Raw genomic sequence first — 57,478 nt, 5'->3', positions numbered from 1 at the left:
CAGGAACTCTAAAGCTTGTTGTCATTAAGGGCAACCAATCAGAGATCTGCATCGAATTAGAGATCTGCTTTTTGGGCGAAGATTCATTCTTCAGCAGGACAATGTCTCAAAACAGACTGCAAAAACTACTAAGAAATGGCTTGAAAAAAGATTAGTATTCTGTAATGACCCCATAGCCCAGACTTAAATGCAACTGAAAACCGGTGGTATGACCTAAAATTATTGTCCACCAACACTCTCCCTCTAATTTTGCAGAGTTGGAGCAAATTCTCATTGAAGAATATGGAAAAGTTCCAACATCTAAATGTGCGAGGCTCATACAGAAATACTCAACTGTCAGGAATCAAAGGGACAGGGTTTAAAAGCAGTTCAACCACCTCTCTCAGGTTGCAGAATCTCCCAGAGACAACCATCCACTCTACTCTTGCCTGAGGCCCATGACTCTTTGCCCTGTTTCTCCTGCCCCCCTCTCCCCTGTCCTGTTTCCTAGCCCTACGACTTGCCTAATCCAACTTTAATCATCGCACTCCAATACAACTTTGAATTCGCCTGCTGAATGATGTTTGCACCTGAAACTTCACCCATCCATGACCACGAGTTTTGTCTTGCCTTGCAATCATAAACAAAACTCCACTGCAATTGGGTCCAACCTCTTGCCTCCCGTCTTGTGGTTGTGACAAATCTAGTGTAGCTGGTGCTAGTATATCACTAGCTTTTTCTGTTGGTTTCCTGTCCTGCGTCTGCTTTGTGCAGCTGCAGTACAAGAATAACTGTCAAACCTGCTTCCCTCTCCACCCACACCAATCACAATAAACTCTCCTTATCTTCAGTGGGTACAGTAACAATTCATTACAGTAAATTATCTGTTTATTTTAAATTGTCATCTGCATTTTATTTTTAACAAAAATTTCATTATTGAACGTTCTTTGCAGTCTACCACACATAAGAAAAACACAGTTTGTTTCCGAAATGTACTGCCTAGAAATATACCCATTAATGACCTCATTAAGTGTTTGAAAATCATGAAGTAAGAGGGGAACATGGTGGCGCAGTAGCACAGTGGGTTTGGCCCACACCTTCTCTCCAGTGGGTCCACCCGGGACATTGAGTAAGTCCTGCTTGGGGTGCCCTGTGATGTACTGGCATCCCGTCCTGGGTGTGTCCCCTCCCCCTCCAGCCTTGCACCCTGTGTTGCCGGGTTAGGCTCCAACTCGTTGCAAGCGGCTTCAGACAGTGTGTGTGCGTCTGTATGTGTGTGTGCGTGTGTGTGTGTGTAATCATGAAGTGACTTGTGTCTGGATCCAGATCTCTGTCTGTTGGTGTAATACTCTTGTATTATTGACATGAACGTTGCTTTGGAGAAAAGCATCTGCTAAAAGGAATAAATATACATGTAAATGTAAGAGTTTTCTACCTTGCTGAAATCATGGGTTTATAGTTATACTGGTCTTTAACAGTGCTCTCATGATAGTTTGGAAAACTGCCATAGGGTTTTCAGATGGGCTGGGAACATGTTATTTTTTCCATTTAAAATAATGCGAAATCAGATTTTGGCATCTTAAATTTTGGTGTCAGGAAAGGATTAATTTAAAAAATCACGTGACTGTATGTATACACACATAACTTTTTAGGTACACCTAACATGGTCTATGAATCATTTGCAGTCTTTTCAGGGCTTTTAATCTTTTCCTCAGCTGGGACATCCTCTACCATAACTTTCTCTTTAGTAGGGGAAACAGAATCAGAGCCCTCAACCTCAAGAGGAGGAGGCTGCGAAGGGTTGGAGGCAGGATTGGCAGAACCACTGAAACCACGGGCAATGTCTTCAAAGGTCCGTCCCTTTGTCTCAGGAACATAAAAGAAGGTGAAGACAAAGAAGATGATGAGAAAGATCATGAAGATGATGAAAACATAAGGGCCGCATAATTCCTAGGGGCAGACAAAGCAAAAAAGAATTTATAGAGTACACAGAAAGGAAATACAATATGGAGTATAATCATAGCGAAAAGGCATGCAGTATTTTTACATTTACATCTGTGTGTGCAGTGACTTAATTTTTCTACAAAGAGCCACAAATCTCATGCAGAGATAATTGGTATAGCCAGGAATATACTGATAAATATACTAATAAAATATACATTGATAAACATATTAATAAAATGTCTGTTAATATCTCATACTGGTAAATTTAATTTGAATTTTCATATTTTTTACTACAATCATACTCTGAAACATGCCTCTTTGCATTACGAGAATTTAGCTTTCAGGATTTCTTTTAATATCTCCATCTCAATTTAGGAGGCATTTCTTTGCATTTACAAGGACAAAATTTGGATTCCACTCACATACCATGTTCTAGTCTCCACTAACTCGTTTGCTAGTTTCACTTTATAATCACAGCCCCCTTTTTGTTAAAACCATGTCAGATTGTTTAATGAGTGTGCAGTGCACTGGATTGATTTTAATCAACAAACATTTAGTATTTCAGTGTACGGTACATAATTATGAAAGAGCCGAACAAGCACAAGTATAAAACCATAAAGTATTCTAAAGTAATCATTGCAAAGGAGCTACCTTGTTGTGATAATGATCATGTGTTATGAAAATGTTAAATGAAAATTAAAAGGTTCAAATTTCTAATAATCTTGAATTATTATTACACACACACACACACACACACACACACACACACACATTTTCTGAACCGCTTGTCTTATACGGGGTCGCGGGGAACCGGAGCCTACCCAGCAACACAGGGCGTAAGGCCGGAGGGGGAGGGGACACACCCAGGACGGGACGCCAGTCCGTCGCAAGGCACCCCAAGCGGGACTCGAACCCCAGACCCACCGGAGAGCAGGACTGTGGTCCAACCCACTGCGCCACCGCGCCCCCCATTATTATAATAATAATAATAATAATAATAATAATAATAATAATAATAATATATTGATGTCCAGCATGTTTTAAACTTTAGGGAGGAAACAATTTTTCCACTTTTGGACTTGTACAAGAATTATACAAAAGTATTTATATGACGAGGGGGCGCGGTGGCACAGTGGGTTGGACCACAGTCCTGCTTGCGACGGACTGGCGTCCCGTCCTGGGTGTGTCCCCCCTCCCCCTCCGGCCTTACGCCCTGTGTTGCTGGGTAGGCTCCGGTTCCCCGTGACCCCATATGGGTCAAGCGGTTCTGAAAATGTGTGTGTGTGTGTATTTATATGACTATCTATGTATCAAATGAATGACTTAATGATAATATCTTTTGTTAAAACAGTTAAAGTAAATAATTATGCTGCATTATTCAATAAAAATTTTCAACGTACACATTTAACATTCAGTATGTCACGGTAATTTTCACACATGCAGCCCTCAAACCATTTCAAAATAATGACTGTGTACCTTTGCCTAAATAGGTTAGACATACCTGGCTTAAGACACAACAGCATGATTGCACACTTCTAAAATATAGCAGTTATAGGCTCAGCTGGAACGAAAAACTGTACAACATACTGTATATTTTGTAAAGACTACAATTTCCCAACCCTGCTTGTCAAGAAAAGGGCTGTGTTGAGCCCATTGATGCAAATGACATTTGCAATAGTAGCTAAAAATATCATGGTCACTACTTTGTAGCCTCATTGATAAGCCTAACAATTCTGTAAAAGATTTGGATTAACAGAGACTATGCTTGTTGCAATTGAAACGGAACAAGAAAAGGAATGTGAATGTACAAGTATCCAACAAAGGACCCACCTCTAGTTTAGGAAAACTGATTCCCACAAGGAAATTAGATGTCCAGTTTGAAAAGCCAGCCAAGGCCATAGCAGCTGGGCGTGGGCCTTGGGAAAACAGCTCAGCCACAATGAACCAAGGTATGGGCCCAGGGCCCATCTCAAACATTGCCACAAAGGCAAACACTGCTGCAATGCTCAGGTAGCTTAGAGACTGGATGTCCTTCTACTTGAAAACAAGTCAAGAGTACAAACAAGTTAAAGTTTAGGACTATTACAATGACAACAGCTTGCTTTACTGAAAAGGCAGCAGAGTAACATGGCATTGAAGGACTACATAAAATAAAAACAGAACTCACCAACAAAAGTGCAATTGTCAAGAGTAGGGCACTAATGGCCATTCCAGCCAATCCAAGGAGATGAAGAGTCCTTCGCCCTGCCTTCTCTACCAGGAACAGCTGACAGATTGTAACAAATTTAAAATCAATATTAAGCAGTCTTTCGTCATTAAGTTTTTTTGAAGATTCCTCAAGCAAAAATCGGTTATATTGGGAATTTTCTCAAGGATATAATTTAACAACTGTTAAACAGTATAAAATCTGACATACAAGATGTTCATGAAGTTCAGGGTTAAAATAAAATTTTCAAGACTGGTTTCAATACACACCGATACTATAGTAAATAGTGTGTTGACAGCTCCAGCTCCAATTGTGGCATAGATAGGTTGAGTTACACCTGCAGTCATAAAAATTCCAGTGGAGTAGTAGAATACCTGAAATGACAGCATGAGACACAGTAAGAAACAGTGGGCCAAAATGGACAAACTCACCTTGGCTCTTTCCAAAAAACACAAAAACTTTTCAAATTATGCACTAAATGAAAAGAATGTGCACAGTTTACATTGGAATCATTGGTATATCTGCCATTTGAACTCCTAATGTGAATTTCCTGCCAGAGATTAATAAAGTATTATTTTAGCCAGAGAATAAAGTTACATTTCTCTTGATCAGAGGAGTCATACAACTTGCAGTCTACTCACAGCATTTATTCCAGAGAGTTGCTGGGACAACTGCAGCATAATAGCAATGACAATGGGCTGTCTATATAGTGGGGAACGCAAGATCTCAAGTATGGTCACTTTCTTCTCCATGGCCATTTTCATGCTCTCTTCTTTCATCTCTAGCATGTCTTCAGTCACATCGTCACAGCCACGCAGTTTCACCAGTGCTGAAGGGCACAATGATACAGTTAGGTGGAAGGGGAGTAAAAGTAGAAATCATAACTATAAATTTATAAGTTGCAATATTTATGATGCAGCTGGTTGAGTAGAGGTGAGAGTTGCTGCCTTTGGACCTGAAGGTTATAAGTTTGAATCCTACTTCCAGCTGTAATGCTCTTGAGCAAAGCGTTTACCATAAATTGTTCCAGTAGAACAATTGTCCAACAAGGCAAAGGTCAGAGCACCGGTTCCTAGGTTACCACTACAATAGATCCCCAGCACTTAGCTTAAGATTTTTATGACTAATGATCTCTACCCTAACTGGAGGGGTTCATTTGTGCTTTCTCAAAATATAGCAGCTAAATTGCTAAACTGACTGGTTGTAGGATCATCTGGGTGGCAGACATTTAATCATATATTGCAGGCTGAGTATGGTTCTGTAATTCTTTCTGCAGCTAATAACTAAATTCAGTACAATTCAGGGCATCTTTTTTTGGAAAGGCTGAGTTGGAGGTGGTGAGCAGAGATGCTTGAAAGGCAGGCGGAGATGTGCAAGGAAATGTCTGTAGCTCCGGGCGGAAAGAAGAGGAACAGCTGGGTATCATCAGCACAGCAGTGGTAGGAGACTCCGTGGAAAGTAATGATAAGGCTAAGGGAAGACGTGTAGACTGAGAAGAGTGGAGCCCAGTACCAAGCCCTGTGGGACGCCAGTTGAGAGAGGGTGAAGAGATGATTTGGACCCTTGCAAGAGCGCTTGGTAGAATCTGACAGGTAGAACTCAAACCGTTTCACTACAGTTCCTTTGATGCCAAACTGTCCAAGACAGAATCCAGTGGTTGACAGTGTTGCTGCAGACAGGTCGAGGAGGCTGCTCTTTCTGACTGGAGAGGGCGGTGGGGTCCCACATCAATATTTTTTCAGGGGGCCCAGAACTCCCTAGCTACGGCCCTGGGGAAGTGTGAACACTTCCCTTCCTCTGAAGAGAAGTGTCTACAGCTTTTGCCTACCTTGTGTCTTCCTTCCTCCTCGTCTCTGTCAAACACCTGCCTAAGCCCTGCGTGTTCGTCTTATTTCATTGAAATACTCACAAGTCAACGGATTCACTTTATCAAGGCTGAATAAACTCTGCATCTGGGTTCATAACCACTACAGTCTCTGAGAAATTCCTGACATTAGCACTTTTTTCTTCATTTTTGCTTAGGGTTCGACCAAGCGCTACTTCAACAAACAACATTTTTACTTTAGGACCCAATATTACTGAAGATGATAAAGAATCGTGTTCCATCCAGGATGTGCCCCCTCAGCCTTGTGCCCAATGATAGTGAGATAGCCTGCAGGTTACCGCAACCCTGCTCAGGACAAGGTTATTGAAATTAAATGGCTGAATGGACGGATGGGCGGACAGACAGAAGGGTAAACGGTCAACTGACCTCTGAGAGTTTGAAAGCCATCAAACAGAGGACAACAGACATTTGCAAGACATCTGTGCCCCCTGCAGACCACATTCACATTGCATGATCCTCAGGGTCGCCAACGGATCTATTTTTAAAGGAAGCGTCCGCTCATTTCTAGGATATGACAGCTGACAGCTCTTTTAAATTTTTTATATTAATTATAAACAGCACTGGGTTACAGCAACATGCTGACAGAAGTAAATCATTGAGAAACTGAGAATATTTCCACATACACTTGTGCTTGAATTTAGGAAGAAAAAATCTGGACCAGAAGTTAGAATTATTTGCAAGTCCATACTCTACTGAAATAGAAGCCAAATGTTTTTATCCGTCAATTAATTCAGAGCAGGGTTCTGTTAAAAACATCAGATAAAGATATAATGAATTAAACATTCACTGTAAGACTAAGAAAATTGTTTTCATAAGTTTATACAGTACAGTTGTGTCTCCCTGTACCAAGAAAACTGAGTGTAAAAGAGGAAGATACATTTTTTTACATTTTTCCATTTTACCAATGTAAAAGAAGCAGGAATTTTATCAGTCTAGTCTGTGTCTTTCTAACATGTGAAGTCTTCTGTAAGATTCAGCTACTTTGGAACTGATTTAACTTTTAATTCAACTAAACTTTGGTATAGATTCATATGTTCTACAATCAGCGGAATATTACAAAGTTTTATGCTGGTTTGGAAAAGTGGGCATACCTTTGCGGGCAAGCTCCTCCTCATTCCTGTTGATGAGCAGGTAACGGGGGCTCTCAGGACAGAAGGGTAACAGTATAAATTGAACCACAGCTGGCAATGCCGTCAGTGCGAGCAACACGGGCCACAGCCTATCAGAACCCAGCAACACCTCCAGACCAAATATCTGCAGAAACAAATATTGCAAACGACAGGTCTCTCTACTGTGCTGAACCATGGGATGTGCGAAATCCAAGCCAAGGGTGGTTTAACCTTGATTCTGGAGTGGTGTGGCATAAGCAGGTTTTCTTTCAGCTTTCTTTAAACTACAGTGGGTCGCCTACTTACAAACTTTTGAGTAATGAGCTTTGTGCTGTTACGGACTTTTTGTGAGAAGTATTTAGTATTTATTTTTCCATAAATAAAGGAAGCATGGGGGGTGCGGTGGCGCAGTGGGTTTGGCTGTGTCCTTCTCTCTGGCAGATCTGGGGTTCAAGTCCCACTTGGGGTGCCCTACAACGGCCTGATGTCCCATCCCGGGTGTGTCCCCTTCCCCCCCAGCCTTGCGCCCTGTGCTAGCAGGTTAAGCTCCAGTTTGCCACGACCCCACTCTGGACAAGCGGTTTCAGCCACTCTGTGTGTGTGAGGAAGCATCCAATTCAAATCACATACCAAAGTATCACCCTACAGGCAATAATCACAGTAAGGGCTGCCTGCTCTAGCTCTGGCCAGGGTTCTTTATTGTACCTGTTTACTTACAGTAGATCATAAAAACCACTTTGAGGGGTCTCAGAATGCCCAGACACATGCACAAGGCTTCTGGTTCATCAGAGGGAGGAGTTTTCTCCAAAGCATTGTAGAGCTCGGAGTAAACAAAAGTGCATCCCACCAACAGACGGAGATACAGAGACGTGTTTCTCAAAGTACAGTCGGTTAGTCCAAACCTACTGCTTTTGGCAGTGCACATTGCACAAGTAACTGAACACAGAATTACAACAGAATTATAGCACTGGCAACAAACACCTGGCCCACTCCAAACATGTCTACTAACCACCTTGGAGAGATGGGTAGCCACAAATTGACTACTGTAATATATGAACGCATAATAAATTAACAACACATTCCAGTGCAACTTCACTTTTATCAACTAGTAGCTCTGAATAAACTGCAGATTTTATTTTTTTCCAACGAAACCTCTCCGTTAAAATTAAAATGATCCCTTAATAGTTATTATTGTGCAACCAAGAATTTTGAAACTTTCCCCAAGATGCATGTGCTCTGTATGCCTGCTGTAACTCAGGAACCAGGGGTAAGAATTAATAACTAGAATTAAATATTCATAACTACCACAGTATCCTCTTCACAGGATTGTATGTGCAGATGAAACTGTGAAAAGTTTGGATTTCTGTGAAGGATAGGTTTATATACAACTTTTGAAGAAGACTCATGTACACCTGAGGCTACTTTAGTGCACCACACAATATGTTAGGCATGCTATGGTTATCACCTGACAGAACTGTGCAAGAATGCTTTACTAAATGCACCTTTCACATCATTCACACCAATCAGAGTAAAATTGTGTTTCATTTCACCACATACATTGCCATGCAAAACTGCATTCATGAAAAGGTCCGGAACATTCTGTTAAGGATTTTTGTTGTTTGCAACTTCTTAAAACAGTTAAGATATTGTATTCTCTTTTATTATATCTGTTTGCTGTCTTACTCTTGTCCAGATGACAAAACTTTGTAAGTTTCTTGAGATTTGTAAGTAAATATTAGATCTCTGAAGTTGGTGAGGGGGGTGTGGTGGTGCGACAGGTTCAGCCAGTGCCCGCTGCATGGTGGGTCTGGGGTTTGAGCCCTGCTTGGAGTGCCTTGCGATGGACTGGCGTCCCGTCCTGAGTGTGTCCCCTCCCCCTTTGGCCTTGCGCCTTGTGTTGCCAGGTTAGGCTCTGGCTCGCTGAGACCCCCCCCCCTTTGGGACAAGCGGTTGTTGACGATGGATAGATGGATGAAGCTGGTGATGACACAAGAATCATCTTCTCTGGTAAGCCAATACATATATTTGGGATTTAGCTGTATATAAAATTGTTCAAAGCATACCTGAAGTAAAATTAAGAAGAAACTACAGTACATTGTATCAAGACTATTAGATTTTTTTTATACTTCATAAAGAGCATTTCATTCATATTATCTGTATACACAATGGCAAATCAGAACTGATCTAGTTTTGTTTCAGCTGGAACTCCTTACCTGGGCAATTAAGATTCCCACCACTACTCCTAGTTGGTGCAGTGTCCCAAAAGCCCCCCGAAGGGAGGTGGGGGACACTTCTCCAACATACATAGGGGTCAGGCCGGTACACAAGCCACAGAACAAGCCAATCACCAGCCGTCCTGCAATCACCATTTCAAATGAGGAGCTCAGGGTGGAGAACCCCATCAGGGCTGCACCAATCAAGGCCAGAACATTAACTATCATCATAGAATTACGCCTGGAAGGACAGTAACAGAGAGAAACAGTGGACAGTAGAGGTCAGTGCTTTGCTTTGACAAGCATTATTTAAAGGTGATAGGAAGTACTGTATATCTGCTCACTGGAGGCAAGTGCTAGGAGTGGATGGGAGGTATATCTTTTTTGCTGCACACATAATCCCAACACCGTGCTCCCCCATGAGGTCATCACTTACCTTCCAAACTTGTTCGCCATAACTCCAACACTGAAAGACCCAACCATGCCACCAACACTGAAGACGGCCACAGAAAAGCTCCAGATAAATGTGCACATCCCAGGACTGATAGGCTGCTGGTAGCGTTCTATCCAGGTATCATTGAAGAACGTACGCAATTTCTGATGGGTACAACAAACACAGCAAAACACCTCACAGACCCTGACATCATGCATACCAAGAACCACCTGAAAGCACCTTCAACAGGAATATCTGGAGACCCTGAGCATACCTGCAACCTTTCATCTCAACAAAATGTCAAGACTGGAAAATCCCTTGCAGTCTTGCAATATTGTCTTCATGATTGCTCAGATGTTGGAAACATTTGAGTTTCCTCTTTGTGTCAAGTCTTACATATAGTCATAATCCCATTAGTCCACAGAAATCTTCCATGAGCTTGCCAGCACTTTACCAAGCACTGTATAAATAAATTGTAGCATTGGGATCCACTAACTACTCTGTGCATCTGATTACAGCTAAGGACACCTAGAATAGTGTAGATTGCTTTATGCGCAGTGGTTGGGAATGAACAGCATATATTATGTTTCAAAGAGACCGCGTTTATAGCGGACTTTGCAAAAATGGTGTTGACCCATATACCCACACCAGTGACTTTACAAGGTACACCTGCTTGATAATGCAATAAAGGTATGCATATCTAATAAAGGGCTTTTGCGTGAAGCATGTGTTATGGGACACCCCAACACCATGAGCTGATCTCTCTTAGGTACTATCAAGTCGATGTTGACATATGGCAATTCTATGGATAGTTGACCTGAACTGTGACCTTGACCTGAACCAAGGATGATGTTTTTTCTAATGAATAAATGCATCTGTTTTTTTCAACTTCAATCTTAATTTCACATGTGATTAAAAAACAGAATATTTAATAAAAATGAGTAAACAAAAATAAGGGAGTAGGAGATTGACGTATGCCTTTTAAGACATTTTTAGAGTTATCAAAAATTTTCGCACATAATTTGTAATCTTGGAAAAGTATGCTTTACAAATGAGAAAAGAGTTCTGCATATTTGTATTTATGGAAGCTTTGTATTTTAAAATGTACTGTAGGTGCAACAATGTAAAAAATGACAAAAATTTCAGTAGCAGAGAGATTTTTGTTTGCAGTTATATGGTACAGTTAAATTTTCAAAATACAGTGGAAAAATCAGAAAATTGCTGCCAATACTAAACTCTATATGACAAAGACATACATGTACCTGTTCCGGAGCATTTATTACTCCAGTGTTGTAGCCAAATTGCAGGGAACCAATGACCACAGTTGTCACAGAGAAGAGGAGATAACCAGTTATCTGTTTCTGGTGAGGGGCAAGAAAAGGAACAGACCTGTTTAATGTGCACAGTAACCAACAAAGGTTACAGACTGTATTACTTAACATGTACAGATTACCACCATAATCACACTTTATTGAGAAATATTGGACATTACATGCACAGTATTTAATTGCCGCAGTGCACATATACACTTTTTTTGTGTACACCATATTCCAATATTCCTGTACACAAGAAATGCAAAATCACCATGACAACATTGGGTACTTGCATTCTTTTCGTTATTTGCTAATGACTAATACCATTGCACCATTCTGGCTGTTACAGTGCTATAATAATTACTTACAATGATTCACTCACCAATCGATACACCAGTGAAACACATTCTCTCTCAGACAAACAGATACAATGGGCAATTTAGAGTAACCAATTCACTGAAATGCATGTCTTTGGGTGGAAAAACAGAGTACCTGGAGGAAACCCAGGCAAACGTGGGAAGAACATGTAAACACCACACAAACTGAGCAATGATCAAACCCACATCCTCTAGCACCACCAAGGCATCGTGAGACAGTGCTACTCACACCTGTTAAGGTATAGGGCAGCTAACGGCCTTGCTCCATCTTACATTAGTGAAATTATTCACTCTTACATTCCAGCACATTGTTTACAGTGTTTAGATGCCAGATATTTCAAGTATTGACAATTAGTAAGATTTCAGTGGGAGGAGAAGCCTTTTAGCAATAGAGAACCTGCACTCTGGAATAAGCCGCCAGGTAGTATACAGAGTCCTCAGCCCTTGAGGGAATTAGTAATTAGGCATCTACTGAGGAGCTCTAAATTAGGAGATGTACCGTAAAGCGTTCACCAGCTTGAGAGCGTCAACCTGCTCAGTTCAGACGGCCTAAGGCCGGCCCTGCCCAAGCTGCCACTTGTTTGCCCTTGTTGAGATTTACACGCTCAGTATTTCTTCCCATCAATCCATGTTGGCGTTGGAAGCAGCAACAGTGTCACTTTAAGGTAGAGTTGTGAATTATTCAAAACCATCCATTATTATGACAGAATCATAATGTCTGAAGGTGGAGTAGGCCACGCTAACATCTTCTGTTCACCACCTCTCTCAGTTAAAACCACCCTTTTCTCTGGCCAGATAAGAGAAAACCTGAGAAAAAAATGATTTCTTATTAACAAGCAAACAAATAATTACCTTTTGACCTTCCATTTTAGTAACAGCTCTTCTTGCTGCCCGAAGACTATACCAAGTGACAGTGCAAGCTTGACAAATCCTATAAATAGCCAACAATATCATTAATAAATCGTATTATTTAGAGGAAATATCATAAGAAAATGTTATAATTCATACAATAAAAAGCCAAAACATGCCATTATACCTATTATTGCTAGTATATCAAAAACACTTTACTGCAACAACTGACATGACTGATGACATGACATATCACCCGATTAATTAATTTAATATGTATATTAATTCTTCTAATTCAAAGAATGAAATGAATCTTTCAGTATAATATGCTTAAAAACGTAGCAGAACAACTCAACTGTCTCATTTTCTGTTACTTTCGGCAACAGGGCAATTTATTATTACATTCCAGATTTGTCTCTAATATCATTTTGATCCCAAATTATTACAAATTTAAAAAACGTCACACTCACCGGCGCAATTAGCCTCTCTAAAATCACGCCACTTTGCTCCCTTTTACTTCGTTTTACACAATTTCTTCACGTCCACCGAAACATCTTCTCAGAAAAAAAAAAAGGACTCCAAGATCTAAGGGCGGGATGCAGCGCCAGCGCGTCCGTAACCCGTGTTACATCAAAGTCGTGACTTGGTTTCGCGTGCCATCTCGTGACAAAATACCTTGTTGCAAGTGGCTGCGTAACCCTCCCCCCAACCCCCCCATCAGCAGGTCTCAGCGTCTCACTCCAATTGGCGTAGAACCGCAGAATTTATGTCCCGTGTTGCTTCCCCACAATTCTCCGCGTCTGCGACCTTGAGGAGAGCAGCGACCGACTGCTGATGATGATGCAACTGCCGATGTTCGGCACGAGCCTCCACTGTTGGGCTCCTGTACCTGTGCAAATGAACTCTCTTCAATCTACATAACATTGTATATATAAATATATATATGTATGTATAGCGTTTTTGACTATCGGCTAAAATTTGCTTCTATTTTTTTTACATTTATTCACATCTACATTTATTCCCAGACGCTTTTTTTCGAAAGCGACGTAACGTACGTGTAAGAAAAAACAATTTGTATTGGAGAAAGAAGAGACATCGTCGTTGCTGACGTCGTGTAATTCTTAAGTACAGGTAGTTAGTTTCTTACACCATATATTATGCACCAATGCAATGTTCGTCATATTTTGAAATGATTAGCATTGTGAAAATTGGACGTGAAGGGGGGGAAAAAAACACATAGTTCATGGAATGTTGCAGTATTTGCAAGAGTGTTATACAAATATTTTGTGCCGTAAATACACGAAGACGCGCACACAGCCTAACATTTATAGGGTGGAATGGGCGGGGAGCTGAGCACTTTCTTTTCAAGGGGGTGTCAAACGTGATTCTTACTCAAATTCCACGCACGGCGAAAGTGCTCGAAGGTGTCTGCAAGAATAGTTCCGTGATATTACCCGAAAGAATGCAAAATCTCATTTCAGACTGGAGAGGAAACGGTGATGGATTCAAATGCTGAATGTGATTACAACAATAGTGACGTTTCGGAACAGGCTTGTAAAGAAAGAGATGACAGCGCAGGCTGTGATTTTACTGAAGAATTACACCCAGTGCTGCTGCTGAGTTTGTGCATTAAGACTAGACAGATTCTCTTTTTGGTTTCTTATTAAACCGTACAAACTGCTCCAGCACCACTAAAGCAAAGCAGCTTCTTTTTCATCTGCATCCAAGGGTTGAACCAGATGCACTTTGATTTTATCCTCATGATTCATTGCCAGTCTTGCGGTGTCATTGATGCAACAAAGGGATGCAGAATGGATTCATATTCTACTGTTTTATTAAACAACAAAAATCATAAATGTGGCTGTCCTGGCTGACTTTGTGGTGTGTGCATTGCACTCGCTCCAGCTGTCCTCTACTCTTCTATGCAGATTATATGCAAAGGTCCTGTAATAATTTTGCCCACTAGTGCTCGAACCTTAGGTAGTACAAAAGGAATGGCAACTACTTAAAAACTGCTGGACGTTAACTAGACATGCTCACATATGTGTTATGAGGAACCCAGCTGTACAAGTGTAGTGCTTCCCCAAGTAGTCCTTGGTGACCTTCACAAAAACAGGTAAATTGCAAGACATTTATTTTGGCCAAACATTTTTGTGTTTTATTGTACATAATTATATTTATTGTTTTTTTGCTGTTGTTTAATTTAACAGTCAATTAAGGAAGTGTATGTGAGTTCGTATGTGGCTTGTCTGTGGAATTATTTATATAAATGGTATAGTTCTAATAAATTTAGATTTTAATTCCATTTTTACCTTTAAAGCAACATCATGACTTTGAAGCCCTAGAATTTCACAACTGTGAAGGTGAATGAAAGAAAACACATTTTATGTTTGTCTGCTCTTTAAAAGCACTATATAAAATTGATATCAAGTTTGATTGTATGGATTTATCAACTATTCAAGTCGTCTATAAAAACAAAAAATTAATTATTGGGCTTTCCAACATGAAAGGCAACGTTTTGTGCTCTCAGAGGTTTCATACTGTTGAAATGACTCCTTAGTCCAGTTGGATGTTAAATTTTCACCCAAAAATGATCAGTTACAAAATGCAAATATAATAACGGTAAGATAATGAGGAAACCTTAACTACAAGTGTTTGAAGATAAACAAGGCAAATCTGTAATGCTAAATTTGACTTTATTAAATGTCCTGTAACAATTGCCCTTTAAATGATGTTTTTTTTTCCTTTTGTTTTTGCAAAAACCTAACAGTGCAATTTTAATTTTTATAATAGGTAGAACAGTCCAAAGATGTTTAAAGCATTGTTGAAACTATTGAAGTGGTTGCCAAAGTTATAATACTGATATTTTATTATCTGTAACTTCTGTACATATCACATAAATTCTTATTCAGTGCTCTGTTCTCTAACATGTCCCTTTCTGCCTCTCATAAACCTTAGCTGGAAGGAGACTGAGAGAGAAAGAGTGAGAGCATAGAAGAGCAACAAATAGTGTGCTATAAAGAAATAAATACTATTTTTTCCAGCATAATTTCCAGTTCTCCAAGATCTGATCCTGAATGGAAATTTGGGTTCTCTATAGCGTTCCCTTTCTAGCTCATTTTTCCACTTTCTGTCTGGCTCTCCTCCCTGTGTTCCTCATTTTTCTCTCCGGAGGATCCAATCAGTTCCAGATCTTCAGAAAGCTGTCCCAGGAACCCGTGCAGACGCACATTCCATCAGGTGGCACCCCGGTGCAGCTCACTCTGTTGTCATGGCCAGCCAGCACACCTGGGACACAGAGAGGTCACACAGCTGGATCACACCCACGCTGACAGTAAAGTAGCCCTTAAAGGAACATGGCTCCTGCAGTATGTTTGCTTGTAACAGTTCCCCCTCTTTTTGCATTTTGTGACTTTCCAGCACTCTGATTTTCATCACCTTCGTCAGCCTTTGTGTGCTGTTCTGTGACATCCTCACTGAGACATCATCCACTGTTTTTTTCTATGACAAACCACACCCTCATCATTGCTCTGTAACACCTTCTCTCCAACATTCCTGCTGAGGCACACCAAATCCCTTCTGTACGCTGCTCCGTGACATCACCGTTGGGACAACACCACCCTCAGTGCTCCTCCACTATGACACAGCACAATCTCAGTGTGCTGCTCTCTGAAATGCCCTGTGTAGCACCTTCAGTGTCTCACTGTATGATAGTGTTTGCCAATGTGACACTACATACCCACTGTGTCCTGCTTTGTGAAACACAGCACCTGTGACAACCCCATTACATCCCCTCTGACAGACTTTTCAGCATTCTGTTCCACTCACCCACTCTTTCAGCCTTGAGTGAATCCCAGATATTGCAGTTGAAGTCATCATATCCAGCCATAATGAGGCGACCAGAGGTGGACAAGGCCAGCGATGTTACACCGCAGTTGATGGTTGGATCCTGGTAGCTGATCAACTCCTGATCGGAGCGCAAGTCAAACATCTTGCAAGTGCAGTCGTCGGAGCCTGTCACAACAGTGGTCCCAGAAGGGAAAAACTGGGACAGAAAGGAAGCAGATGAGTCGAAGCAGGGGCAGCCCGAGCACATGCTTTTATATGTGCAACATTGTGTGTGTATGTATGTATGTATTTGCTCATGTGTGGGCAATGTGTATTATAGTGCCGCTCACCGCAATGGCATTGATGTCACTCTCATGACCTTGGAAGGTCTGCTTGCAAGTACCGTCTCGAATGTCCCACAGTTTGGCCTGAGAGTCACAGGCTCCAGAGATGAATAAGTTCATGTCCGGGGAAAGAGCCAGGCACATGCAGTCTCCAACGTGGTTCATGAAGATCGTCTTCTGCTTACCACTTTCCAGATCCCAGAGAGCACTGAAAAAAAGTGAAGAGGGTCAGGCCAGCAGAGGAATCAGAACCTTCAGTTGGAAGTTTTTGTTCCTTTCCCCGGTGGCCAGTAGGTATACTTATAGCTCTATAATAAGTTCTTCATTATGGTAGCCATTAGTTGACTATCTTCTTTGTTTGTATCAATTTTTCTTGCTGTAAGCCTGTGTTGAAGCGCTCTGTGTCACTGCGTGAGAAGAGCGCTCTATTGAAAAAAAAAAGAATAATAATAATAATAATAATAACTAAAGGTAGAAAAACCTTTCCTAAGAAAAAAACACAAAACTAAGTAAAAAATAATCATAATATGTTCCAGTAAATGGTAACACTATTTCTGCGCCACACTTATGTTTTTTCTTTTACACATTTGTCTCAAAACAATAGGGAAGTCTCCCTAACTATAATTTGCAGCATTACCCACTAATGAAAACAAACACATTACCAGGTGGTGTCACCAGAGCTTGTGATGATTTCTGTGTCACTAAGGAAGCGGCAGCAAGAGAGGTAACCTGTACAGAAACAGTGACATTGATAAAAATATCTCACAGAGAAAGTACTTTTTCTGTATTAGTTTGTCAAAGGAAGAGGAAAAGGTGCATGTATCTGTTGTATATCTGCTGCTATATGTCTTACAAAAGGTGCTTTATGTGTTTCAGATGGTAAAAGATTGGCTTCTTTGTGCATTTGCTATTAACGGTGGCCTCACAGAAGATGTGTTGTTTGCTTGTTCTTTGTGGATAGCGGCAGGCAAAGGCCGTCTCAGAAGATGGTGTGCGGATCAGCAGCTCAAAACAGCCTCACTGAGGAGTTTCTGCGAGTGTTGTGTTTGTCAATTTGGCAATCAGCCTCAAATATATGATTTTTTGTGCTCCTTAGCCCTTTTTGCCTGGTACCTGTGTGTGCATCAAGTTCTTTCAAAGTCTTCACGTTGCCATCTTTGCCCTTGAGGTTGTAGACAGTGCACATATTATCAAGACCACCACTGGCTACCAGGTTGCCAGATGGTGCAAAAGCACATGTCATCACCCATGAGGATTTGAGTGGGATGGCATTCACCTGGAAAAATAGATAGATAGATAGAGAGATAGATAGATAGATAGATAGATAGATAGATAGATAGATAGATAGATAGTGTTGAAAGGAATAAAGGGAACACTGTAAAGAAAACAGTCTTCCTGACTGGACTAAAACTGAGGGCACAGTTAATAAAAACTCAAAATGATGGTACATTCTTTACCTTGTTGGTAGTGTAGCTATCCCACACAATGAGTTTGCCATCCTGTGATGCACTGACCATTAATCTAAGTGACAGAAAGAAGATTTATTAGCGTGGATGTCAGTCAATATGCAGTGTAAAAATCATTTTGCCTCCACCTCTATACCTTCAAGTGTGAAGTCAACATTTCAGTAACTGAACATTATACTCTGGTTCCTCATGTTATAATTGTGAATGTTTTCAACATAGAAAAAAGTTCCAGTTTATTTTTTAATTTTTTATAGTTTCTTCACTGTTTAATTTATTTATTTTTTTTAAATTCTGTTCTGGAGTGGGGGCGTGTGGTGGCACAGTGGGTTGGACCAGTCCTGCTCTCTGGTGGGTCTGGGATTCAAGTCCTGCTTGGGGTGCCTTGCGATGGACTGGCATCCTGCCCTGGGTGTGTCCTCTCCCCCTCCAATCTTTCACCCTGCGTTGCCAGCTTAGGCTCCAGCTCCCCGCGACCCCGTGTGGGACAAACGGTTTCAGATGGTGTGTGTGTGTGTGTGATGCGTGTTCTGGAGTGAACATTACCGGTGTTTCTCCACCCAGCCATTAGAGCTCAGCTGGATGGTAGGGGGCAAAGAATAGAAATGAAAGACCACTTCACTTGATTTTAACTGTGTTTACAGTTTGGGTCTGCTGTTTCTTTGTGCTGGTGGTCAGTGCCAAGATGAACAAGTTTGTGGGATAAACTGGTCCATAATCAGGACTGAATACTTTTTTTGTGGAGACAAGGTTTTTTTTAGTTTTATTTCATCATTTTTTAAGTTCCTTCAAAATTGAGTTAAATTATGTTTTAGTTGGGGGGACATGGTGGCGCAGTGAGTCTAAGGTTCAAGCCCTGCTTGGGATGCCTTGCAACGAATTGGTGTCCCATCCAGGGTGTGTCCTCTCCCCCTTCGGCCTTGCACTTTGTATTGCCGGGTTAGGCTCTGGTTCACCGCAACCCCGCTTGGGACAAGTGGTTGTTGATGATGGATGGATGGATATGTTTTAGTTAAAAAGTCTTAAGATTTTTTTTAAAATATAGCATTATATGAGGTTTTCACAGACCCAAAGCAGCAAACAAGTTGAGGGCTGTCTGTATTGCAAAGCTTTGCTGTGAATAAACTGTAAAAGTGATTTGGGATGTTGGAATTCCAGTTCCAGTTTTGTCTGTAAATTGAGAAATCACTGCATACTTAAAATACTGTATAAAAAATATAGCATTTTATAGGTGCATATACAATTTACGCAGTTGTTTTAAGTTTAAAAAGCTGAGTTTTTTACACAAATATACAAATATGAAGATTACCACTATACACCCTATGTTGAAATGGTTGCAGTACCCTTAAGTAAGTTACCTAAATCAAATTTTACTTGAATAAATCGGGAGCTAATCCCATAATAATCACATATTTGTGAAAATGAAGTGAATGGTGTGAATGGCAATAAATGCATGAAACAGTTAATTCCAGTTATCTTTAAAAGGGCATGGTTCAGTTACAAACTCATGAAAATTATATTGCAAAAACTGGCAGAGAGGGAAAAAAACTAACCCCGCATTAGGCTCCAAGCAGGTGTACAGACACTGTAGTTGTGTGTGCCCTGAAATAATGATTTGTGCAGGTCTGCATTCAACTCAGTCTGTTCAGTTTTCATGTCCTCCCTGTGTTTGCAATTCAGAGACGTGCAGAAGAAGACAAGGTTAAACAGCCGTACTCTACCTTATCATGAAACCATCAAAGTGGTCATCCATCAGTAAAATTCCTGTGGAATTGATGCCATTTACCCTATCCTATATGGTTTCATCAGACAAACTGCTTCCAATAGTTGTAGGTTCTGTGAAATGCTAAGCACTCAGTTGTGATGAGAGGTATTCTTTACCTGGAGTCTGAAGACCAGTGCATGGCATAGATCTTGGCCAGGTGACCTTTGAGTGTCTTCCTGGTCTTGAGCTGGACTCGGCCAACCACGGCTGTTCCAGACACCACTGCCTGCAGGGTGGTATCTTGAGCTGTCTTGCGAGCAGCCTGCAGAACACAGTGTAGTGAGGTCACTGGCACACTTCTGTAGCATACAATAGTACTAAAGCTACCATATCAATTTTGCATGAATACCATATTAATATAATCCTATTATATCCTATACCATACTAACTGTGAAAGATATAGAATGTCCAAAGTAGCATTCATTTATCAGTTTTACACCATATATCACTTTGAATGACAAACGTACCGCAATCTGCTCCTTAAGGGTGTTTGCCTCCTTGCGCAACTGCTCCATTTCTCCCATGACTATGGTTGGTAGGCGCTGTCACTGACAAACACTGAAAGAAATCAAGACTGGACCAACATAAAGAATACTTGTTAAGACAGCAGTATTTTCTTCAGTACTCTTTGTTTTGGCTTTATTCTTTATTACTTCTGACTGACACGGAGAAGCCTTGATGACATGCTATAGTCTGAAATAATTTGGATCTAGGAACTCAGCCCTCAGACATAGTATCAGAGCTCCACCATAAGCATTGTTTTCAAAGGCACAGTTTTAAGATTGCAATGAAAATAATTCCAGCAGTATGAGTAACTGTGATATGGCACAAGGCTATGAAGCACACAGCATGTGGTCTTTTCCTAGGGAAACAAACTGACATGTAAGCTTGTCCACAGAACCACCGCGTTGTCCTTTATGAAATTATGTTCACATAAACATTTTGTGCAATAATATTTTACAAATACTGTTTTGGAGAACTGAGTTTTGCATTGGTGTCTCAAAGTTTTTAACTGATTACCCATTGTTTTGTTTGTCCATATCAATACATGATTAGTGGCAAGAATAAGTCATGAGTAAAGTCACATGGGCACTAACCCAGCTTGCAATCCAAGAGAATCTTTTGGCCAGTTGGGTCTTGTGGGAGCCCACCTGGCAGTGAAGACATAGAGACTGGGAGTCAGGGTCACTAGGAGACTTCTTGATCCACTACACCACCTGCCCATGTATGCTGTTTAAATCCCATATGGAGAATTTAGAGAAGTACTTTGGCCCCTCCTGTCATCCGATTACTGTCTACTCTTTATTAATGGATTAACAAAGGAGTGAGAGAAAGAGCAATTGAGGGAAGACGTGGTGTTTAGGAGTTTTAATGGTTTCTTTAGTTTCTTGAGGGGTGACAGTCTATAAGGGAATTGCTGCTAAATGTGTATTAGGTAGATGTTTATTTCTTGTCAATATGCAATAATTCATGTGATCATTTCTATTAATTCCCACAGTATTCCTCGTTGACGGTAAGGTTATTCTCATTTGAACTGGATTTTGCTTACAACGTGGCATAGTATTAAGAATACACACACATTTTCAGAACCGCCTGTCCCATACAGGGTTGCGGGAAACCGGAGCCTACCCGGTAACACAGGGCGTAAGGCCGGAGGGGGAGGGGACACACCCAGGACGGGACGCCAGTCCGTCGCAAGGCACCCCAAGTGGGACTCGAACCCCAGACCCACCGGAGAGCAGGACTGTGGTCCAACCCACTGCGCCACCGCGCCCCCCTTAGTATTAAGAATATAACTTATAAAATTAATATAAATATAAAAATTAATTAGGGGGCGCGGTGGTGCAGTGGGTTGGACCAGGTCCTGCTCTCCAGTGGGTCTAGGGTTCGAGTCCCGCTTAGGGTGCCTTGCGATGGACTGGCGTCCCGTCCTGGGTGTGTCCCCTCCCCCTCCGGCCTTACGCCCTGTGTTGCCGGGTTGGCTCCGGTTCCCCGCGACCCCGTATGGGACAAGCGGTTCCGAGAATGTGTGTGTGTGTAAAAATTCATTAATTAATTTATTTATTTAAATATAAAATTTATTCTAAAAGACTATAGCTTACAACAATTCTTTAACTTTCAGTGTTATAAGATGCAACGAATACTTTCAAGATAAATTTCAACATCATATATAAGGCATACTATGCCAGAGTGGAAAACTCGATATACATTGACTGTTGCTCTGTGGAAATGGTAGAACCTTAAATATCGCAGTTGCATATCACAGTAAAGCTGCTTTGCAGCAGTACACTGTGGCTTGATATTAAGACAGACAGTACAATCAAGCTACATCACAACAAAAGTGGTCTCCAAACTGTTCCTCAAAGTCAAATATAAGCATGTAACAATGTGACATGTAATATTTTAAACTAGTACTAGAAAAAGAATGTGTCACTGGAGAATTTTAAGTTACAGTCATGTAAAATGTTTAGTATTCATTTCAGCCTCATAACCTCCTAAAACTGTACTACCTACTATGCAACAGATGTACTTCAAGATCTCCCATGATTAAGAAAGTTAAAAAATTCAAAAGTCACACTGATGAAAGCAGTTTAGTCATTGAACACAGAGGATCTAGTTTATTATTGAGCTGCAAAGACGAATTATCTTCAAGCGCTACTTGCTCGCAATGAATTTTGAGAGCTCCCAAGACATGCACCTGACATCGCTCTCCAGTCCAATGAACTACAGTGATTTTTACACAAAGCAGTGTTGTAAATAACTCACCTTGTCTTCCACAGTAGGATACTCTCCCTCTGCTTCCTACTCTGTTTCTATAGTGGAGCTTCTACCTTGAGTCTAAACCTTCTCTCTTTTAGGTATACGTCCTCACCGTCTGCAGAAGTTCACTTGTGGAAACACTTGCTGTGTTTCACTCTTCCTGAGGTTGGCTTCCTGTGATTGCTTTCACTGTTCTTCTGAGATTGGCTGATGGGGATTGGAAGGGATGAAGGGAGATCAGGGATGAAGAGATCAGTCCAAAGATGGAAGTAGAATGAGAGCAAAGGGAAGACAGAGGGGACAGTAAGGGAAGCAGATAAACCAATTGAGAAAGGAAATCAGGACAAGAAATGAAGGTGACTGAAGAAAACAAACAAGGATGTGAACAATGAGGAACAATATATAGTGGGTTAAAAACATGATCAGCAGAAAGAGAGTGAGGGAGAGGATCAACATGGGTGAAAGATAGGGACAAACTCTGCTGAGGCAGTCCAGGTCTGAAAAGAGCATCGGAAAGACAGACCTGCATTACGCCCGCTACTGTGACATATTAAGGGGAAACATTAAATGGTTACTTCAAATTTTTATACAATGGTGTCACATTTACGAGAAAAAAGAATATATCAAACGGGGATTTATTCATTCCATTTGATTATCTAAGATATCACTTTAAATTGTCTTTGTGCTTTTATCAAGTATGCAAAGATTTCATAATGATTGCTATTTCCATAAGCAGCAGTTAAATTAAATCACATGTCATGATATTAAAAACAAGGATTATCCGTGCTTATACTGAATATAATTTTCCTCATACATAGTTTTCGAGATGTGCATGGATGGGCACCAGGGTTGAGGTTGAGGAGTTGAATTAGATTGTCAGCGTTAATTAGCTGAGGCCACTAAATAAGGATCTTATTGGATGTTCGGAGGATCAACACAATCTAATTAAGGAATTAGAGCAGCTGAATGTAAATGTGCGTCACTGCTGACAGAGAGGAAAAGAGCAGGAAACTGGAGTGTATGGAGATGGGGTTGATAGGGCAAGGACAGAAAAATGCTCAGTTGGTGGAGCTTGCAATTCCATAAGTCTCTCCCAAGCTTGATTCAATAAGGAGACACACCTAAGAAGAAAGACTACTGTGCTGTCCACTTGTTTATATAAGAGTTCACAAATCTGTTACTGTTTGGATTTAAGGTGTGAATAAAGAAATTCCTTAGATAGTCTCATGACCAGAATGGCAGTCTCTCAATGAACTCTGGAAGCTTGGTCTAAAAGAATTCTTCTATGCATTAATTTTACCTGAAAAAAAATCACTTTACAATTTACTTATTTACTGAAAAACAGAAACTCCTCCAGCAAAAATGGCTTAATAATGGACAGATAAATTCTTGCACATGAAGATTTGTATAATATTCTTTTTCAGTCCTCTGAAAAACATTTGCTGTGTTCGGTCTAGAAAATATGTTTCATTTACTTGATTCAGTTGTTCATAAAATATAAGCACAACTAAATAAATTAGTTCTTTGCCCCATCCTCCAAATGCTAATTACAGTACATCCTCAGTTGGCCCAACTGCAGAAAAGCTAAGAACAGTTAAGTAGGTAACATAGTCTATTAGTGTTACTGTCTCACAGAAATATTGACTACGGTGCTTCATTTTATTCCTTTCAATTGCAGATTTGTACTAATCATCACACAGGATAGGGTTTGTGCTGAACTCAAGTGCAGAATGTATTTGCAGTAGAAAAAGTCACTTTGGAGGAACGCATCTGCTAAAGGAACAAACGCAAAGCAACAACGTGTGTACAGAACAAAAGCCGGACAGAAACTTGACTAAGGGCTGAGACAAAGGATGACACTAGGAAAAGGAAAAAGGAGCAATTGGCAGGAGGAATAGGGAGCTTGGAAGAATGGGAAAAGAAAACTCAAACAGGTTATGTAGATCACAATGAATGAGATTCTCCATGGAACCATCAATTAAGCTTCCTTTTGTGCTATACCTTGATGGTAGTCAGTCAGTGGTCGAGGCAGAGAGAAATGTTTGTTTACAGACTTAGCTTGGAATGTATATGTTTGAGACAGCTAGTGAGTGTGCAAAGTGTACAGTGACTTAGTGAGTGTGTACAATTTTTTGAATCACCATTGTGTAGCTGATTTATCATGTGATATGATTCTTACAGAAAAAATAAATACTTGGTTTTGACCTTTAGAAATATATTTATTCAGTATATCCAGGCTTTGGATGTGCACACAAACTGGAGGTTAAATAAAAGGGTTTTTATTGTTTTTCTAAACATTGGCGATATTATGAAACTTTAGATACTAAGAGTTCTATTAATTTCCATCCAATATTATATCATAATTATACAAGGCAGTTCACAAGAGTAGCATATGTTAAGAACTCTATAATGAAGGTAAGACAATGTAGCTGACAGTGTGATTATTCCGCTAATGTCTTTTACAGACAGTCCTGATGGTCAGATTGATATGTCAGGAGGATGCCAGAACTTTGCAGAGAGGACTCAGTGTGAATTTTGGTAAAAGTAGGAAGAAACGTTCTCCCAAGACGTTTAAAACTGGATGGCCTATAACCACTGCAGCTCTGAAAAGCAATGTGACATACGTTTTACTTATTGTGAATGTGAATCACTACACCCCAGCCACACTGCTACGCTCCTCCTCCCCTGCCCGCTTGGTGGTCCCACGGACAAAAGGTCCAAAATCAAAAGCACATGGGGTTTTAGGTTCTGACTCCAATGTGGTGGAATGACCTCCCCTTCTCACTCAGAACTGCTGAATCTCTATCTACATTTAAGAAGGTTCTAAAAACTCACCTCTTCCGCATTCAATTCTCCCATGATCTCTTAAGTGCATGTTAATTTGAAATTGTGTACGCTCACTAACTTTGTGATTATAACTGTTGAATTACAGATAAACCTTTATGCAGCTACTCATGTGATGTACATTGGTTCAAATGGTGGAAAGTAACAAAGTAACTGTGCTTTAGAATCACGCATTGGCATCTAAGTCTCTTTCTGTTGATGTAATTCACTCACTGTACATTTCTGTGAGATGTACATTGCTTTGAATAAAAATGTCTGCTAAATGAATAAATATAATGTAATGTAAGATAGGACACTTTATATTATATTGTAGAACAGTGTAAAAACTGATGTACTGCTTACATATTTGCCTAGTGCACAAGAGTGGGTGGAAATTAGCAGTGTAATTGTACTGAATTGTAGGGAGTTAGTAGCTGTTTACATTATTGCTGACATGTAAATTACTGATTCTACATTGTGGTCGTCTTCTATATTGTTAGTTTTGTGGGATTTTGTGCTTGGCGACAAACCACAACCAATTCTTCCATCTATCATCTGCAACTGCTTGTCCTGAGTGGGGTCGTGGCGAACCGGAGCTTAACCCAGCAACACAGGGCACAAGGCAGAGGGTAGGAGGGGACACACCCAGGACGGGATGCCAGTCCGTCGCAAGGCACCGCAAAACAGGCCTCGAACCCTAGCCCCCCCCCCATAACCAACTCTTGTTATGTTTTATATACTGGTATAGTTATATACTAGTGTTTTGGGTACTAAGTTTCCTATAAAATTAAACAGTGTAAGAGAATATGTAAAATCCTATTAAAAATGAACACTAGTTTAGAAAGAAAGCAATGTCTTGAGAGTTCAGAAGCAACGTCATGAAAGATTAGAAAGTATATTGTGAAAAAAAAAAACCCATTCCTGAAGATCGTATCTAAAATAGGCAAAACACTACAAAGACGTTTTACTGTTATTTCATTTATTATCAATAATAATGTAACGACCGGCGTTACTGTGCTTGAGCGGGCAATGTGTTTATTGTGATTGGTTGGATTTGGGTGACGTACGGGGAATACAACGGGGTGATTACGTCTGCCAGGGGGAGAAAGAAGAGAAAGGCTGGGGTCGCAAAGCAGGCTGGGAAGGCTGGTTTGGGGTGCAGATCCTTGCGGAAACGGGGTCCTCGTACCGAGAGAATTTTTTTCCTTGTGTGGCGGTGTTCTAATAAACGTTCAGAATGAGTGCTGCCTCTGCGTCTTTCTTTGCCCCATCCAAACCCAGAGCGCCGCGTGCCACAACAACAACAACAACAACAATAATAATAATAATAATAATGAATCATCTTCTTAACCAGGCTGAGACCAAAAAAATCCTCCACCTTAGTTTGACTTTGCGCGATATATACGTGAGATTTATATACATTATCATATTGTAACTGTACTACTGGTGTTAAGAACGGAAGCTACACGCGCAAGAATACTAGCGCGGATATACAGTTTATAAAAAAAGCACTTATGATCATGAATGAGAAGTCAACTTCTGCGTTGCATTGCGAGCAAAAAGCCCAGAGAATAGAAACAAATCTTCCGCGTCATGTCTAAGGCGACGCTTCCTGACACTGCTCGGCTCGGGACCACTCACAGGAAGTACTCAGGCCTCTTTTGTGTGTCAACGTTGTTCGCCGGAAGTGCGGGGAACGAGTCGGGCATCTCCTCGAGAGAAGGGAAAAAAAGAAAATATTTTGGAAGGAAAGAGAACTGATTAAAATTGTGGGTTTTGGCGAGTTTGGACGGAGTTTCCGAACTGTTCTGACCCGAGGGAAAGCCGGTAAGTAAAGATATTTCCATGAAGAGTAATTATCTTTAGTTTACCACTGAACTGCGCATTATGGCTCATAAAGCAGAGATTGTCTGCTCTGTCTCGACTGGCGGAAGTTACTGTGCTGTGTGGTTGTCCCTTTTTTTCTTTTTGCCATTTTTTCCTCTACGTTTGTCCTGTATTTACAGAGACCGCTATCGGAATGGATCGAAGATATTGCTGACTATTCTTTTGAAACATGTTTTGACTAGTAGTCGAGCAGAGCTAGAATGCAGGCTAGCGAGTTCAGCAGATATGATAGCAAATGTAACAATGGGTACTTCACGGTACTGCGAAGCCGAAGGGCCGACACTCAGTAATCAGTTCACAACGAAAATTAAGCTTTGATAGCTACTAGCTAGTGACACAGGGCACACGAACACGTCTCAGCCTTCATTCTTCCTCGCTTCGGGCAAGCCTTGCACTTGAAATAACGTATTTACCAAGTAAAATTTTAATACGTTACGCGGGTTGAGGGACGAAGAGAAGAGGGCTGTGACTGCATGTTTAGCCTTTACTCTGTGCTTTCCTCTCTGTATGTGATTTTAAAACGCTACACACTTGGCTTAACAGCTGTTATTAAATTGTTTTTTGCACTGTGAGTTGAACCTTATGGCACTTTTAATTTTCCTTTATTTTTCATTGTTAGTGTTTTTTGACTTTGTGTACAGGGTCATAACTACATAGAGATGATAGATGGAAGGATTACATAGAGTGAGAGATCAACGACAAAAGGTTACAGTATGTATGTCAGGTGTGATCATCATGTAGCACTTTCTAATAACTTCCAGAAATGTGTTGGAACATTTACAGAATTCATAAGAGTTGTCATGCACAGATGTCAGTTTTTCCAGTAGGAGAAAATTAAACACTTCTGACATTTACGTGTTTACAGAGCAAAGTTATGGTGCAGACCACAACACTGAAATACATTTCCTTTCCAAGTAGAGTAGCCACCCTATATATCATAACATAATCAAAATAATTTGTGTTGTTTTCTAACAAGAAAATAGATGGAGACAAATTACACTTTTTGTCAAGGGTTTTTAGAATGGTTCTGTGAACCCCGTTCCAGCAGGCTTGTATCTTATCACATTCCCAGAATAAATGTATATAAGTGTCTGGAGAGACTTTGCGTTTTAAAATACATCTGAGATGTCCCTGGAAATATCCTGTGAAGGGAAAATAGAGTGAGATGGATTCTGTGAATGAACTTGAAGTTTTGTTCCGGGATGCAAAGGGCGGTGAAAAGTGGAGGGACTTTAGTATATGTAGATGACCATTCGTAATCACCCGAAGACAAGTCGAGGTTCCGTTCGCAAGCGTCCCTCAATGATTTCTAGGAGCCTTTACCAGCACTTGATAAAATGTCATCCAGAGATTGTGCCCGTAGAGTTGGTTGGTATAATTAGCTGTTACTTGACTTTACGTAATTCTGTCCATAGTCTATTCTCCTTTTCTGGGGCTGCAATAAAGTGTCATAGCTGCAGGTATTTATAGAAGTGTGTGTTGGAAAGGCCCAAGTTCTTTCTTTCGAGATTGAACTTCACAGTGCTTATCTTAATTTTAAGATACTGGAAAAAATCTTCTGCTGTTTTTTTTTTTTTCCATTTTAACTTCTCAGAAATGTTTATGAATGCACAAACTAAATCTAGCACTGGGTAATCACACATTAGGTCACTGGATAAAGAGGCAAAAATGAGTATGAACACGTTGACTTTTGGTGTATGGTGCCACACTCAGAAATCACTTGGCTTTCAAATTAAGTACATCGTTTTACATTTACATTTATTAGTTTAGCAGACGTTTTTCTCCAAAGTGATGTACGTTTCATAAAATAGATTTTTCACATGTATGATTTTTAGAAGTAAGAGATAGTAAGAAATAAACATTGGAGGAAGCAGGACAACAGTAACACTTCCGGTCACCACCAAGACATAAATACTGTATAATGCTTTCACTCACGTTGTTTCTGAATTGTTGGGGTTATTTTTACATTTACATTTAGCTGACGTTTTTCTCCAAAGCGACTAACGGTGCTAAGCTTGCTATAGTTTACGTTTATACATCAGGGTAATTGGTACTGGAGCAATTAAGGGTAAGCACTTCTCAGAAGTAGAATAATTGAGTTTCTCATGCTTTTATTAATTTACCAGCAAAACTTCATTTCAGAGGATAGCTGTTGAGTGGTGTCATGGGTGAGAAAGATTGGACCAGATATGATGCTTAGGATACTGATTTCTGAGTGAAAAGCCAATAAAAATACTTTGTTCTTTATGTGACATATATCCTGTGTTGTGTGTTTTTTGGATTGTTGATCATTTTGATAAAAATTATAGATATTCCCTGCATTTTTAAACAGCTTGGTTTCTCCACTTGGAACTTCTCATGTTACAAAAGGTTGAGTTATGAATTTTTGAACATATAGTTGCTTGCCAGCTTTCAAACTTTTCCCTGGTATTTTTTTTCCCCCAAAAGAAGGTAATATTAATTTTTCCCGAGTATGTGGGTTAGCATACCAGTTCAAGCCAAAACTTCACCTAATGCCACCACAGATGGTGATTACAAACAGTAAGTGCTGTCCTTCAGTGGAAGGTTTCCAATGGACAAAAAATGCTTTAGCTTGTTTTGTATCACAAGACCCTCATACTGATTATTGTTTACTGAAGGGTCAGAAGCAATCGATGAGTCCTTTATGTGCCATAAAGTAATTTACAAAGAAAATGTAAGCCGTTCAAAGACTTTCTTAGTTTTTCCAAACGGTAGATATGTCAGAAAAGAAGTAAAACTGAAGGAAAACAACCTACAGATGATCCTGTTTCTTCTACATCTACTAGTTTTGGGTGCTTCAGTGAAGAGCAACCTTTCCGTCATCCTCCACCTCCATGGAATACCTCTGCCTTTGAATTGATGCCTAGGTGTCATCTACGCTTCAACATAAATAGCATACAACTTAAAGTATTTGTAAAATTTTTCTTATTCTTTTATTTTGTTATTATGCCTGGATTGGGTATTAATGAATTTTGTGTGAGGTGTGGTGCAAAAGAAAGGATGAAAGGGAGGCAGGCGAAGCCCTGAAGTAGCTCTACACCAGGGTTCTTTATTGGGATTCATTTACATGGAGTTGTAAATACTGCCATGAAACTCAAAGCATTCTATGTTCTTGTTTACCTCTGCACATGAACAGGCCATCCTGGCTGATCAGAGGACTGTCTTTACCATCAGTGTCATTGTCACTGCTTTAATTTCATTTGATCAGCAGATTCTTTTTTCCAAAGCGACACACAACTAAGAATTAAGAGTGCATTTCATCAAACGCCAGAGGGATACAGATAGATATGCAGTTTGTGAAGTACAGTCACTTTCTCCAGTACCATCATTTTTGCCTACATACGTTACACATGTAACTGCATTTAAGCATTGACAAAGAGCCCCTTGCCAGCTCAGCACATCTGACTTAAACTTTTCGAGTAACAGACTAGCTCTGGGTCCCATTTAAGTTTGTAAGTTGGTGAGCAACTTCACATCTTTTCTGCTTTATTAATGTTACCTTAGTTTATGCAGCCGTCTAAAAAGTGTCTGTAAAACACACCCGAAGAGAACAGTATGGAACTGCCTAAATTCAGCTCACTGCAGTGTTTACTGCTGGTGTCTGTAGCATGGCATGGTTTTGCAAAGAGTAGCACTGGTGCGTCACAATCCCTGGGCGGTACATTTGGGCATAGGTACAATCCCTGCTCAGCCTGTGGAGTCTGCATGTTCTCCCCATCTTGACGTGTTTCCTCCAACAGTCCAAAGATATGTTTTTATGAAATGGTGACTCCAAATGAACAGTTGTATATTTTTACATGATATGAATTGGTCAGTAATAATAGGGAGTGTATTGGAGTTGTTTTTAGCCACTTGTGTTATTTTTTAATGTAGCTCAATGTTAAAATATTAAAATGTATTTTTAATTTTTTATAGCTACAAAGCAAAAGTTTTAGTAAACTTGGGAAATACTTGTAAGGGATGACCTGGTGAAAAGAGTCAAGAGCTGGAAAATCATGTTGGCTACTTAAACTTGTGTGAAACTTTTTTCCTTGGGAAAAGTCTATAGTAAGCATACTCAGACTTTTCACTGGTACTATATAAGACAATTTTACAAAGCATAACCTGTGAATAAGTCATGGGACTTATGTATTATGTTTTTATTGAATGTGTCTTAGTGATAAAACTGGCTTTGGACTTACAGTGCAACGGGAAGACGTCTGGTCTGTTGTGTTCGCAATCTGAGAAGCCAGTGTATTTTATATACAGAAATCAGTTTATTCATTTAGGTTAATCTTTTTAAATTGCTTTTCTAACCACAGTGACATAGAGTGCCGAACAAGTTTGTTTAAAACAGATAAAATGAACAACAGAGTAAGCCAGCTGGCAGCACAAGAGAGGAAAACAAAACACTCCCACTCTATAAAGAAAGAGAAACTTGAACCTCTGGGGTCCAAGTACAAGTGGCTGTCCACCCTTCCTGGGAATTCTGTTGTGGTAGCAGAGGACGTGGGTATATGTCTGAAACAAAAAAAAACAATACCTAGGTAGTGCAGCAAAATTACACCCAAACGATAGATTGGTATTGAATAAAATGCCCAAAATACTAATGAAGTCAGAGTAGTTAAAATTTTTTCCTTGAGAATTTAAAAAGAAAGTGTGTTTCTTTGTTGACACGTCTATTGTTTTTAATTATCTCTCCAACAGAAAGGAAGAAAATGGTCCTGGATTTTTTTAAAAATACCCCTTTTTGAAATTCTTCTGTTTTACTGTTGTTTCTCCTAGTGTTCTTTTTGGAGAGCATTGGCAGTAAATTCGCAGTGAAAGTATTTAAAGTAGCTTCTCTTGAAGATGAAGATTATTAATCTTTCTTGGTGAATGACACCATCATTCAGAAAGTTGTTACAGTAATGTCCAGATTGTGGGGAAAGTGGATCTTTAAGTGTATTTCACACTTTGGGAATATTTCTCTTAGGACCACCTTTAAATATTTTTAATAAAACCAGTTTCACCATCTTTTTGTTTATGTGTTGTTAGTATTTAAACGGCTCCGTTCTTCTTAATTTTTGTTTTATTAGGAGTTACCTAATAAGACAAAAATTAAAAACATCATCAGTGCTTTCAATGAAATCTGTACAATGGCATGTGTGTTTGCACATAGGATTATTGAAAGAAATGGGTATTTATCGCATGTTGCATTACATTACTGCTGCTTGGCCAAACACAAAGGACTCATCTGGACGCTATATGCTTGCCTCACAAAATCTGTATTTGGACCACTGAAACATAAGCTGGCTTGTTTTTGGACAGCTGCACCTGCCTTCTTTCTTTCACGCTGTTATGCAAACACCATATGGCTTCTGCTTCTTTCTCTTATGTAAAGGCTTCCTTGCTTCTGATTCATTCATGTAAGCCTTACTTGGCTTCTACTTGGCTCCCTGAATCTTAGGTCAGTCTGGTTTCTGCTTAGGCCACTGACACTTCTACCTCTAAGCCTTTTATTCAAACCAAATATGTATAAGGGCCACCTGCTGTTGCTGAGCTCTTTACCACATAAGCCCCACTTGTCTTGTAGTTTACCCACATCACAACTGATGTGCAAGTCACACTTGTCTTGTATTTAAATGACTGTTATGTAGCCTGTACCAGGATGAGGCTTGACCCACTCATATATAAGCCAAACCTGAATTGACCCAGAGATATGTTGAATATATATATGGCTTTTGCTGAACCCACTGACTATAGACCCTGTCTCGTTTGTGCTTAACCAACAGTTGTATGTGCTAAATGTTTAGGATTTAAGGCTGACACAAAAGCCCCTTCTGGGTGGCACATTACAAACATCCTGTGGAGCTCAGCACATGTTTTGAGAAACATTATGCCAATAGAAAGTGAACATCTCAGTTTTAATGAAATGTGCTTGTCAATTGTAGGAATGATGGAAGATTCCCATTTTAACTCTTCATACTTTTGGTCTCCTGTTCCTACAGTGCAAGGACAGGTGAGGATATTGTTGTTATTGGAATTCACTGTCAAAAGTACAAAAAACTGGAGAAACACTGTTTAGGAAATGTTTGTACTTTCATTTGTGGAACCTTTAAGCACATTGATGGAACCCTCTACATTATGCCTAACTTTATCAGGACATGTCTCTTTCTTCTAATTCTTAAACTTTGATTTCTTGGGAAAAGTTGAATAACCACATGAAAAACAGTATCTGAAGCTAACATGTACAGCTTTTTTGTTTTTTAAAAAGGGTAATTTCAGACTATGTATCATTCTGTACAGTGATTTTAGTTAAATGGGCATGATTTTTTCAGTAAGGAACAATTTCTTCTGGGTGATGATTTATAAGGAGTCAGATCCTCTTTTAGTGGAGTTACAACTTTACCGATGCAGTCACAATTATTTCAGTTTGTTTATTATAGATTATATTGTATTTCATTATTTATTCTCCTTGGATCTCCATTATCCACTATTTGCTGTTTAACTTTCATACCTGTCCCTCTGTCACAAATGACTGTCTCCCCCTTCGTTTTGTCCCCTTGCTTTTTCCCCTTCCCATAGATTGAGAATGCCATGTTCCCGAATAAGATCAAAGAGCAACTGGCCCCATTGAAGAACCCAGCCTCCTACCCACATTACCCTACTACGCTGCTGACCATGCCAAGCTCTGTCAGTATCGATGCAGAGACAGCAAGTGGGCTGGCACTCAAGCAGGAAGGAGGTGGAGCTATACCATTGGCAGACGGGGGTCCCTTGCACCCACCCCACACATCTCAGAACATTACTGCAATGCCAGTACCCTCAACTGGAATCATGACAGCAGGTATACAATGCCCCACTGTCTGACTGTCCTTTATGTGAACAAATTTAGTATGAGTAGGTGTGTGTCACATAGTAGAGTGTGTATTATTATGCATGAGTAAGTGGTGTTTATTGTGGGTGTGCTTGTTGGGGTTTTAATAACAGGCATCCCTCAATTTATGAACTCTTTATCCAAAATGTCGGTATAACAGCTCTTGGCTTTTGGCACCCAATTTTCGATTTTGATTTATAGAACAAAGTCACTATTATCCGTAGCGTGTCTAAATGAATCGAAATTTGCATATTGCATGAGTGAAACGGAAGTGCAGTAATGTACTGTATTTGACCTGGCTACAGATCTCTCTGTCTGTTGGTGTGTTAAAGATGTTAGAGTATTTCTTTAAGAGAGTGGGACATTATGGGAAGTGTATGAATTTCCATTGGAGCGTCTGGGTATGTTATTTAATTAAATGACTGCAGCGACAGCAGAGCAATTAACCGGAGGAGCTGAGCTCGTAGTTTTTCGTGAACGTATGTGCAGCAGTGCACAATTTTAGAAAATTGTTCACAATAAGCGCAACATGTTCAGTGGATCTCTGCTTGTTTTATTGCTTATCTTGTGGAGAACTGATCAATTAAAAGGAAAGCAATAAGAGCACTAAATGTGTTTTATATTGTGGTGAAATTGAGTCAACATGCTTTACAGTGTCTTAGTGATATTTGTGAAAATTGGTTTGAGGTTTTTGGATGTGTGGGGAATGCATTATTATTTTTCTCCATTTAAAAGAACTGGAAATAGACTTCTGGTATCCATTATTTCGATATCCACAGCGCTTCCAGAAACACATTATTTCAAGATCAGACTTCTAAAAACTAAATCAGACTATATTAAACTATTAGAAAATCAAACTATTTATTAGAGCACAGTGAAAAAGGACACCATTGAGCCAAAGATAAACATTCCCAAAATGTATATGTGTTTGTGTGTATGTATGTGTATGTGTGTATATAAACGGGGAAATCAGGCAGTACTTTTTAACTGTAATAACCATAGTCCTAAGAAGCACAATCTCATCAAGGGTTTGAACTAGCATGCTAGTGAAATTGTGAGACATTGAGCACCTCTGTAAACTGAGGTACAGTATTTGTGTCACGTAATGATTGTAATGTCTTTTCTGATTAATGTTGGCAGGGAGCAGACAGAGATCAAAGGTAATTTTTAAAAGAATAATTTTTGGCAGCAGAAACATCTAGAGATATCTTTGGTTTATATGGTTCTCTTCAAACTAGATGCAGAGGTGCAGGTAAAAATGATTCAGAAGTTATAAAATCGCTGGTATACACTATGTGTTTATTAGCGTATATGTACTGGGGGTGTGAATGTGAGGTAGAACATGCGTGATCTAGTGTTGTATTTACAAAGACATGAATTGGTGTATTTTTGATGTACGTTTCTGTTGTGTACAGCCTGTAATGTGTGTGTTCTTCATGAGTAGTGTGTATGTACTGTACGCTAGATTCAAACCCTGCTGTCTCTCTGTATGTTACGTTCTTTTTAGTGGGACTGGTGATAACCACTCCTCAAGGCACACTGGTGTCACCCTCTTCCTCAACACAGTCTTTTGTTTGTGGATCTCCAACCACTACTACAAGAGTGCCCAAACTGCATGGCTCAAACTCAGGTACTGTGAGTAAAAGGACTGGTATGTGCGGTGCCGATATAATTCATTCTAGAAGTTTTCAGATCGTGCAAACATTTTAACAAATGAAGCAATCACTTCTGTGTCCTGTTAGTTTTTTTTGCATCCAAAAATATTTCTCTTCAGATACTGTAAAGAAAGCTGAGAATGAAATTTCCTCTTCGTAAGTATTTACACCCAGACCTCTGGTAGCTGAAAGTGCGCAGAAGAAACACATTCTGAACAATGATACCTATCTGAAGTACATCTGTACATGAATGAAGAAGCTGCTCTTGTTTACTTTGAGAAAATCCTTGCAGGTATTTTTTCATTAGGCAGTGAATATGAAGTAATGAAAATGAAAACCAAAGAGCATACCAAGGAGGTTAAAGTTCTACATTGAAAAGATTACAAAATACCCAAGTTTATGTATACACAAACATTAAAACTAAAAGCTACTAAGAAGCCATCAGTCCCTCTGAAAGAGCTACAGAGTTCAGGGCATCTGGAAACCGCATCAAGAGCTCGACCTAATGCTGGCCTGTATGAGAGGGTGACATGTCTGAAGTTTGCCAGACAGCTCTGATGTGGGAAAAGCTTGAGTTTTTGGTTATTGTGCAAGACATATGTTCATTGTGTATACTTAATGTCAACATGTTTTAAGATCCAGTAAATCCCACAATGACCCATAGTACTTTCTGCCATTTGATGATCAGTCTCCGTCCACTGTTCAGGACTTCTGTTCAAAAATCTGTGCTAGACGTTGTTAACATCACTTTTACAAGAGGACTAAATACCTCTATAGCCTGTCTCAAGCCAATGCATGATTTCAATACCTCTCTTTATCTTTGGGCTATGTTCTATAAAAGAAAGAAATATCTCCATATTAACCTTTTTGCAGTTTTTCATTCTTACAGTTCTACATCCTAACTTTACTGAATGTTCAAATTTACAGGGTTAAGACGGACCATGTAAAATAAGGTTTGAAAGAAAGTGCGGTACCTGTCCATTTCGACATATTCAGTGTATCAGTGATAGATGATAGGAAATATATTCTAGGGGACTCATATTCCCGCCCCTACTTTTTTTCCTGTCTTAGACAAGAAAGATGATGTAAGTGTTTCCCCAGCAGTTGTTCCAACTCCCTCAAAACGGGGTAGAAAAAAGAAGTCTGCACTGCCAAGAGCAGGTGTGGTCACTGGTCATGTACTTCCGGCAAGAAGCGATGCGTTGATCTTGGCACACTTGGCCACTGGAGTGCAGGTAACTGGGAACCAAGCTGCTCAGCAAGCATTTCATAAGTTGTGTTTTGAATGAATGGGACTCAGCAAATGTTTCCAATTTGATTTATGAATTATTTCAGCAACATACCTCTGGCCTATATGATCTGTCCAATGATGAAGATAACAGAGGCAAAGATGGGAATAAATCTTACAGGTAGGAAAGCAACTCTTATTAAAACTTATATAATTAAAAATGGCTGAACTACTAAAGTGGTGTGTCCTAGTATCGAGTCAAAGCAACCCAAGCCTCAGACTATTTACCATTTCTCTCTGCCTTCAGGTGCCGGATGTGTGCAATGACCTTCTTCAGTAAATCTGACATGCAGATCCACGCCAAGTCACACACAGAGGCCAAACCACACAAGTGCCCTCACTGTTCCAAGTCTTTTGCCAATTCCAGCTACCTGACCCAGCACATCCGAATCCACAGTGGGGCCAAACCCTACAGCTGCTCTTACTGCCAAAAAACATTTAGGCAACTCAGTCACTTACAGCAGCACACAAGGTAATATTTTTCTGTAGAGTGGTGTGTGTAGGCATATATGTGTGTGTATGCGTGTATTAGTTGGAGTGAACAATCACTCTTTGACCATGTGTGTCTTGACATGTGCCTCAGTAACAATAAAGAACATAAGTGTGGTTTTAGGATGTAGATATGTATTTTACTAAGTGTTAAAACAGGCATTTAACATGAACTTCACATACAGTTTTTCCCAATATGTCAGTCTTATCACTTGATGATGAAATGCAGCTTTCTGTTTGTGTGCTCATGCATTTAGTTATATTTGTGTTTAAGTGGTAATTTTGAAGTGTTTGTATCCGTGAGCTAACATCTCACATGCTTGATGGTTTGCGTTTGTTGTTTGTATGCCAGACAGTTTTTCCTCTGGATTTCTTCTTTCGCTTCTTCCATTTATCCATACTTATCTGCTGTCTCTCTCCTCAACATATACACAAAAGCACAAATGACTACACAGTCAGACATCGTACTAGGTGGCTGGGGCATGAGAGGAAAAACTTAAATATGCATTCTTTCATATTTTGACCACCTTTAGCTCATTCAGTTTTTACTGTTGTTGAATTGGGATGAAGCACAAGTACACCATTCCCTTTTGTATTGGGGTCCTGTACAGTGGAGAAGTCCTTTAAGGGCTTATGAAAATATGTATATTTTTGATATTACACGCTTATTGTTCAGTATAATGGCTTTAATTTTACACACATACAGAGGGTATTTTATTCACTGCCTGCTATGTGTTTTGCACCAGAACTATGCTGATTCTATAACAAAAACAGCTTCCTAGTTCCTCATTCCTGTCACACTAACAATCTCAGCTAATCACGATGTATATTATTTTAAGTGTGATTCAGCTAAAACATGAGATTCAGTAAGGTACTAAACAAACTTTATATTACAAATAACAGTATAAGCATTTTAATATTAACTCAGTGATTCAAGTTATATGTACAGCTTATAACATGAATACCCTTGCAGTATTATAAATAATGTGCTTCCCTTGTGGTTTACAAGTCAGAGTCTGAAGGTGACACTGACACTCCAAAAATCCGTCCTTGCGCGCACAACCAGGCAATGGTTCTAGCTTTAAGAATTCCTGTAATAAGTGGTTCAATAATGTCATTAAAATAATTATTAAATCATGTAAAATGTTATTGTCACGTATAAAAATACCTTTTATTTTAGTTAATTTTTCATTTTAGGTGACATAAGGTTTGCGTAGGAACTGATTACATTTTCTTCTGTAAGAAATAATGGTAATTCAGTCTGCTCACAATGAAACTGCACTTAACCAGATGTTTTCATAAAACAAATGAATCCCATTAGGCAAGGGATTGGTGTCTATTTTTCTATATTTCCATATTCTTCCCCATTTGTGCCTTAGTGCTGTCTTAGCTTTGCTCCTGAGTCAGAGAGCAGCACAGACGTACAATATTCCAGTCCCTAAAGAGAGTGGAGAGAGAGACAGCGGGACATCTGTGCTTATGTGTGTTTGCTGTACTGTGTTTCACACCTGCAGACACGGGAACCCTCACTCCTGATCCCAATGCAGGACCTTATTTCTCTGCGATGCATTTTAATTGAACAAGGTTATTGAACCCTTTCTTTGTCTGTCTGTCTGTGTCTCTCTTCATTTTGGCTAGAAACCACACAGAAGGCAAACCACACAAGTGTCCCCACTGCTCCAAATCCTTCACCAACACCAGCTACTTGGCCCAGCACATCCGCATCCACAGCGGGGCCAAGCCCTATTCCTGTTCCTACTGCCAGAAAACATTCAGGCAGCTCAGTCACTTACAGCAACACAACAGGTAACAGGTGTGCTGAGTCGACAAGTTACTGAACGGCTTTTGAACCCTAGTTTGGGCCATCTTATTCTCTTCAAGTAACGTGCAGACCACACTCAGACCCCTCTTCCTCCATTCTGTCAACATGATAAATGTCTCCTTCCCTTTGTACAACTTAAACCCTTAATAGGTTCGGCAGGATTCAGTTTTATTGGTTAATGTAGTTATGTTTATGTCAACACTCATAAATAATGTATAGTTTGCCATTCAAAATGACATAAATAGTGTTTTGGCCAGCATTTACCATATCTGAGATTCTTGACATAAGCACAAAAATCCATTCTTTCTTATATCATTATGCTAGTTGTGTGTGTGTCTGTGTGTGTGTTATGCAGCTGCATAAGGTGGATGTATTTTAACTTAATTTTTTTTTTTTATCTTCTGAAAACACATGTAAACAACAGTAAAATTTTTGAAAATAATTCCGTCAAGCCTGGTCATCCATCAGTACTATCTCCTCTCCTTCAGACTCTTATTCTCATTTAAGTAGGTCTTTCAGTAAAAGTCCAAGCTGATTTGTGTGTGACGGATGCTTTGTGCTTCATTTGAAAGGATATTGAAAGGACTTTCTGGGACTGTCCATAGTTTCTGTATTTATGCAGGATCCATACAGGAGACCGGCCGTACAAGTGTGTACATCCTGGGTGTGAGAAAGCATTCACTCAGCTCTCTAATCTGCAGGTATTTGAACTGGCAGTTTACAGATTGGTACTTCCTAATTAATTTAAATTAATTTGCATTTGTATCACTGTGTTGTCATGGTGGAAGGTTTTATGAGCCCATGGATCTTGGGGCAATGTTGTCTCTAGCTGTATATTCCTGGTGGGGTCATTTTTGGTAAATTAGTTGAATGTGAGGGGCCTGACAAAAATTAGTACAAATAAAGGACCTCAGTGAAAGTGAAAATAACACTAAAATTACCTGACCCGGATTGTGGTTACATATTTGCATGGGTTTCCTCTGGGTGCTCCTGTTTTCTCCCATAATCCAAAGACATACTGTATTTTTCAGGTGAATATGGGATTGGTCCCCTTTTACTTCCGGTGGTGTTTTTGCCCACAAAAGTGATGCTAAGTGCATATTTTGTTTATCATTCCTTTCTCTGTGAATTCTGCACATTGTAGTCTGTGAAAATCTCAGGAATGTGGTTGTTTCTGACATGCTGATATTGCTGTGCTAGGCACTATCATTCCTTTTTATTATAGCAAAATGATGTTTTATATTTTTCACTTTCAGGTCCATTGAGCACATGAATTTGAATGATTTTAAGAATGGAGGTTAACATTTGTGCAAATGAAACTATGCGATAAGGACTTGTGATAGCAGTGAAGAGATGCTGACACAGTATCCCTGTTTTATTAGTCACATCGACGACAGCACAACAAAGACAAGCCCTTCAAGTGCCACTGCTGCCACCGGGCATACACAGATGCAGAGAGCTTGGAAGTGCATTTGTCCACACATACCGTAAAACATGCCAAGTTGTACTCCTGTGGCCTGTGCAACCGCTCATACACCTCGGTAGGCCACACTCTACCCTCCATCCACACTTACCCTCTCTTATTCAGTGTCTGGATTTCAGATTTTATTTTGACAATGAGGTAAAAAACACATTAGCACAGCCATGGTCATTCCTGTTACACTAGCCAGACAAAAAAAAAAGACCAGGGTTTTGAGTTTTAACCCACTTCTAGCATGATTTTTTTTTTTTCCCTGATACAATATGTGGTGCCAAGAAGCAATTTTATGCTTATTTTTCCACTTTATCAAAATGCATTAATGTGTATTACTATACATTAATTTTTCACTGAGAAAACTATACAAATATAATAACTTTATGTATATATTTTGTATAAGATTTATTTGTGCTTGCTGGTTTGATTGCATATCCTGTTTCTTCAGTCCTGGCAAAGAGAGTATAGACTGGCACACATTCCTGGGCATGTGTAGAATAAAGAGGCATAACCTTACTGTGCATCCTCATAACCCTACTGTCCTCTTTCTGGCAGGAAACCTACCTAATGAAGCACATGACAAAGCACAACCCAGACCCACTGACTCTCGCCGCTGTTGTGGCTGCACAGCAGGCCCAGCAACAGCAACCTAATCAGGGTAGTCGTGGAAGGGGACACAAGCAGGGCAAGAGTGGAGGTGGGGCAAGGGGTATGGCTGGCAGTGGGGCTGGAGCCAGTAATGGGCAAAAACAAGGTAACCAAAACACCCCGGGTGGTTATTCCCAGGCAGATGGAGTGCCATGCCACTTCGACCTACACCAGTACAAAACGGTATCAGCTGGGGAGATTCAGTACAAACCCATTAGCGTGACTGACCTGGCTGTTCACAAAGACCTCTGCCTCACTGTATCCACCTCAACCATTGAGGTGGAGCATCTGAACTCATAGAACTGACCAGAGAAGGGTGTACAATATGTATAGGAAGAGGAACGATAGATGTAACATAAAACTGATAGTAGGCTTGTGATTGTTACAATTTCTTACAGAGAGGGGTGCAGATAGAGCTAAGGAATGAAGAGAATAAACAGAATGGTGATGTGATTATATTCACCTTCTCATGTTTCATTTCACATTTGTCTGCCTTTCTCATTTTACAGTCAACAGTGAATGAGCAGGGCTGAAGAGGCTGAACAGTGGGAGATATATTTTTTGCTGTGATATTTATATTGCTATATGATTTCCAGGAAATTGCGTCGAAGAAGGGAACGATAGGGTTGATTGTGATGATGCTGATCATCAAAACAGTCCAATGATTTTGCATGTTTGTCACTTGTTTGAGAGGCTTTTTATTTGTGCTTTCATTCAAGGGATTAAAGCAGTTCTTATAATGATAATTTTTTTATTGGTTGGAAATACTTTTTTCTTTTACACTATACAAGGAATATCTTTTTTAGAAGTTGAGGAATATTGTTTTCATTTCTTAAAACATTAAAAAGAATTTTTAAAATCTGGTAATTCATACTGAATCAGTGTCCATGTATCACTAAACCAGCCAAGTACTGAGAATTTTTGACCCACTTGGTAGGGTGTTGGCTGACTTTACATAATTCTTGTTTCAATATGTATCTTTCCCAATGATGTGGATCTTTCTCATTCTCATTAACTGTACTATTGTTAACTTCTGCTACTGTTCTTTCTCATGTATGCTTGTTAGGTTGAGCCCCTGTGTTGTATATACTGACACACTCATCTGATGCAAATGTTTCTCCTTACAGGATAATGTTTTAAAAACATGTACCAGTCTTATTTACAGTATTTATCATGGTCATGTGCCAGTTTATTTACTTACTTGCTGTTATAACCTAGCATGTGTTATCTCTGTAAATCTGGATATACAAACTGTATATAGATTTAAATCTGTTTTGTGTGTTTGAGTATTTCTCAGATCTCAGCACTTACATGTGAACAAGAAAAACAAATACTACGTATCAAACGGTGTTTGCTAACATTAGTATCAGTATTTGAATTTATATGAATCACACACAAAAAACATCTTGAAAAATTTACAGAGGGGTACAATTTAACCCTCTCGGGGCCAAATTAATACTAGCAGTAGGAAAAATCTGTATCGGCTGATGCTAATTTGTAATGTCTGCCTGGAAAAGGTTAAGTGCATAACAATGGGTTGGACTGTCATGCCCTTCACTAGTTGCTTTTTGTTATATTTTTATAAACACATTTATAATTTGTTATAATCACTTTTCATTTAAATAGAATAGAACATATGTACAGGAACACAGATTATCAGAATGACCCAATCTCAGTTGACCTTCATTCTGTTTCTTTACTTGTGAATTTATCTTGTTCACATATGGTGCCCATCTAGCAACCAGTCCTCTGTCTATTTGTCTTGTAATGACTAAAATTGCACCTAGCAAGAGCTGTAAAGTGAGGTTCTTATGAAGTACTAGCAATCTGGTGATACTGATGGAGGGAGGAAACCAGAGCAGCTCGAAGAAACCAATACAAATAAGAGAACTCCACACTGAATAAACTGGATTTGAACCCATGTCCAACTCCATAGCCCAGTGGCTGAGAGTCATCATACTGCTCACACAATAAAATACCACCAATCTGAAGGAACACCTCTGTTGCCTTGTCTCAATAAACCTTTGATACATAAACCTCACAAAGCTGGTATTTATGACAAGGCTTCATGTAAGAAATCACTGTAAGCTGGTGACCAGTGAAAGCATGGCATGTAGAAGAACATGTTGGACAGCTCTCCACTGAAGACCAGGTCCTGTCAAAAGGCTCCTGAAGTTGGTCAGGGTTTTGGGATTTTTATTTGCTACTGTTGTCTTAAAAGGGTCATGACCCTATTTTATTTACTGGATTGTTTTGCCTCTGTCCCACCCCTGTCACCTTTACCATACAACTGGCAACATTAATTTTCTTCAAGCAATGCACAAAAATAAATATCCTAACACAATGAGCGCCAAAACCCAAACACTATGCAGAGAGGATAGTTATGGGTTTCTATTTGGAAAAATGTCCAGGGATACCTTCAATCGATACAGTATTATCTGTTGCCAACTAACAGACACGCTTGTTGATTAGAAATAATACAAATACCCATCTTGTGTCAACGTGATCTTTAAAAGTGTAAGACATGAAAGGGATTTTATGTTTACAGATTTACTTGTTCATGCAAATAGTTGAATCCTCATAAAGTGCTTATATTCCAAAATGATAATTCCCCCATACACAAACATCTGCCGCAGCATCGCCTATCAATAGATCTAAACATTAGTGAAACTTTACTGGAAATTATGTTGTGTTATGTAGAGTGCATTTTCACTTTGCACCCCTCAAACAGTGGGGGTGTAGTCCAGTGTTTGAACATGGTTTATAGTTTTGTGAAAATGTTCACATCTTTTTCAGGTCTTTTAGTCTACTGCATAACAATTAAATTTATGACCAAATTTGTGAAAAAGCACATTTTGTAAGTGATACTCTAGGCTCTGGTAATCTTCTGTGTGTACTGGGGTGTACTGGGACCTGGCAATAACTGGGCAAACTGGAGGTGCAGGTAGAGAGGGCTGAATTCTCTGTAGAACTCTCATTTCATTATAGGGTTTTATTAGTACTTACAGGATACATTTTTTGCAATTTCATCTTTATTGATTCATTAAAAGTAACGATTACATCATGTAATAAAGAACATTTTCAACAAACCAGTACAGTAAAATGCACAAAAAAAAAATCAACAGAGGAATGAGAGGGATGCATAGAGGTTGACAGCAATTTTCTTTGTCTATTAACACTTGCCCTAAATAAATTTTGGCATCATTTCAACAAAGTACACATAATACATAATATAAGAATGCAAAGTATATGAAAGATGTGTCCTCCTAGAGTGATATCTACCTGAGGCAAGTTACAGCATAAGAGTTCATGAAACACAAACCCCAGCAACACAATGTATGTTGTCTTGTGATGATCTCCCACTTGAAAGGGTCAGAAACAAGAAGCCAACTGGTGAGTTTGAACACAGATCACGCATTCTGCCAACACTTCTCTTTCATCCCTTTGGCCAGGAACGACAACATATTCAAAGTGCTAATATTTCCTAATAAAATGTGTGCCAAAGCTTCAGTACGCAGCACAGCACAGTCTGTGACCAAGGTCTTTTACGGCAACAGCAACGCATTCCGGAGAGGCTCGGCTGTCCTATTTCAGAACCTTTCAGAACCGATGACTCACTGAAACCTCTGGAAAAACCAATGCCTGTATTTATGCCTTCATCGCCATACTTACGATACAACTGCATCTGCAGAATAAGTAAATGTAGCATGTGTTGCAAACGTGATGTAAACAGACAGAACTTTGCTAAATACTTCAAAAATTAACTTTAATAATAAAATTACCTGCATTCACGCCGCTTTCCGTGTGTTAGAGGAATGATACAGTGCATATAGACTAAGAGAGGTACAAAAATCTTAAAAGATACCACCACCATAGTTCAGCAGTACATAGTTGAGGGGGAATTAGTAGTCTTAACATGAAGTGCTACCAGTGTTAAGGAGCAGCTGTTATCATAGTTTTGAATGTAGTACTACAGTACGTCACTTATTGGTATGTCAAAGTAAAGTTCTTATTACTATGCTTCTGTAATGCTTACATTTACATTTATTGAGTTTGCTGACACTTTTCTCCAAAGCAGCTTACAATGTTAATCTACCTATAATCATTTACCCATTTATATAGCTGGGTAATTTACTGGAGCAATTTGGGATAAATATTTTGCTCAAGGCTACTACAGCTGGGCTTCAAACCAGTGACCCTGGGATCCAAAGCCAGCAGCTCTAACTACTACACTACTAGCTGCTGCTATATTTCATGCCCACATTGCAAGTGACACAATAGTTTAGATATAACAATAAATAGATAAACATTTTACAAAAATGTAAAAAGACATCCATTACCTTCACGGCCATCACATTTTATTTGCCTCTTTGGTAAGGAGGGGGGAAATATATGCTTGGACTTGACTGGTATTTAAGATGCACTTCTGGTTTGACTTCAAGGCAACAGATGCATGCAATATATCAGTGCAATGCAAAGAAACAGACAGCCAGTGAAGGACTGGTGCAAGGAGACAGGGGCAAGGAAGACACACAGACAAAGGATATGCACTGCACACTTGGGCTGAATGAGTTTCAGGAACTTCCTGATATTAAAATGCAGACAAAACTATCCACTCTAATGCTGTGGCACACACTTTACACATGCACAACCCAAAAGAGATTAGAGTGCGTACGCAATGTTTTGAATAGCAGGACAGATTAGACAGAAAAATCGGATTTTTTCGATTTAACGGACCAGGAGATACTTGTTTGCTTCCACGTCTGCATGTAAAATATTGATGTATTACAGTGGGTTCTCTTTATCCAACAATTCTTTGTCCTGCAGTTTGCCCATTCAGTAGATATGGATACACTCTTCTGACAAAGAGCAGAAAAATCCTAAGTGCAACGGAACGCATATAACAGCCAAGGCAGCATAAGCATCAACAACAGCACCTCAGTTCTCTTTAGGCATGGCCGTCTTTGCCATTTTCGTTGCGTTCACTTACGTTTTACGTTTCATTTGTGGTAATGATTACAGCTCTTCCTCTTAAATTAAGAATTTAGGTTCTTGTTGAATTCGGTACGGTTGTTGGAAGAATTGCCGGCAGTGAGGCAATTTACCGCATTACTAATGCATTGCGGTATGCAGACACAATGGCATGTTGACAAGGTACATGAAATCAAAACTAGTTAAAGAAAAAAAAAAAAAAGCCTTTCTGGCACCAAATAATAAAAGAACAAGCTACCAAGAATCAAGAAGAAAGTGGAAAGCAAAACAATTAAAACCCAAAGTCAGAAGCCAAACCTTTTTTTTTTTGTCCAATACAATCAATTTTACCAGCTAATACTCTAACAGTTCCCATCGTCAACCCTCACATTCAGATAAAATTAGTCCCCAAAGCTTTCTAAGCACTTTAGAAATTCCTCTCTCGCACACTCAAACCCCTCCAAGCCCCTGCCACTCCTTCTTCTATTTTCATTTAAAGAGTCTCTCCATCACCCTAACAGTCTACAACTGGTGCTCATTTCTCGAATCGGATGTGGCTGCTGACCAGGGTAGGGATTAGGTGTGGTCAGGTACCTGCTTACCACATACATTAATACAGTAACACAGTACAGTAACAATACTGTGCAATACTGTTCAGTAGCATACCTGGTCATCGCCCGTGCAATACAAAGTACCACTTGTAGCTCATCTCAAACAAGCGGTCATCGTATAAAGAGAACCCTCTGTATTACTTATGCTCTTACTTGCTATTACTGTTTCTCCACATGATATATTTTTGAACTGTTACAAAAGTGTAGGTACCATTCTGGTAGGTTTGTGAGATCCTGTTGTTGTACAGTGATAGAGGAAACACTGGACAGATAATGCAATGATGAGAGCAATACAAGGATATGCTGAGATCAGTCGATTCACTGAGGCTCCTCTTCACCTCCATGGCTGCCAGCCTGATTGATTATGGGTGGTATGAAATCGTGAAAGAAAATTTTGAGTACAGGATTTTATGCTGTTTCTCACCCGTTTGAGTTTGGCCAACACATTGGTGCTTTATAATATACACACACACTGTCTGAAACCGCTTGTCCCAAGCAGGGTCGCGGTGAACCGGAGCCTAACCCGGCAACACAGGGCGTGAGGCTGGAGGGGGTGGGGACACACCCAGGACGGGATGCCAACCCATCACAAGGCACCCCAAGCGGGACTCAAACCCCAGACCCACCAGAGAGGAGGACCCGGCCAAACCCGCTGTGCCACCCCACCCCCTTGCTTTATAATAATACATACATTTTATGAATTAATATATAATTTATAACATGTTTTCAGGAGGACAAAACATTAACTCTGAACTGAATCATAAAAGTGTGAATTATTGCTACTGAAGTTATTTCTACAAATTAATTATGTAGAATTGACACTGAAGTGTCACTCACACAAATCAGTTACAGAGCAGGCAGAAACAGGAACCACACAGACGATTAGTAACATCCAGTTCCCACCTGAGAAATGCTGACTCCAGTCAAACCCTCCACGGTCTCCGGCAGCCGGGTCATGATTTCCAGCACCTCTCCAGTCAGTTTGGCCGCGCCCACTTCAGAGCCTCCGCTGGAAATCATGGTTACCTTCTGCACTGCCGAAAGGGGTTTGCTGATCTCTTCTGCCATCTAGGGAAGCATAGGAGGAAATCCGGACTCAGACGACTAGGTGAAGCGGATGCCAGACTGACAGACTAAGCTGTCCCAGTATGACCACTTACAGACCCTTCCAGAAACACATAACCATTTTAACCATGTTGGCAACACGAGCACAACATCGCATTTGTGGGTGCGCGCACGCACACGCACACACACACACACACAAAATGTTAGGTCATGTTGCTACTGTTAACAGATTCAATTATTCAGTTTAATATATAATTTATAACATTTCTTAGAGGACAAAATATTAACCCTTAACAGATTCAGTTATTACACTATTCAGTGTTTCAGGTATAAAAATCAGTTACTGTTTCAGTAATCATGTACATTTGCAATATTGAAACACTCACATTTTTTAGGTCATTTCTACTGTTTTGCCAAACTACCTCTTTGGCTTAGTAGGTATTGTTTCCTCACTGCCAAATGGAAATAAGGCCTTTGGACTGGTTTTATAGGGGCATCATGGGAAGCATCCACCTTCTTGGGGAATATAGTGCCATGGGATGTTCAAAAGTGTTCAGAGCAACTGGGAGTGTGAAACGTACATTTATGTATTGTTTTTAGATATTTTATATTTCTCAAATTAATGTCTACTTGTATGGTTTTTTTTTTTTAATTGTGTATTTTATGCTATTCTGTGTTTTGCATGAGCACAACATGTAGTCTTGTTTTAAACATGGTACAGTAATACCATGCCCTACGTTGTTTTGTGTTGCGTCGATTCCGACTTTACGTCGGTTTTTTGTTAAATATATATGGAAAAATACAATTCGTCTTCAGTCGGCTGACACAACTTTAGGCTGATCAGCTGAAAATATTAAAAATTGTTAAAAACTTAAAAATCACTTAAAAACAACAAAAAGTGCAAAATCAAATAAAAATAAAGATTAAAATATATAAAATAAGGGGGCACTTATTCTATATATTTTAATCTTTATTTTTATTTGATTTTGCACTTTTTAGGCTCCGGTTCCCCGCGACCCCGTATGGGACAAGCGGTTCTGAAAATGTGTGTGTGTGTGTGTGTATATAAAATAATATATTGTAATCTATAAAATCAATTAAAAGCTTAAAAATAAAAAAAAAATATTGTCGTATTTACCAGCCATTTTTTTGGAATTTCTTTTTTCTTTACTTTAGCATTAATTGAAGTGTATACACCTAAAGGGAATGCTTATTAGGGGTTTATAGGGGGTCTAAATCGGTTTTTTAGGGGTTATTTTGTTTTCCGTCTTTTTTCGACTTAAGTCGCGCCCTTTGGAACCAATTAACGACGTAGGGTGAGGTATTACTGTATGGTCTAAGATTGGTGAGGCTTGGCAGGGGGGTGCAGTGGCGCAGCGGGTTTGGCCGGATCCTGCTCTCTGGTGGGTCTGGGGTTCAAGTCCGGCTTGGGGTGCCTTGCAATGGACTGGTGTCCTGTCCAGGGTGTGTCCCTCCCCCCTCGGCCCTGCCCCCGTGCTGCCGGGTTAGGCTCCGGCTCGTCGCGACCCCACTCGGGACAAGCGGTTTCTGACCGTGTGTGTGTGGGTGGGGCTTGTGGCATACAAGGTGGCCCTGAGTACAATGAGAAAGAGGAGACAGTAGAGCAGAGAGGTGAGGGCTTGATGGAGAAGGAAAGGAATTGTGCAGTCCCTGTACATTGTGGTATACTGTGTGCTATGCTACCTGTTTGGACTTGTAAATAGCCTGTTCTTTGCACAAGAATATTAAAATCTTTAACTGGCACTGCACTTCAGTGTCTAATTTTCCCATCTGAGAAATCGGTGGGCCCAACGGTCTCTTTTCAGCCGCACTATCCTCACTGATGAATGTTGGTGTGACACAGTCAGGAGTCAGACTATGTCATGAAAATCAGTTTGTAAAGCTTACAGCGGTGCTGGTGAAAGAGGTAGAGAGGACGATGCTCTTCCCTTTTACCATTCTCAAGGGTAACTGGACCTTCAGTGTCACCATTACACTGCCAGATGTAAAGTGATGCGAAATAGTAATGAACAAAGTTATGTAACACCAGCTGGCATTGAGAGGAAAAAGTAATTGCGCTTCTGTAACTGAACATCAGACCTTTACATAACTGTGGAGGAGCCTGTGCCTCCTTGCAAAACTGCTTCAGTTCAATAGTACTGGTAGGTTTTCGGCACAAACTGCTTGTTTCAAGTCCTACCACAGCATCTCCATAGGGTTTATGTCCACTGTATCTATGTTCTGCTTTCTTGAGACTCACCAGAGGCAGCTTCTCCAGCAACATATCCACCATAGCCCCCTCCCTGTACTCTCGGAAAGCCTCTGCCTTCTTAGCCATTTGCTCTGCTTCAGCTCTTCCCTTGGCCTCCAATGCAAAGGCCTCTGCCTCGCCTTTCACCTGCAAGTGATGGATTAGTCATATACCAAGTCCAGAGAAAGATGGATCAGGCATGCAATGAGAGTGAGCTCACAGAGAAATTGGACAGAAACAACATCACATACTCTGTAGAGCGTGGCTGTATACTCTAGTACCGAAGAAAAAGCACAAATGACAGGGTAAAGTCGACTACATGTTAGGGCAGCCCCATTAACATTACTTTAAGGAATATTTGTATAGGAAAGAGCAAAAAAATGAAAATATAAGAATTGTCTCATCAAAAACATGGCTTTATAAGGCAGTGAAAGAAGTAAAAAAAAAAATTAGCCAACTACAAAAAGAACAAGTCACCAGTAATATTCGTAAGGATAAATGATGCCATACTACTCGCTGCCCACAGTTCCTCCTGGCCTGACTTGCCTTCTCTTACACCCCTTGTCCAGTGAGGACAAGGCATTCCAACTCACGTGTTCCACAACCAGACTGGAAGCAGATTTTTAATACTCAGCCTGGTTGAGTCAGGGACAGAGGACTTTGCAAGGCAACAACGTGGCATTGTGGTACTGTAGAGCTTGAGTTCCAGACTGATTCGCTGTAATACCCCAGGAAAAGCCGAAAGCTATTATAAAGCCCGTTACTTCAATCACTGTGGAGCGTCAGACTCTTTCAAGAAGCGGGACCGAGGTTGGACTTAAGGCACGTCACGCTTTTATCTGTACGCAGACGGCTACGAGCACACACGCCACAATTGTATCAGTAGCGTAAATAATGCCTTAATTCCTCAATCAAATGAAGATTCTCTAGCATCAAACATTTGTTAACACCACACAACACCTCTAACAGCAGTGTCCTTGGGCTTTCTGGAATGACACAAAGTCATCTGTGTGTCAAATTATCAAAACGTCTCCGTTCAGTATACCACATCTCACACCCTTTTTTTGATGGGTAGACTATAGACCACTGCTACCTTGCAGTCACCTGTTGATTCTAGATCCGGAGAGATCAGCAGTGGGTTCAAGGGCTCACTACATGGACGCAGAACTACATGACTGGGGTTTCATCAATCCCAGTTGAGTTCCCTGGGTGAAAGTCTCTGATGCTGAAAGACGTGAAACACCCATTAAGACCCAGTTATATCGCTAATGATGTGTCCAGGTGTATTTCAAGATGTGTAATTAAAAAAAAAACTAATTGTGTAATACCAAAAGTGAAACAGCAGTTTCAAGACTATTTTATTATTATCTCATTTAGCCAATGCTTTTCTCCAAAGCAACACAGAATGTTAAGCTACTTATGATGTACCCATTTGTACAGCAGGGAAATTGTTTTCTTGAGCAAATCAGGGTAAGTACCTTGCTCAGGGTTACTACAGTGCAGGAGCATGGATCTGATATTTGTTAGTAATGCTACACAGTGCTTTTCATGGCATGTCCATGTGCTTTACAGATTGGAATCCATCAACAGTAATCTTGTGATCTTTACCGTTACCAAAAACGTAACATCAATGAAAAAAGATTTCTAATGGCCATTTCCAAATGCATTGTTTAACATACTTAAATACAATTTAATGATTCTAGCTTCAAGCTTTCTTCTAGGTGAGTTTTATCAGATACACTGGGAAAGGTCCACATACAGCCAATAGAGAGACCCATCAGATCCCACAGGGTACAGCAAGGCCAAAGGTCTTGGATTCTACAAGTGAAAACAAAGGAAAGAATTGAAGGAGAGAAACTGCTGAACTCACTCTAATGGATTCTGCCTCAGCCTCAGCCTCCATAATGAGCTGCGAGCTGCAGACGTTAAAGAGAGAGATTAGATGAGCTGGTCATGGGATCACCTCAGGCTTAACATTGGTGTTTGATCAGCAGGACTCACCGCTCAGCCTCAGCCAGCTTCTCCAGCCGGTATCGCTCAGCTTCTGCAGGTTTCCTAACCTTGGCCTCCAGCTCCCTCTCCTTCCTTGTTACTTCCTGCTCTTGTAGCAGGATCTGTTGAGCTCTCTCCACTACCTGTACCTGCATCTTCTCCTCCTCTATGCGCTGCTTTGTCTTGGCCACCTGAACGTGAACAACAGTTGCTACAGATAGTAGTGCAAAAATGCTGTGTAACACTTTGATTGTTGGGTTGCTGTGTTAGTCAGTCCCAGCAGTGCTGGGTGTCAGTGTGCCAATGACATGATGTTGGGGTTCACCTCAGCGGCCAGTGCAATGCAACAGTGTTAGTACTCCACTCATTTGTTAGTGTGAGAGTATTAAGTAAGAATTCGGCTCCAGACCACCTGAAGCTGGTAGGCCATCTCTGACTCCGCCTTCTTCGTGTTTACTTCGATGTCATATGTAGCTTTCTTCAGCTCAAAGTCTCTCTGGGCTTTGGCCATCTCAATCTCATTGAGGTACTGAGCAGACACTTTTTCCTGCATAGCATGGGCTTCCTATATGCATAAAAGAGTGAGGATGAGATGAGGGCTACACAAGGATCAGTTACCTGGAATGGACAGAAAGAGCAGACAAGACTCACCCTGATGACTGAATCTCTCTTGTTCTGAGCCTCTCCGATGCGAGCATCTTTCTGCACCTGAGCTGTGCGACCCTTCCCCAAGGAGTGGAGATAGTTCTGATGGAAAAGAGAGCAGATGGCATTAGTCCTGCAGACTACATTAGAGGAAGAATCAGGTGGATGAGGGAGAAAGAAGTCACACCTGGTCATCATGAATGTCTTTGAGTGTGTAGCTGACCACACTAATGCCCATGTTGACCAAGTCAGATGAGGCCACTTTAAACACTTGCTCAGAGAATTTCTTTCTATCCTTATAGATTTCCTATAAAATAAGAACAAGGGGTTAGTATAACAAAGGACAGCTGGTCACAACATGGGAGTGTTGCGTCAGGTTTCCAGTACTTATACCTGTTTGTATGCTGTGTCTCTCTGTGTGTATGGTATCTTGTTTCTGCGCGTAAGGTATACACGCATACTTGTTTTCTTAATGTAGTTGTAACTTTTACCGTCCTGTGACAAAATGTCCTCGTAAGGCAAGTAAACATTGGGAAACTGACGTTGAACGGAATACAGTAAAAGGTAAAATACATTTAAAGTAGGCTTTTAAATACAGGTGGTCTCCGATTTACGATGGTTCAACTTACGATTTTTTTCGACTTTACGATGGTGAGCTGGAGATAGACATTCAGTAGAAACCGTACTTCGAATTTTGATTTTCTCCCGGGCAAGCGATATGCGGTGCGATACTCTCTTGCGATGCTGGGCAGCGGTCCATATCTCCCAGTCTGTCACGCAGAGGTGTGGATTAGGTGTATTAAATGTACTTTCGACTTACGATATTTTTGACTTATGATGGGTTTCGCAGAACGTAACCCCATCATAAATCGGGGACCACCTGTAATGCTTCCCTTGTCTCAAAAAAAATTGTTGATGTATTTCTAAATGTTGTGTGACTGCATGTCCATCTGATAAGGGGGTGCCATGTCTTGAAATGATGTGATGATGTGGTATACCTCTACAGTAAGATGAGCGATAATGGCCCGCTGGTGACCTTCCAGTGTCTCCAGCGCAATCTGAGCAATCTCTCCTTCAGACTTCCCCATGAACATTTGACACGCTGCTGCCAACATCTCCTTGTTCTGGCCCTGAATCTTCACCTGGGCATTAGCAGTGTTTCAGGTAACACTCACTGGCAATCAGAAAGCTAAAGCTCGCAGACACTCATATTGCCTAACTACACACATACAAACCCTGCGAACACTGTAACAGACACTGTAAATAAACAAAGGCCACTTTGCTTACACAGACACTGTAAGAGGAGAAGAGTATTCTCTACCTGGGCAATTCCAGTGACAGAGATGGGCACCCCATGTTGAGTGTATACTTTGTCACTCTTCACATTCAGAGTCAGAGTGTTAAGAGATATCCTAAAAGTTACACATAGAGTTCATCTCTCATTAACAGATACCGTCTTAGCTTAGACAGTCAGGACAAACAAATTATAACAAAACCTTTGTCGCAGTATAAGCAAAAATAAATGAAAGAATGATTAAACACCAGTACTCATTGGAGAATACCGTCAAGAGCACAAAAGGATGAGCAAAGGAACATCTCAATACCTTTGGATCGTCTGAATACAGGGAAACACAAACACCCGGCCTCCAACAATCATTAGGGGAGGGGAACGGCAGAACCCTGAAAAAAAACAGTGTGTGGGGAAGGGTGTATGAGAAAACGCCTAACGCAGTATAGCTGTGTTTAAACATAAGAAAAGTGTGTAGAGGCAGGTCTGTCTTAGACTATGGGATTCAAATGGTGAACTAGTGTGAGATATGTCAGTCATAAATATGTAGCCTCTTCATTTTTATTCGCTGTTTTTCTTGGTCAGGGTCACGGAGCTCCCTATATCATTGGGCGCAAGGCTGAAGGGAGGTACACCCTGGATGGGACACCAGTCCATCACAGGGTAGTCACACACTATCTCACTCACTCTTGCAGACACTATGGGCAACTCAGTGTCACCAGTTGACTTAAACTGCATGTCTTTGGACTGTGGGAGGAAACCCCTGCAGACATGGGCAGAGCACACAAACTCCACACACACTGAGTTAGATTCAAACTTGTGCCCAAACAGCTCAAGCTGTGTGAGGCAGCAGCAGTACTTGCTGCACACCCATGCCACCCATATATATGTAATATTTAATGATATTAAGAAATAATGATTAATGGACATACAAAGGAATATCTTACCGGACACCACCATAGCTTCATTGGGACCACAAGTGTAGAACATCTTTGGGCTGAACTTGTTGCACTACTAAGAGAAAGACATAAACAGAGTATAGTACCATAAACATAAACTTGCCTTTAGAACTGAAACTCTAACAGGGTGAAGTATCCCTTCATAAGCCTGTCATCCTCCCAGTCCTGTACAGAAAAGTTCTAGCAAATGCTCTTCAGTCCCGGTCTTCTGAGTTGCTACCTGTTTACTCACGCCAGTGCAGGAAAGTGCATTTGAACAAATACTAGTAAAATAAAAGGTACATATGTGGAACATACCCATGCACACATGGATACAGCTGTGCAGTTCATTTTGCACAAATCTCTGTCAATTTTCCCCAAGAAATATTCATCTAAAGAAATAAATGTTCCATTAAGTTTGATTAATTAATTAATTATAATTAATACATAATAATCAATCAATCAATTAATTAAGTAGTTGGATATCTTATTAATTGACTCAGATTAATTCTTAAAGAGAAACAGCAGTTAATTGGAAAACACTGAGTTTTATAGTCACAAAAGGTGAGGGCACACATTTTAATCCGGAGAAGCGTTACTTTCTGATCTTTCATTCATTTCTCCGGCAAAAAAGTACATGTAAATGTAAAAAGCATCCACAATATTCATCCGATTTCACTGGCCCTGTACAAACAGACGCTCCCAGCCCCCCAGGGGGATAACACGGGATTTATAATGACTGATCAATCCAAAATACCGCGTTTTCTCCCATAATTACAGTATATTATGTTTGGCAGGTGCCAGTCAGTGCTGAGGGCAGCTCAGCTGGAAAGATGCGGCTCCACCGCTTTTGGCCACGCATGGACGGCACCACGCCCAGGCCACCGCCACCGCCACCGTCCTTCCTTCGCCCTGCTCATAAATGCAGGAGTATGAATCATGAGAGCACACCTACCTATTCTCGATCTAGCTGTATCGAAATGCAGGAAGGCTGTGTGACATACATACAATACATGATGATAATGCGCTATGTATTCCGAGCGGAAACTTGCGAGCACAATGAAATGAGAATTCCCGCAAATTGATTGCGCGAGACGAGTCACGCAGAAATAGGAACAGCAGCACTTTTTTTTGTTTTTTTTTTTTTTTTTTTTGCGAACTGCATCCCGCTCAGAAGATCCATCCATTGTGTCGACCTACCGGTCGGGAATCGCTGCAGTGAACGTGGTCGCGCGTCAAAAATTCGAGCAAAAGTCGAGCTTGTGTGCTGCAGAGGCACCCTCCTCCGTCGATCCGGTACAGAGCTACTCTGCTGCTGTCGTTTTTCCCCTCTGTGTCTGTGTACGAAAAACGGTGTAGCGAGCTGCGCACCCACGCGCACGCGGACGAAACCCCTCATCTGGGAGGCGTCGCGTGGGGTAGAACAAGCTTCTCATTTTAGATCGGCAAGGTACACTTCGGGATTTTCTTTTTTTTTTAAATTTTGCATCGTTGATATTTTTAATTTTTAGACCAGTGCATCGTAGGCTTCGCTGCGGTCCTGACGTTCCGACATTTTTATCCTACGTAACGTAGTGGATATAGCTTTATAATTTTTTGTATTTTTTTTTGACTGTTTTTACATTCAGGCTCAGGGCTCATTGCACTTAGCTGGTTCTCACATTTCGTATGAAAAAAAACCTTATAAGCATTTTAGCGAAATGGACAGTGATGCCAAACCGGGCTGTTTTCATACCGTTTAAACCGCTACCTTCCCTGCGCGACGAAAATGTGCCATTGTGTGCGGGTGGGGTTACCAGTGCTCTTTCTCAGTTTTACAATGCGCAGATTCACTTTTAATGTTAATCTCATAAAAATATGTCTGTGTTTTAATAGATGTTTCCCTTCGTCTTATGATGAATTTGTATTTTTTTTCCCTGCTCTATTATGCATGCATGTAGGGGAGAACGGAGTAAATGGAACCAGCGGGTAAAATGAGCCACCCCCTGTATCTAGGTAACCACAAACAAAAGTAATCATGTGACCACAAATTAAGGAAGTATAGTTTACATTACTCAATCCATCTTGCACTCAAACACATGGAGGGAATGGTAAGAAAACCAGAGCAAAAAAAAAAACTGATTTTTGTCATGCCAAGGGAATTCATCATGTTACGAAAATTATCAGTCGTCTTGTGTCTTCATTAGAATAAATAAGTTTTGGACATTGTTACATGTTAATTGAAGTCAGTGTAAGCTACAAAACAAGGTAATAAATTTAGCATAATTGTAGGTCTGAGCTACTGTGTGAAACACTCACTCACTC

General features: G+C 40.3%; 4 protein-coding genes across 7 annotated transcripts; 1 reads left to right on the top strand and 3 right to left on the bottom strand.

Moving 5' to 3' along the window:
- Positions 1-1,217: 1,217 nt before the first annotated feature.
- Positions 1,218-13,006, bottom strand: LOC108926598 (solute carrier family 2, facilitated glucose transporter member 3-like). The gene is made up of 11 exons (XM_018739363.2): positions 12,779-13,006; positions 12,312-12,390; positions 11,032-11,130; positions 9,773-9,933; positions 9,337-9,577; positions 7,106-7,268; positions 4,771-4,958; positions 4,399-4,503; positions 4,091-4,189; positions 3,754-3,957; positions 1,218-1,929 (listed from the first exon to the last, which is right to left on the bottom strand). Exons 2-11 carry the CDS (start codon positions 12,324-12,326, stop codon positions 1,648-1,650), a joined length of 1,557 nt encoding a protein of 518 aa, XP_018594879.1. The 5' UTR covers positions 12,327-12,390; positions 12,779-13,006; the 3' UTR covers positions 1,218-1,647.
- Positions 13,007-15,489: 2,483 nt separating this feature from the next.
- On the bottom strand, positions 15,490-20,232 carry LOC108926569 (guanine nucleotide-binding protein G(I)/G(S)/G(T) subunit beta-3-like). Its single transcript, XM_018739308.2, has 8 exons — positions 20,176-20,232; positions 19,825-19,970; positions 17,938-18,001; positions 17,594-17,756; positions 17,143-17,209; positions 16,487-16,688; positions 16,137-16,353; positions 15,490-15,596 (listed from the first exon to the last, which is right to left on the bottom strand). The coding sequence occupies exons 1-8, from the start codon at positions 20,230-20,232 to the stop codon at positions 15,490-15,492; spliced, it is 1,023 nt and encodes a 340-aa protein (XP_018594824.1).
- A 6,741-nt stretch (positions 20,233-26,973) lies between these two features.
- Positions 26,974-41,833, top strand: LOC108926582 (zinc finger protein 384-like). Of its 4 annotated transcripts, none has more exons than XM_018739328.1 (11): positions 26,974-27,118; positions 33,112-33,179; positions 33,746-34,007; positions 35,545-35,667; positions 36,797-36,927; positions 37,028-37,101; positions 37,228-37,452; positions 39,108-39,275; positions 39,914-39,992; positions 40,674-40,832; positions 41,321-41,833. In XM_018739328.1, exons 2-11 carry the CDS (start codon positions 33,114-33,116, stop codon positions 41,711-41,713), a joined length of 1,680 nt encoding a protein of 559 aa, XP_018594844.1. In that variant the 5' UTR covers positions 26,974-27,118; positions 33,112-33,113; the 3' UTR covers positions 41,714-41,833. The 4 variants fall into 4 exon arrangements, with proteins under 4 accessions (XP_018594844.1, XP_018594843.1, XP_018594842.1 ...); XM_018739327.1 differs by having other exon boundaries at positions 36,794-36,927; XM_018739326.1 differs by having other exon boundaries at positions 36,764-36,927.
- A 3,703-nt stretch (positions 41,834-45,536) lies between these two features.
- LOC108926584 (flotillin-1) lies at positions 45,537-57,168 on the bottom strand. The gene is made up of 13 exons (XM_018739333.2): positions 56,375-57,168; positions 55,184-55,247; positions 54,553-54,628; positions 54,270-54,360; positions 53,947-54,090; positions 53,136-53,255; positions 52,955-53,050; positions 52,716-52,868; positions 52,313-52,494; positions 52,182-52,227; positions 50,321-50,458; positions 47,899-48,063; positions 45,537-47,349 (listed from the first exon to the last, which is right to left on the bottom strand). The coding sequence occupies exons 2-13, from the start codon at positions 55,224-55,226 to the stop codon at positions 47,314-47,316; spliced, it is 1,290 nt and encodes a 429-aa protein (XP_018594849.1). The 5' UTR covers positions 55,227-55,247; positions 56,375-57,168; the 3' UTR covers positions 45,537-47,313.
- Positions 57,169-57,478: the final 310 nt, after the last annotated feature.

Source organism: Scleropages formosus, chromosome 7 (assembly GCF_900964775.1).
Source record: "Scleropages formosus chromosome 7, fSclFor1.1, whole genome shotgun sequence".
In the NCBI taxonomy this organism is placed as follows: Eukaryota; Metazoa; Chordata; class Actinopteri; order Osteoglossiformes; family Osteoglossidae; genus Scleropages; species Scleropages formosus.
Note: the sequence above shows the minus strand (reverse complement) of the source record. Positions and strands in the feature narration are given on the sequence as shown.

Coding starts and splice junctions, on each gene's coding strand:
- LOC108926584 (XM_018739333.2), bottom strand. CDS start 55,226: ATGTTCTACACTTGTGGTCCCAATGAAGCTATGGTGGTGTCCG. Junction 52,495..52,715: donor AGATGGCCTACCAGCTTCAG/GTGGTCTGGAGC, acceptor GTTCACGTTCAG/GTGGCCAAGACAAAGCAGCG. Junction 50,459..52,181: donor CTGAGGCAGAATCCATTAGA/GTGAGTTCAGCA, acceptor CATCACTTGCAG/GTGAAAGGCGAGGCAGAGGC.
- LOC108926598 (XM_018739363.2), bottom strand. Junction 9,578..9,772: donor ATGGCGAACAAGTTTGGAAG/GTAAGTGATGAC, acceptor CTGTCCTTCCAG/GCGTAATTCTATGATGATAG. Junction 4,190..4,398: donor CACTATTTACTATAGTATCG/GTGTGTATTGAA, acceptor ACAATCTGTCAG/CTGTTCCTGGTAGAGAAGGC.
- LOC108926582 (XM_018739326.1), top strand. CDS start 33,114: ATGATGGAAGATTCCCATTTTAACTCTTCATACTTTTGGTCTCCTGTT. Junction 35,668..36,763: donor ACTGCATGGCTCAAACTCAG/GTACTGTGAGTA, acceptor TTCCTGTCTTAG/ACAAGAAAGATGATGTAAGT. Junction 39,993..40,673: donor CTCAGCTCTCTAATCTGCAG/GTATTTGAACTG, acceptor CTGTTTTATTAG/TCACATCGACGACAGCACAA.
- LOC108926569 (XM_018739308.2), bottom strand. CDS start 20,232: ATGGGAGAAATGGAGCAGTTGCGCAAGGAGGCAAACACCCTTAAGGAG. Junction 17,757..17,937: donor ATAGCTACACTACCAACAAG/GTAAAGAATGTA, acceptor CTATTTTTCCAG/GTGAATGCCATCCCACTCAA. Junction 17,210..17,593: donor AGAACTTGATGCACACACAG/GTACCAGGCAAA, acceptor GTTTCTGTACAG/GTTACCTCTCTTGCTGCCGC.